Source organism: Lactuca saligna, chromosome 4, assembly GCF_052625555.1.
Source record: "Lactuca saligna cultivar CGN05327 chromosome 4, ASM5262555v1, whole genome shotgun sequence".
Taxonomy (NCBI): Eukaryota; Viridiplantae; Streptophyta; class Magnoliopsida; order Asterales; family Asteraceae; genus Lactuca; species Lactuca saligna.
Window position 1 is genome coordinate 178,505,321 of NC_136420.1, and position 72,089 is coordinate 178,577,409.

Here is a 72,089-nt window from a genome sequence, read left to right on the forward strand (position 1 = left end):
CACTCCGGAATACCAAAAGCATAGTAAGGAATACCAAGATCAATTTCAGAATGATGTTTAGGAATGACAGTTCATAATAAAAATTCAACATCTATATTTTTTTATATTGTTAAATACATCGTTTTCCGAAGACCAATTTGCGTGGATGTTATTAAAAAAATGGGTTTTACGGACGAAAAAATGGTATTCCATTTACAAGACCTTTCAGAATTGTGTTTGGTAAAGGTAAAACCAAATTAAAATTTTTTGCAATAAATATTCTATTTTATTTTTATGGTAATATTAAGATGTTCTTGGAATTTTATTTTGCAAATAAAAAAACAAGATATTGAGTTAGAATATATATATATATATATATATATATATATATATATATATATATATATATATATATATATATATATATATATATATATATATATATATATATATATAGTAAACCACCAAGTCACTTATAAATTTAACAAAATATCAGAAATGCTGTTAAAACTTAAATTCAAAGCATAAAACTCTTAAAAATATGATCGAAAAAACTTTAGACAAACCTATTATTATAGACTAGTTGTGAAATTATAATGTTTGTGATGGATACTTTTCTGGAAGTTGCTTTTAATTTTGGATACGTTTATGCAAGTTTGTTTTGAATACCTATTTTAATATTTTGTTTTAATTTCAGTCTTCAGCATTAGTTACTCGATTGATGAGGATGTGTTGCCAATAGAATATGACATATTATGTCTTTAAGATGAGCAACAATGTCTTGTTGATACGATTATGTTTGAAATGATATGTGATTATCAACGTGTGAAATAATGAATGATAATACTGGAAAATCCTCTTAACGCCTATTGCCGTCGAGGAGCATAGGAAACTAGCATTATATATATATATATATATATATATATATATATATATATATATATATATATATATATATATATATCCAAAATCTCCTCATTATGATGTGTAAAGATATACCCCAGTTTGTAAACACAGTGTACATCATTGAAGAAATGAATAGGACAAGTGCAACAATGGAAGAACAAGTGCAAATGACTGATAATGGGTCAAGACCTACATGAAATTTTTTGAAAATCATGTAAACACAACTAGTTTGCATTGAATGCAAGTTCTTGGTTATCCTTGAAATATATTCTAATTTTAAATATTGTAATGTCATTTCAAACTTAATTATGTAAAGTAAATAGTAGGGTTATCTAAAATGGCAATGCCTTTCATTAACATTAGTTAAACGATCATTAAAAACCTATTACATACTTATACTGGTTTCCACAAATTAGGAAATTGTAAGGGATATATACTTTGTTCGCAATAGATAAAATGTCATCTAATTCTAACAATATATGTTAGAAATCTCCGTTCTTCCTAAAGCTTATCAAATTCCGCATTTGCATCTTGAATCCAGTTTTCTGCTTCTTTGGCTTATTTCATAGTTTCAGCAACCCATTTTTCTTTTTCATTTACTTTTTCTGCTAGATTGGTTGCACGTTGATTGAGTGTATGACTTATTTCAGAGTTCGGTGGCTTCTTTGGCGGCTGTCATAGCTTCAAAAATGTCATCAGGCATTTTATCTAGCAATGGGAAATCTAGGCCTTTTGGAAACGGGTTAATAGTGTAACATCACAAATATTAAGAGAAACGTTTTCATTTATAAAGTCATTCCAATCATATGATAATCATGTCAAAACAGTCGAGAGTATATCATAGTAAAATGTTATTAGAGTAACAAATCCCAAAATCATGTGATGTGGAAAAACATAGGTGGATGCAGTGCGTCAGGTCGGGCCCTTCCCTATTGAGTTGGAAGTACCTGAAACATAAAATGAAAACTTTAAGCACGAAGCTTAGTAAGTTCCCCCAATATATCTCATACCACACATATATAACAATCAAGTACATATTGGGTCTATTTCACCCCTTCGATTTCTTTCAATCGGTACTAGGTCTATTTCACCCACTTCGGTATCTTTGAACCAGTACTAGGTCTATTTCACCATCTTCGGTATCTTTCAACCTGTATTAGTTCTCTTTAATCCCTCCCACTAACACATATAATAATAATAATAAAAATCGAACTTATAGGGACATCAAGCAGATACATGTATAACATGTAATTTTCATGAAGATAGTCATCATACAAAAAACATAATATAGTGGGCCATCATTGATGCCTTCGAACCACAGATACAATGAAGGAAACTCACCTCAGGCAGATGATATTAAATCACACTCAAACTATTGAATCACAAAATCCTCTCACTCCAAATCACAAGTAATCAAACTCTAATTAGAAATTAGGTCAACAATCCAACCTGAGAGTCTAAACCCTAAAAGGGCTGCTAAACCCTTGCGTTATTGGGCTAAACCCACCGAGGCGCAAATACCATTTGCCCTAAGCCCAAAAGATAGTCTACATCTCTAATGGCCCCAAGATCTCCTTGATAGCCTAAAGAATACTAATGACCTGATACCACAATTAAACCTAAGGCCTAATGTCAAACAAGGCAAAAGCCTATCTAATTCTGAGCCCAAAACTCTGAAGGCTCACCGACGGACGTACGAGCAACTTATATGGCTCGTACGCTTGGTGTACATAGCTATCGCTGATCCGAAATCAGGGCACTGGCCCAGTACATGCAGCATACTCATGAGTATGCCTGACGTACTGGTCGGACAACCAACCTTACCGAATTGTCTTATCCCATTAAGTTTTTGACGTCCAAATTTAGTTGAATTCTAGCCTCCAAAATTCTATTTTTATGACATCATGCACCCCTAAGAGCCCAAAAGGAAAACTCAAATGGGCTAGAGTAGTCCATATTCCATGGTACCAAGTTATGGGACCAAAAGATGCTAAGTTCTTCCCCAAAGCTAGATATAAACTTAGAATGAACAACTTTCAAACTTTATACCACCAATAAGCTAGAAATCATGAACAACCTCTGGATCTATAAGCTCCTTCTTGTCCAATGCTTCTCCTCAAGCCTCCTTCTTCAAGATCACAAAAGAACACCCAAAAACTCTTTATAAGCTCCAGAATGCTCTCAAGATGGCTAGTGTTTTGAGATTAGCTCAAAAAGCAATGTGGCGGATAAGGTGAAGGGATTGAGGGACTTAATGAGCTTAAATAGGGTGCAAACCCTAAAAATTAGGGTTTTCCCCTAGCTTACGTACGGTATGCGTACACTGGGGACACCCCCACTCTGCGCATGCATGGGAGTATGACGTTCATACCTCGTGTACGTCTATTGTACTTCGGTCTATTACTTGAATAATAAAAAAAATTATTAAAGTTTTTACCTGGAGATTCGGCGTTACAATTCTCCCCCACATGAATCAGACATCATCCTCAAAGTACGTTGTTACAAATAACCATGGGTAATGTTCCTTCATCACTTCTTTAGGCTCGCATGTCCACTGGGAACGCTTCTAGTGTTGCCATTGCAACATCACCAATGTAGTTCAGGCAGTCATCCGCCTGAATATTCTCTAATGGAACCACATCGAAACCATCAACCAAAATTTTTCGCATATGAGAGACGTGGAAAGTACTGTGAAATTGACTAAGTTCCTCCAAGAGATCCAAATGGTATGTCACCCTGCCCACCCAGACTTTAACCCTGAAAGGATGTTAAAATTTAACTAAAATTTAATTTTGCATTTTTGTTTAAAATTGTTTGTAAAAATTAGATCTGGTTCGTTCCACAAGGCAGTGCCTTGTGGTGTGGAGGTTTCAAATGGTATAGAAGATGATGAACCAAAGAGACCAGCTGATCGATTCTTTCTTGTTGCTTCTTTCTTCAGTCCCATTGTAGTTTGCTTGATTTTTGGATAAAAAACTAAAGGTGTACCTGAATGAAAACTTCTTGGCATAAAAGGATCAGAAAGCATAATGTGTGTGCTATTTCATTGAGAAGCGGGAAAACATATGAAGGACCAAGTGCATCTGAACCAGAAAACAAAGCTGAAGAAGAATTTGAAGAAGATCTGCCAGAAGAAGGATATGTGGAAGAGACAGAAAAAGGAGTTGAAGGTGAAGAGTATGAAGAGGTTTTGGTTGACGAAGAAGCTGAAAAAGACAAAGAAAAAGACACTCCAACACTACCCAAGCCAATTCTGTAAGAATACAAGCCACTTCCTCCCTTGCTATCACGATTGAGGAGCACAAAACACGAGCGTGAGGATTAGGACATCATGGAGATTTTTCGCAAAGTTGAGGTAAATATCCCATTACTTGTTGTTATAAAACACATTCCTCATTATGCTGAGTTTTTAAAAGAGTAGTGCATCTCAAAGAAAAAATTGAAATGTAATGAAACAATTAAAGCTGGTGAAAATATCTGTTCTATTTTACAAAAAGGTTTGCCTCCAAAGTGCAAGGATTTGGGGATTTTCTCAGTTCCTTGTAAATAGGGGAACCTTGATTTTCCCAAAGTCATGCTTGATTTAGGAGCTTCGGTCAATGTCCTTCGTTATTCTGTTTTTGAAAAATTAAAATTAGCATCTTTGCAAATGGCCGGGACCATCATCCAGTTGGTGGATCATTCAAATTTACACCCAAAAGTTGTGCTGGAGGATGTTTGTGACAACCCGAAATTTATTTCGTCACTTTTAACCCCTTCTTCCGTTAATAAGCCTCGCTTTATTAAACTATTTGTTAACCTTTGGATTAGTTAATTAATTTGGGACTTTTATAATGACTTGGTAAAGGTTGAAAACAAATTAGAAACACCCTCGCTAATCCCTTGAAAAGTTATAGTTTCAACCAAGTCGAAATACAACCACTAAATCGGGTGCGACCAAAAGCCCTGTTTAACAGCAGTATCGGGTAGATTTCCACTGAGCCTCAACTGAAGCCCCTATATAAGGGAGAGTAAACTTCATTTCCACCCTTTTTACTCTCTCTCTCTACAACTTAATTTCGAGCCAAAAATCATCCGTTTCGAGCCCCAAACGAGTATGCAATCTACCCAAACTTCTTGTATAGCTTAGCTAGGATGCAAATTCATGTTTCAAGAATCAAATAGGGGTAAATTCATGTGTTTACAACCCAAGAACACTCTTGGACCGTGAACACCCCAAAATGGGGTTTTCAAGCCCCAAAGCCCTCCAAATTTCCCCTAAGGCTTATATATGACTTGTAGGCTTACATATTCGGACTTAGAACACCTTGAAACGAGTTTTTGGAGAGTAAACATGAGTTTACTGACCAAGAACTTGATTGGGCCGTAAACTCCTCTTCATGGGAGTAAACTCAATTTTATGTGTTAGAAATGCCCACAAACACTTCTTATGGCCTTGGAAAAATGTCTAGAAGCAATCCCATTGATGTAAAGGTATTAAACTTCAATAAATCCAAGGACATGGGAGTTTACAGCCGTAAACCCCCCTAGGAAAGGTCCATGGGCCGTAAACTCCTAGAAAATTCCCAAATGGTGCCCTAAACTCCCTATTTGACTTAGAAAAATGCATAGGATTTTATTCTCTATCATTTAATCCATTAAAACACCAAAGTAATATGTACATAGGATCTTACGGCTGTAAACTCCCATGTTTAGGGCCGTAAACTCCTATTCGGTCCATTTAGATGCCTTAAATCCACTCATGTGCCTTATATTTTGACCTAACATAAATCTACAAATAATATGAGACATTTATGCATCCTAGAACACCCTCACCATGAGTTTACGCCGTAAACTCATGGGACATGGTCTTAGGGCCGTGAACTCTATAAAGTGTTAACCCTTGAAGAGTAAACTCCCTATCTAAGCCATACACACACTTAGATGTTACCCGGGACACTCCAATCGTTTAACCAAAGTGTCTTATGCACTTTAGGATGCGTATATGTGTTTAATTAGTATTATATTTTCTAATTGTATGTAAACATATGTTAGCCATATGTTTAATAGGTCACTATGTGTGTTCAACTCTTTACTTGGCACCGAGCACCCAACCAACACTTTTGTCGTATCCAATTACATCAGGTAAGTTCATACCCCTGAATTAACCTTTTTAAATGTTTTTACATGTTTTATGGGGGGAATACAAGTTAAACATGCCAGTTATCATATCAATCACATGTGATTGATAACTCGCATGCACAAGGATTTACTACACTGTTAATTGTTTTACCGAGAATGATATTGTAAATGGTTTTCCAAAACGTCGTACTTGATCAACTTTTACTTATATTGTTTTATCAAAGTTTCATTTAAAACTTGTTTATGAAAGGTTCCCAAAGGATTTCTAAAGGTTTTCAAACTCATTTTACAAAAGAATACCAAACTGTGATTTTCATAAGTATAAAGGTTTTCCAAAGTTTTCATCAAGGTTTTCTTCCATGTTTTTATACTCTTACTTGTTAGATACTACTGCTTCACTTCTACTTAGTTTAACCTCCTACTTGATAACGCTTTCACTTCGTGATACGCTTATACTTGTTATCACTTTTACTTCACTTATACTTTTTAATGCTTATACTTCACTTATACTTGTAACGCTTTTACTTCGTAATACGCTCCTACTTATTTACGCTTATACTTCACAATACGCTTATACTTCACGATACACTCCTACTTCACAATATGCTTATACTTCACGATACACTCCTACTTCACGATACGCTCCTACTTCACAATACGCTTATACTTCACGATTCACTCCTACTTCACGATACGCTCCTACTTGTTACCACTTATACTTTTGTGGAACACTTCTACTTTGTTAAACACTTAAACTTAGTTAAATGTATGCCTATGCTTGTATAGTTATATAAATAATGTTTAAAGGACTTAGGAAGGCTAGTTCGCCCTATTTCCTTTTCTTCATTGAGATGTGGTCTGGTGGGATCGAATACCCGTCCGAAGGTCGTTTAATCATTAGTTATACATTATGTATACAAGCATAGACATATAGGTTTACATTAGTCAGTTCAGTTGTGAGTCTGTATGATTAGTCCAATATTTCACATCAGATCTCACAACATGAGATACATCATCAGTACACGACCTTCTCCATTGTCAGGATAGTAACCAGAGTCTCTTGTAGGGAGAGCGGGAATTATGTGTATATATCTATACGAGATTGACACCCCAGCACCCTGACTGCTAGCTATAGTCCCCGGCCTACCAAGCCCAAAGGGTGACATAGGTCAAATTATTACCGACACTTGCAGGGCGTAAAGTTCTCTAGTGTCTATTAGTATGGTTGCGAGTATCTCGGGGTTACCTTATAATTCATGGCCTTAAGGTAACGGGTTTTAACACTGTATTCACTGTATTCACTATTTTCGCTGTATTTAGACCTTGTTAGACGTATCATTCCTTTGATACTGTATGGGCTCTGTGTTCACTGTTTTTAGACCTTGCTAGACATATCATTCATTTGATACTGTCCGTAGTCTATGTTCACTGTTTTTAGACCTTGCTAGACGTATCATTCATTTGATACTGTCTAGGGTCTGTGTTCATTGTTTTTAGACCTTGCTAGACGTATCTTGCATTTGATACTGTCTGGGGTCTGCGTCTCCCTTTTTGTTAGACTAAGCCAAACATACCGTTCATTCGATACACCCCTGGAGTCTAGGATTTCTTTTGCCTTAGTCAGCAGTCTTCACTGCTGAGGCATATGTTATTTTTCTTGATATTCTCCTACTTTCTTTCAAAATCAATACCATATTTTGTTAATGATAGTGTTAAGGAAAAATTACTCTTTACCACATAACTCTGTCCAGTCTTGGTAGAAGACTACTTTTAATTAGAAAATATAGGATTTTCTGGAAAGGACTCTAATTCACTGTATTCTTTAAAACTACTACTTATATAAAGTTATTTGGATAAAAAGACACTAAATACTTATGAACTCACCAACATTTGTAAAAGTGTTGATACTCGCTTTTCAAATAACTTGTATTCTCAGGTCAGCAATAGACAGGTACATCCCCGGAGCTTTTGATGAAGACAATTTAGTACCAAGCTGCACCTTTATTATTACTTGTATTACTTTGAAGTTTCTATGTAATGTAAACCATATAAAACTATTACTATTAATGCAATGGTTGTTGTACTTTGATTACTATACTGCATATCTTGTGATACTTGACATGACGTCATCCACCCCAGAACGTTTCCGCCGTTCTGGTTTTGGGGTGTGATAGAATTGTATGAGAGCGTTGTTTATAGTGAGCTAAGTATATCAATTCATAAAAGATATACAGCCTATAAATACAAAGGGATAAAACACTCTGACCAAGAATTATACTTTAAAATATACCCATATTTTACAAAAGTATAAGAACATCCAGAATCTAAACACTCGAACACAAGTATCACAAGAAGAACAAGAATAAAAGTCTTCGGATGTTGAGCACTACAGTCAAACCTGGGCAGTTATGTAATCGTAAACTGGAATAAATGTAACCTGATCAACTACATTTATTCGAGATGCGATGAACGTGTGCTTGGGAGAGATAGTGGTGTTGCAATAGGTCTGAAACTTACCAACTAGGAATGCTAGAGCCAAACATAAAGTTTAATATACTATAGGAGTGTTTTGGAATACTAAAAGACTCACATAGATCCCATAATCATATATTCAGAAGATAAGAAACAAACAAGAAATTAAAATACCATAGGGGTATTTGAGGTTCCATAGATAACCTTGTGTGAAGAACTAAAAAGATCCGTATTGATATACCTACAATTACAGAGGGTATACTCCCAAGGTTATATATAATAAGGATCCCATAGGCTAAGAATGTGTGGTTTCGCTCTACTTCCTTTTCCTTGTTTGAATGAGGATATAAAGTAGTATCACATATTCGAAGGCCTATCGGATCTAAGCTATATATGATTTGTGTACCCTATGTAATCGTAGCAGGACTCGATATGGATCACTCAGTGAAATGTTAATTATCTCATAGGATTGTTTAGACATTTCCATTCTCGCATGAACCATATACAAAACCCTATCCACTTCAGTACTCGGTAAAAGAGGCGATGCAGACCCATAAGACGTTCATTGAGAAGACTTCCAGTTAGGAAATAAATGAACCAAGATGAGACTATTGGAATCACCAAGTGCCTATATCTTTTAGGGACATGGTGGGAAATTTGTCTAAACTTCCGAGATTTCTAGTCATCCATCCTAAAGCGATGACACCAAGAGTCGGAATCAGAAGGAAGGCTGAGTAGAGATTCAATATGTCCATACGAGGAGAGGACCCTAGGTAACTACCCGAAGGAAACTAACGTCGATCTCAGTGAAAGATAGGAGGCAGACGAAGGGAGCCAGTACATGGAACCCAAGAAGTGTCTTTTCCTCGTGTTCGTCACGCTAATACACTGATAAAATAATACAATTTAGTGAGTTAGTGGTTACACTACTCACGCTATGTGCTAGGTAAATCGTCTTTTCCCGTTGTAAGTAACACGCTTAGAGCGGATCCCCACACCTCTATTGAGGACATTTAGCCATAAGTCTTCATGAGCTTTTCTTCTCGCAGACTTCATTCCGAACTGTTCTCAAATCTTTCCAGGATGGAAAGTGAAACCTTTCCCAGTATAAAGGTAACTTAGTAGGAATGACTCCCACCTTATGGCTTTTTCCGATACTCACACTCTTACCTTGTACACCAGGACTACGTCATAGGGATGTAGGTTGACACGCAGACAACCAATATCCGAGGCACGGGAAAAATTTATGCCTAATACAGTAAGGATAGATACTTCCAAGGTTAACCTTCATATCTCATCAGCTTATGTTCTTTTTTCTGTGTAGGAAAACCATGCCTCCGAAGAAGCGTAACCCATCCTCCATCAAGAAACCGACCCTCCTATTCGATGAAGCTACGTTCCAAGCTACAGTTTCGGCAGCCGTAGCAGTTGTCATGGCTTAGCTGAATGCTAACAACTCCAATGTTAGCAAGAGACCTATCGGGAATTCCGATCCTAGTAGTGGACAGCAGCAACCAACCTCTGCATACCCAGCCACCCAAGAACCTCACTCAAATCCACTGTAGAGAAAGATCAAGATCGAGGAGGGAAGTACCTCTGCTCAAGGACCTTCAGAAGGGAAACGAGCTGAGGCAGTCAATACCCCTGCCAACCGCTCCATCCCAACACCTACAAGACCATACTTAGGAAGCCTTCCCCACTACAGGATGTGCAGCTATCATCATCATGGTATATGTCGGGAGCTCTATTGTGCTAGGTGCCACATGAAGGGGCATACTGCTCGCGTCTGCAGAACCCCGGTTGAGTTTATTACATCAACAACCAATGTGACGACCGATACAGTTTGCCACCCATGTGGTGAGATTGGACACTTCAAGAAGGACTCTCTAACCGAAGGAGAAAACAAGGACATAGGAGGAGTCTAACTCTAATGCTTAGGGAGAAGCAGCAACGAACCTGGTAGATTTTTGGTACGTCTCTCAATATTAGCTAACTAACCGAAAACATTAAAAAGCTAATTCTAAATGTAAATACTTTCCTGTTAAGGAGAAAGTCGCATCACTGTTATAAGATTTAAAACTTCATCAGGTAAAACTATAATGGCTAAATATATACATTACGACCATGTATAATTGATATGGATAGACCTAGAGTGAGTGAAGGCCGCCTCATTTCTTGTTCCTTGTTTGGTTGTGGATTTAAGACAGAGTCGCTCAGTCAACAGTCCTCCCCACCTTAACTATACATGACTAGTATATGTGAGGCGATTATAGAAATGCCTTGTGAGAATCCATTCATGAAAAGGTACTTTACTCAGAAACACTTAGGACCCTCTATAGTTCCGCGTCGACTCTATCGGCCCAAGTATCCACGACAGTGATACACGGGATGAAACCCAAGATGCCTAGAACTTGTGTGACTGTTCAACTCATAACTCTATTGACCCGCATTCTATATCATGTCGAAGTATGCCAACTTTGACGCCTCTATCAATCATGGTTCGACTTAGTCCAACCGTGCGTAACTCCATAGTGTTGTGTAAAAAGAACTTTCACCGTAGCCATTTCGGCAAATAAAGGTTCTTCCGAACCTAAACAAAGTAAAAATAATAAAGACTAATACGATCCGCCAGTCGTCACTCTTAGTTCAAAACCTTCCGAAGTACCTAGGAGAAGGGTACCGCGCGCTGTTAACCAACCCTTCTTAGACAGATAGAAACCAAAGCAAAAGACATTGTAGGTATTCTAGAAGACGATAACCACCTGAAGCATACCTCGTAGATCCCTCAGAAAGACCCTTCGCACCTCGCAATCCGCTTCGTAAATCAAGAGAATAGGACTACAGTCAAGAGAACCCCTACGGGATTGAGCTACTATAATGACCACAAAACCGAAGGTTGTTGTCATCCTTGTTAAGCTAACATAGTAGCTAACACCCTTAGTTGATAAAAAAATCTGAGTCGTAAGAGTCAAGGACATTGACTACGACCATCCATTCACGCTGAATCCCACAAATTAAGCATCTCAGCAGATATCATGAAAATCCAGAAACTGAGATAAGTTAAACCCTGAGAAGAGTGGATGAGGAGATTAAATTTCCGAATGATGGGAACCTATACTCACTAGATTTGACCTAGACCGAGAGAACTCAGAACCTTCGGAAGAGTAGTTGCAAAATATGTTCGCACTACTCAGGCACTTCATCCACCCCGTTACAGACGAGTAGTGCCTAGGATCCTCCGCCCCCTCGCATGGAGGAAGTCACCGCCGCCTTGTAGGCGATAGACTGTATTCAACGAAGCGAACACTAGAATACCGAGAACCACAGGATAACCTTCGCAGCCAAGAATACTTGATCAAAGTGCGAATGTAGTTGCGTTAAGCCTTATAACCCAGATCCCGAAGAGATTATAGACTTGACACCAGTCTAGGTGTTAGTCGATGGGTTATACAAGAGCAACCGCTTTCCGCACTGAAATAAACAAATGTATTAGAGATTCATTGGACTACTAGGTGTTCCACGAATACTATCTCGCAAAGAAATAGTAGAACCACCTCCCAGGATAATCCAACACTCATCTGGTGAAACCCTATCTTCCCGACCCTGAGGGTTTCCATTGGAAATATCTCAAGAATCAGAAGTGCAGGTTCATTTTACACAAGATTGAGATAGACACTCTGCAACAAACAAATACACGTAGACACGCAATCCATCCGATGATCTAGAAACAACCTGAAGGACTATACTTCCAGTATTAGAGAGAACACTTGGGACTTCGAAATGGCGATCACGCCAGTGATGATCTCGCCATAGAAGTACACTATGTTCTAAGTATTGATAAGCTCTACCCTTCTAAGTGCTTTGGACCATCCGAGATCCTTTATGGAAATTGGTCCAACCCTCATCAGACCACTACTACTTTTGGATATTCCACAAGCTTCATCCTAGATCGATCCACTTCTTAGACTTGATAAGTGCTTGCCCGATGTCACTCTTCGTATCCCACACAAATTGATAGAAACCACTGAGAATCCTAACTTTGTAGACATACCTGTAGGAAATCGCTAACTACACGAGACGGAATCCGCATCCCATAGGTGAAGGTTTGTTGGAATGCCAGACACAGGCTAGAGATCACTTGGGAGTGCAAGGCAAACTGAATAGGAAGTAACCTCCTACCTATACTCGGTCATTCATACCTACTTCCTTGCCTAAACCTGAATTTCAGAACGAAATTCACTCTAACGGGGGGATGATGTGACAACCCAAAATTTATTCCGTCATGTTTAACCCCTTCTCCCATTAATAAGCCTCGCTTTATTAAACTGTCTGTTAACCTTTGGATTGGTTAATTAATTTGGGACCTTTATAATGACTTGGTAAAGGTTAAAAACAAATTAGAAACACCCTCACTAATCCCTGGAAAAGTTCTAGTTTCAACCAAGTCGAAATACGACCACTAAATTGGGTGCGACCAAAAGCCCTGTTTAACAGCAGTATCGGGTAGATTTCCACTGAGCCTCAACTCAAGCCCCTATATAAGGGAGAGTAAACTTCATTTCCACCCTTTTTACTCTCTCTCTCTCTCTCTACATTCTCTCTCTACAACTTAATTTCGCGCCAAAAATGGTCCGTTTCGAGCCCCAAACGAGTAAGCAATCTACCCTAACTTGTTGTATAGCTTAGCTAGCATGCAAATTCGTGTTTAAAACATCAAATAGGGGTAAATTCATCTATTTACGGCCCAAGAACACTCTTGGACCATGAACACCCCTAAATGGGGTTTTTAAGCCCCAAAACCCCTCCAAATTGCCCTAAGGCTTAGATATGACTTGTAGGCTTACATATTCAGACTTAGAACACCTTGAAACAAGTTTTTGGAGAGTAAACATGAGTTTACTGCCCAAGAACTTGCTTGGGCCGTAAACTCATCTTCATGGGGAGTAAACTAAATTTTATGTGTTAGAAATGCCCACAAACACTTCCTATGGCCTTCGAAAAATGTCTAGAAGAAATTCCATTGATGTAAAGGCATTAAACTTCAATAAATCCAAGGACATGGGATTTTACGGCCGTAAACCTCCCTAGGAAAGGTCCATGGTCCGTAAAGTCCTAGAAAATGCCCAGATGGTGCCCTAAACTCCCCATTTGACTTAGAAAAATGCAGAGGATTTTATTCTCTATCATTTAAGCCCTTAAAACACCAAAGGAATATGTGCATAGGAGCTTACGGCTGTAAACTCCCATGTTTAGGGCCGTAAACTACTATTTGGTCCATTTAGATGCCTTAAATCCACTATTGTGCCTTATATTTGGACCTAGCATAAATCTACAAATGATATGAGACATTTATGCATCCTAGAACACCCTCACCATGAGTTTACGGCTGTAAACTCATGGGGACATGGTCTTAGGGCTGTGAACTCTATAAAGAGTTTAATGTTGAAGAGTAAACTCCCTATCTAAGCCATACACACACCATAGATGTTACCCGGGACACTCCAAGCATTTAACCAAAGTGTTTTCTGCACTTTAGGATGCGTATATGTGTTTAATTAGTATTATATTTTCTAATTGTATGTAAACATATGTTATCATATGTTTAATAGGTCACTAAGTGTGTTCAAGTCTTTACTTGACACCGAGCACCCAACAGGAACTTTTGTCGTATCCACTTACATCAGGTGAGTTCATACCCCTGAATTAACCTTTTTAAAAGTTTTTACATGTTTTATGGGGGGAATACAAGTTAAACATGCCAGTTATCATATCAATCACATGTGATTGATTTCCCGCATGCACAAGGATTTACTACACTGTTAACTATTTTACCGAGAATGTTACTGTAAATGGTTTTCCAAAACGTCGTACTTGTTCAACTTTTACTTATATTGAATTATCAAAGTTTCATTTAAAACTTGTTTATGAAAGGTTCCCAAAGGATTTCTAAAGGTTTTCAAAGTCATTTTACAAAAGAATACCAAACTATGATTTTCTTAAATATAAAGGTTTTCCAAAGTTTCCATCAAGGTTTTCTTCCATGTTTTTATACTCTTACTTGTTAGATACTACTACTTCACTTCTACATAGTTTAAACTCCTACTTGATAACACTTTCACTTCGTGATACGCTTATACTTGTTATCACTTTTACTTCACTTATACTTGTTAACACTTATACTCCACTTATACATGTAACACTTTTACTTCGTAATACGCTCCTACTTATTTACGCTTATACTTCACAATACGCTTATACTTCACGATACACTCCTACTTCACAATATGCTTATACTTCATGATACACTCCTACTTCACGATATGCTCCTACTTCACAATACTCTTATACTTCACGATACACTCCGACTTCACGATACGCTCCTACTTGTTAACACTTATACTTTTGTGGAACACTTCTTCTTCGTTAAACACCTAAACTTAGTTAAATGTATGCCTATGCTTGTATAGTTATATAAATAATGTTTAAAGGACTTAGGAAGGCTAGTTCGCCCTATTTCCTTTTCTTCGTTGAGATGTGGTTTTGTGGGATCGAATACCCATTCGAAGGTTGTTTGATCATTAGTTATACATTATCTATACAAGCATAGACATATAGGTTTACATTAGTCAGTTCAGTTGTGAGTCTCTATCATAAGTTCAGTATTTCACATCAGATCTCACTACATGATATACATCTTCAGTACAAGACCTTCTCTGTTGTCATGATAGTAACCAGAGTCTCTTGTAGGGAGAGCGGGCATTATGTGTATTGATCTATACGGGATTGACACGCCCACACCCTGACTGCTAGCTACAGTCCCCGGCCTACCAAGCCCAAAGGGTGACATATGTCACATTATTACCGTCGCTTGCAGGGCGTCAAGTTCTTTAGTGTCTATTAGTATGGTTGCGAGTATCTCAGCGTTACCTTATAATTCATGGCCTTAAGGTAACGGGTTTTATCACTGTATTAACTGTATTTAGACCTTGCTAGACGTAGCACTCATTTGATACTGTTTGGGGTCTGTGTTCACTGTTATTAGACCTTGCTAGACGTATCATTCATTTGATACAGTCTGGGGTCTATGTTCGCTGTTTTTAGACCTTGCTAGACGTATCATTCATTTGATAGTGTCTGGGGTCTGTGTTCACTGTTTTTAGACGTATCTTTCATTATATACTATCTAGGGCCTGCGTCTCCCTTTTTGTTAGACTAAGCCAGACGTACTGTTCATTCGATACTCCCCTGGAGTCTAGGATTTATTTTGGCTTAGTTAGCAGTCTTCACTACTGAGCCATATGTTATTTTCCCTGATATTCTCCTACTTTCTTTCAAAATCAATACCACATTTTGTTAATGATAATGTTAAGGAAAAATTACTCTTTACCACATAACTCTGTCTAGTCCTGGTAGAAGATGGCTTTTAATTAGAAAATATAGGATTTTATGGAAAGGAATCTAATTCACTGTATACTTTAAAACTACTACTTATATAAAGTTATTTGGATAAAAAGACGCTAAATACTTATGAAATCACCAGCATTTTTAGAAATGCTGACACTCGCTTTTCAAATAACTTGTATTCTCAGGTCAGCAATAGATAGGTACATCCCCAAAGCTTTTGATGAAGACAATTTAGTACCAAGTTGCACCTTTATTATTACTTGTATTACTTCGAAGTTTGTATGTAATGTAAACCATGTAAAACTATTACTATTAATTCAATGGTTGTTGTACTTTGATTACTATACTACATCTGTTGTGATACTTGACATGACGTCGTCCACCCCAGAACGTTTCCGCCGTTCCGGTTTTGGGGTGTGACAATGTTCTTGTCCAAGTGGGTGAGATTATTTTTCCCGCTGATTTTTATATATCAGACATGGGAAACTAGACACTTCAGTATCATAACAGTTCATAGAAAGGAAAGTACACACCACCATACATATATAAAGGTTTTAAAAATGTTTACATAATTGTATTCATTACATGTTCAAAAGATAAATACATAAACATCTTTCAAAAGAAGTAATTAACGCCACTGTGTTAATCCCAAAAGTTGATTTCCAAACCTGCTTAGCGGTTCCCTGAGAATACAAGTTATTTCAAAGAGAAAGTGTCAACAATTAAGTTGGTGAATTCGTAAGTGGTTTAGAAAAACTGAATGCCATTCCAAAATGGGTGTATGTTTTCCAAGAAAATCCCTTATTTTCTTATAAAAGTATGAAATGCATGAGAGTATTTGTGTTGAAAAATGTAGATAGTTGAACCAAGAAAACCCCTTATTTTCGAAATAGTTGTTTGGTATGTATACAGGAAATCCATATTTTCCTAAAGTAATAGTTTGTTTAATGTCCAAGACTAAGAATTGGAAGCAAGCCACATGCTTTAGAAGATTTAAAACATAGATTTATATAATAAACTTATAAGGAGATTTCCGTTTGTTAGATAAATAATACTTTTAATAGCTATTCGTTCATCAATCAGAAGTACTATAATAATTGTGTATCCGATGAGTTTTATAACCATACTAAACATAATATGCCTGTAGCGATGTTCTTCAGGCGTCGTAGCGGTATGACAACTGTCACCCCAAAGGACGGACTGTAGCTAACAGTCAGGGCGCGGGATCATGACTTCCCGTATACATCTATACACATTTGACACATTCTCCTAACGGGAGACTCTGGTTATAGACAGGACTTGTAGTATTACTTTCTAACAAGAAAGTAGTATATGAAGATATATACGTCTCATGGATTATCAACTAAGTTTGTATTAAAGTAATAGTTTTGTATGCAAAGTTTATCCTCTTTCACAATGTTTGACAAAGCATAAATCATAAGTTTTTAGAATGTATAAAAAGACTTAGCAACAACAGGTACTTTGAAATCACTAAAGACTTTGTATAAGTCTAATGCACGCAAAGTATGACAAGAGTTTACTTGTATTCCCCCTAGAAGAGTATAAAGAATTTAAAATGTATTTAAAATGTGTTTGAAGGGGGTATGAACTCACTTGATAGTTTGAAGAAGGTGTGATGAATACCGAGCAGAACTTTGGCTTGAAAAATCGGATTTTCTCGGGATTCTCGGGAATCTCGGGAGTATAAACGACCTTCGGAACTTGAGCTAAGCGACCAGGGCTTTGGGTTTGCACGGGCACGGAAAACGAGGCAAAACGCAAGAAGAACGAGAGGAAATGAGCAAGTTTTCTCGGAACCCTCGCATCCCTTTTATAGGGGCTTAGAGGCCTCAGTACGCGGGGCGTACCCGTGTGCATGCATGACCGAGTCCTCGACTGCCCCGGAGTTCGGATGGGATGGGGCGTAGCTCGCATAGGGGGCGACGTGGACGAACTGGGGCCAAGGCCTTGAGTACGCTGGGCGTACTTGCGTGACTCAGACTTCGGATAATACCGAAGTTTTCAATAAAAATATATATTAATTATTTATCAAACTTCAAAAATTCATATCTCCTTCATACGAACCCCGTTTCGACGTTCTTTATATCCACGCGTAGGTGAGACTAAGATCTACAACTTTCGTTTAGATTCCGTCGGCAAACTCCGAAATTATTTTTATTATTTATTTCTTTTAAAGGTCGAGGTAAGAAAATTCATTAAAAATTCATAACTTTTTCATACGATGTCCGTTTTGGGCGTTCTTTTTATGTACATTTGTAGTTTAACGAGATATATGACTTTCATTTAGATACCTAGGGTCAAAAAGTATTTTATTGAAACTTTGAGTTTTTATGTAACTTCGTATTGCCAGTTTTTGTCGGAAAACTTAAAATGGTCATAACTTCTTCGTTATAACTCGGATTTTAGTGTTCTTTATATCCTTGGAAACCTTAAGAGGATATTTACTACATTGCGTACTCCAAATAGAGCTTTTGAATACTTCATTTTTCAATGATATTCTAATCCCTTTTTCAAAGAGGTTACAAGACTCGATCTTCAATGACCTGAAATGACGGGTTGTTACATACCAACAACCCTTTTTCTGAGGGATGCTATGAGTTTTCTAATGTCTCTGTGCAAGAGAAATTTTAGACATGAATTCATCTGATAATATATCAAAGGAGTTGCCTGAAGATAAGCTTGGGGAAAACGAAGGAGGGAACTTCGCTGTTGAAAGGGAATTCATAGAAGCTGATAAACTTGAAAAAAAGTTATCTGACGGGGCTCAGAAGGAGTTAAAAAGCTACAAACTTTTGGAAGAAAAAGAGGGAAAGGTGATTTCTGATATAAATCTGAAAAGAAAGGAATCTAAAAATAATAATAATGGGAAGAAAAAGAAGAAGATCAGAAAACGGAAGAAGTTTCTGAAAATAATTTGAAAAGTATATCTGAAGACAACTTGGAGTTTTTACAGGCTATCGAATATGTTCCAAATCTACCTATCTTTCCATATTTAAAGGGATCTGGAGTCACAATAAAAAGAGTTGAGCTTCAGAGATGTCCTAACCACACAAGCTAGTAATTTGGTTGGGTAAAGTCGATCCAACGACTTTAAAAATTGGTGGCTTTTCGGGAGGCAACCCGATGAGTAGTTTTTTGTTTTTATATTTTCAATAAAGAGATACTCGCAGTTCCAAGCAAGCTTGGGGAAATCAGAGGATCTTCAAAGTCGCTGAAATTCAGATTTTTCGCCACATTGTCGTCAAGGACAATGCATCATTTTATGCTTGGGGAGGGTGTTAGTGTAAAATTTTGCATTTTTGTTTAAAATTTTAATTTTTTAGTTTTTTTAGTTAAATTTTTCAAAATTTTCTTTTTGCATTTTGTTTTCTGCATTGCATTTGCATATAAAAAATTCAAAAACAGTCCAAAAAATATTTTATTTTTCTACATTCATAAACAAGAGAACAAAATAACAAAAAATATTTTTATTTTTTGCATATCAAAATTAAAAAAAAAAAATTAAAATTGAAATAAATTACATGAGATGAGGATATCATTTTAATTCGATAGCTCTGTTAAGATGAAGTGTGATAGTTGCCGAAAATAACAGTCTCGTTACAATCAATAATACAAATTATCTTTTCAAGTGCTTTAAATGTTTTCAATATGAACCAACATAAGAGTCAGATAACTTTTATAATGGAAGTCTGGGATGGAAAAACAAACAATGTTTTGAAAATAATTTCCTTGAATGCCTTAAAAAGAACCTAAGTTGGATAACCATGATCATTCGTTGAAGTATTCAACTGTATACTTTCTGCGCGTTTTGAGGTTGGGAGGGAATTCTTATTATACCCACAATTTATTATCATTTTTGAAGTATTGAATATATGGTGGCCCTCAAAGTAAAATCCACGCTTGATATATATATATATATATATATATATATATATATATATATATATATATATATATATATATATATATATCGCCTGATCTATCTATCTATCTATCTATCTATCTATATGTATATATATATATATATATATATATATATATATATATATATATATATATATGTCAGAAATGGTATATCAAGCAACTTGAAGAAATATGTTAAGGTCGAAGTTAGGTTGTAAGATGTCAAAATTGTAATGTTATTTTACAAAGGCATTGTACATCGAATATTAATGTCTAGTCCTTTGTAATTTTTTGTATCCTTTATTATTCTCCTATAAATAAGAGTGCTACTTAGAGTTAGATATGAACACAAAGTCTATCTTGTCTGTTTTTCTCTTTGTAATATTTAAAGCATAATATGAGCTGAAACCAGATCTTATTTACATTCGGTATTCTTAATTCTCATTACTCTGATTTACATTTCATTCCTCGATTCAATACTTCATCAATTGGTATCAGAGCAGGAATCATATCTCTATGATATGATTTTCATTCCGAATCAAACGGTTTTTGAATCAATTTTTGATTCAAAAGTTCCCGCACCTTTTATTGTGAAAATTGTTCTTGATCTACAGTTGTGATTTGATTTTGCAACTGATTTGTTGAATCAAGTACTATATTTGCAATCTCTGATATTTTCAGCAATTTTGCATTCATAATCTCGTAAGTTTTTCTGAAAAATTCATCTGTACATTCATGGCGAATTTCTACTTGAACTTAATGACATCCTATTCTCATCTGCGAGGATCTTCAACTAAGATTCCTATGATCATCCTTGAATACTATGATCAGTGGGCTGATCGCATTCAAGACTACTTGAATGGGATTGATGAGGAGCTTTGGTGCTTTGCCTCCTGTGGTCTATAACTATGTCAAAGGCTGTAAAACTGCAAAAGACATCTGTAACACTCTCAAAGAAAAGTTTCAAGGAAGTGAGAAGACTAATATCAATTCTGTGAAACACTGTTTGATTGAAATAAAAGAATTCAAGAAAAAGGATGCTGAATCCATTGAAGGCTATTATGATTAACTGAATGAATTAATCTACATCTGTCATCATCATGGAATTACAAAAATAATCGTGGAATTCAATATGACGTTCATCATGGGTTAGTGTAAAGAATGGAGGAATGTGACGTTGTTGGTGAAAACACAACAAAGTTTCGACACATCAACTCTAAATGATCTATACAATCTTCTGGAAACTCATGAAGTAGAGGTGAATGAGATGGCTGAAGAATCAAAACTAACATTGAGAGGTCCATTGCCATTAGTTTCGAAAGGATTTGAGATGGAGCAGATTGAACATGAGAGATGAAGAAGGATTTATCATAAATTCAGACGACGAGGCTGTTGCTTTTTACTCTAATAATAGAGTAAAGAAGTTTTTCAAGAAACCTTTCAATTCTAAGTCGAAAACTAGTTAGGTGAAAGGAATGTTTATAACAAAAGATGGAGGAGAAGACAAAAAGAAGAGTGAACAAAAGGATATGGAAAAAGAAGAGTTAAATGTTGAGAAGAAGCTTAAAGGAGATTCTGGCATTAATTATCACTACTGCCATGGAGCAAATCATATGGCTAGTGATTTTAAACTTAGTAAGAAGGAGGATAAGAAGAACAAGATAAAACATGAAGCATCCTATGTTGAGCATTTGAAAGAAGTTAGGGAAAAAGAGAAAGGAATATCTCTAGTGGCGAAGGGTGAACATGATGATGAAGGAACTTATCAGATTTGGTCATCAAGTTCAGATGATGAGGAAATGCATAATCCTACGCATGGTGCCATGTTTCCAAAGTATGAAGACAAAAATGACAAAGTGGTTACTGGTTACTATTTTATGATCAAATGAGGAGACAAATCTCCAATGACCACTAACGTACGTTATATTCTTCAATCATTTAATATTCCTTTGAATGCTTATGATTCTGAATTGGTTACTTTTGATGATACTATTGCTTACTTTGATATATTGATCATCTCTGCTAGTAACGAAGCTAAGAATTCAACTTCTTAGTTACTAGAAGTGCAAAAGGAGTTAGATACAAAGAAGATAAAAGTTGAATATTTAGAAATAAAGATTACAAATTTGATGTGTGATAGAGACTCATTGAGTAGTGAAGTAAAAATGTTATTAGCCCAACACAACATCTATTGTGATTCAGCTAAACGTTTGTATGCTAAACTAACTACTTTGCATCATTCTTCTGACATAAGCAAGGAGCAACATAGAAAGTTATTACCTTTTCTAGTTTATGAAAGAGAGAGTATTGATTGCATTTCTTATGATTGGGAGAAAACCTTTGTAGAATTTGATAGAATTCATGATGATTATGGAATTCTGAAAATAAACGAATATCTTGATGCAAATGAATTAGTTGAAATTGTAAATGATACCTTGACCAAAACTGAACAAATCAAGATTTTGAAAAGTACTGAGAATTCAACATCCGCCTCTCAATCTAGTTTTGTTGATATCGAAGATAATTCTGATTGTATGAAATACCCTAACTTTCGTATTTATGAAAGACCCAAACTTTCATACTATTTCAGATAAAATTTCTTAAGTTACTTCCTCAAAACATGCTACACGCATATTTATAAAACAATATTTTTATATTGATAAAGTGATTACAAAATATTGGATACAAACCGACTACGCTTTATTATATTTCATGTCTACCCAGGAATCTACTATTCATATACATATGTGAGCATTAAAATACAAAGAAATAGTAATAACTATTCTAAATCTTTCAGCAGTATAAAACTATATTGGATACTCATCACCTGCAATAGTTAAACATTGAGAGGGATAAGCGATAACGCTTAATGAATTCAACTAATAGATACAGTATAATCTTATGCCTTATATATACTAATATGACAGAAGCAAAAGGGAACAAGAACAACAATCGCATATACGTATCATATGTCAGGCTTTCAATATCAACTCAAGATTTGATTCAATGATTTACGATCAATGAGACATAACGATTTCAATACTTGATATGCATCAATAAAGTTTTGGCCCAAATGGCACAGAAGACATATAATATTCTGATTATTAATATGATATATTTCAGGTTTTCACACCCTGTTTAGCATTTCGGTAGATTTCAGGTTTTCACGCCCTATTTAACATTTCAGTAGATTTGAGGTTTTCATGCCCTGTTTAAAATTTCAGTAGATTTCAGGTTTTCACGCTCTGTTTAATCTTCTGCCAATGCCATTTAAATATAAGTCATTAACTTACGGAACATGCTCTACATGGACAAAGGCTTCGTACCATTACCAATGTGAATCTAAGTCTTTTCACTGATCACATGGTCAAAGGTATCACTTTTGTTATCAAAATAGCAGAATAAAAATAACACGGAAAATAACTCGGAATAATAACACTGAGAAGCACATAGCACATATAACACATAACATATAATTGTTCAGATATATTGAACTCAGCTTAAATTAACCGGGGGTTAAAATAGTAATTTGAATAGCACTTCGGCTTTAAATATGACTTTCTATGTTAAAAACCGGGAGCTTTATTGAAAACCGTGCTCTGCGAAGGTACAGCTTCAAAACCGAAAATATAGAATTTTCGGGCTTCTCGGGGGTCTCATGGCGTGTTTCGGGTGCTAAAATTGATACCGGGGCTTCGGGGAAAGTCAAAATGAAGAAAATATGGAAAAAGGGGCCAACATGGCAATTTTCTAAAATTACCCGGAAGATCTCGCAGGCTTCTATTTATAGGGCGAGGGGTTCGGATCCGAGGGCTGAGAAGAGTCCACGGTGCAGCTGCGAGGCTCGGTTAGGAGGGAGAAGCGTGGCTCATGCGAGCTTCGGACACTTGGCAGGAGAAGCGAAGGCGGCGAGGATCGGACATGGCACCGGGTGCGAGACTTGTAGGCGAGACGTGTCTACTTCTTACTGGACCTCGGCCTCGGTGAAAATTAGAAGATGACACGAAGCAGACTCGGCTGTGAGGTGAATGTAGGACGCGTATTGGACCGATGCTCTGGGCAAACCGAAATGCGATGCGTGTCGGACACGAGGCGAGATCTCGCGAGGCTAGCACTATTCATGCGAAATTTCTCGGAAATTAAGCCCCAAACTTCTAAAATCCATAACTTTTGCATACAAGCTCCGTTTTTGACGTTCTTTATATGCACGCGTAGGTAAAATTACGCTCTACAACTTTCATTTAGACTTCGTCGGCTAATTTATAATTTCTTTTTAAAATTATTATTTTTAATAGACCGAGACAAGAAAATCCGTTATAAATTCGTAACTTCGTCATCCGATATCCGTATTCGCCAGACTTTTTACCGTTGTACTACAAATGACGAGACATTCAATTCTCGTTTAGGGTGTACCAGTCAAATATCGCTCACTCTAAAATTCAAGTTTTTAGTTGTCTACTTTTAAGTTGAAACTTCGAAAAATCATAACTTCCTCATACGAAGTCAGATTTTGGCGTTCTTTTTATCGAATTTCTTAGTTTAATGAGTATTACATAATTCATTTAGATTACTAAGGCTAAAAAGTAGTTTTATCAAAAACTCACTTTTTATGTCATAAATTTTTCGTTATAACTCGGATTTCGACGAGGTTTTTGATGAGTTTTGAGCATTCTAACACTTCCTAAGTGTACATGCAACCCTAATAAACCTTGGATCTATGTTTGTCTAAGATACATGCAAATAATTATTTTTCCATGGTTCATATCCTAACTAGCATGGCATGGGGAACATGAATCAAATAAAGCTAGTAGAAATACTTACCTTGTAGTAGTAGTTGATTGCTTGGAGTTTTAGAGCCTAGCACCAATAGTGTGAATGCCTCAAATGGAAATCACAAATCACCACAAACTTCGAACTTTGAGAGAATAGTCACTACTATCTTGAAATCGGCCCTCACCTCTACAAGTGTCAACTAGTAGGATTTCAAGAACCAATGCCTCCTTTATATAGTGAGGTGGATTAGGGTTACATCCATGTAAACCCTAATACCCATGGACTTTTCCATGAGATCCATGGGTTAAAGATCCATGGAGTATCCATGGAATTTTCCATGCAAGCCTAGCCCATTCCAAATAAGCATTAGCCCACACTATATAATTATAGAAGCCCATATTTAATTAGTAATATCTTTGATCTCTAAATTAATCCTAGATTAATTATAGATCAATACTAATTAAATAATATGATCTTATATTAATATATTAGAACTTATAATATATTAATAAATCATAACTTGTACTATTTTCAAATATTATCCATAAATTGTTCGGGTAAAGTGCAACCCAAATGGACCATGCCGGGACGGGTCAAGTACATACCAAATATAGTTATGGACTTAGACACTATATCCAACAGTCTCCCACTTGGATAAGTCTAATAACTATAGTTGCAAGTATGACTTCAGGAACCGTCCAGCAATCGTAGCTCTTTAAACTTTGTTGAACTAGAACGCGCCATTTTAGATAAGTGATCATATAATCCTCTGCTCAAGATATCAGCCGGACAAATACATGGAACATGGTCTTACTTATTGTCCAACATTTGTTTCTCGATTTCCGGTTTGTTTGACATAGAACTTAACTGAACACATCAATTTAGTTCTGACCGGACCCGGTACATAGGTCAAAACACAATCATCGAGGGGCCCATATATCAGCTTCTAATCCTAGAAGGAACAGATAAACTTCGAATCATATGTTTGTTCTACCACTCATTAAATTATACACAAAGGCACGTTTTATAACATCGAGTTACCAATGCGTTTTTGTACAATCAATGCATAATGAACTCGTAAGTAACAAATCATATCTTTAGGTTTGAAGACTTATATGATATTACCTTCTCACGATCACTCGAGATAAAATTCCATGAAGTGATTCCAGTGAGCGTGGGTTGAGTCCAATGCTCAGAACTTATGAGCACTCATGATTGTTGTTGCCATGTCCAACACCTTAGACCTCTGCAACCAATCATGATAGTCTTGATTCATACCTACTTCCGACATATGACCGACTGTGGAGGTTTGAATAATATGATGTACCAAACATAATTATTCTGGAAGTCAAAACATGCAAAAGAAATATAGTAAACGATCGACAAGAGATAGCAACACTTTACTCATAAATAAAAAACCTTTTATTCATCATCTAATGTCAATTACACTTTATACATTTCATAATTTATCTAACTACTAAAACTTATATCATCCTTCAGCCGTATGCTCCGAGCATGCTGGAGATGCTTAACCCTACTCAGTCCCTTCGTGAGGGAATCTGATGGGTTCTCATCCGATGATACCCTCTTTTCCACGAGGATTCCTTCTTCTATTCGATGTCTAATGAAGTGATATTTTCTGTCCATGTGTCTGGATCTCCCATGATCTCTTGGTTCCTTGGCTAAGGCAACCGCACTATTGCTGTCACAGAAAATCTCCATTGGCTCTTTTATAGCTGGTACAACTCCAAGGTCTCCGATGAAGTTCTTTAGCCATATAGCCTCCTTTGCTGCCTTGCTTGCTGCTATATACTCTGATTCACAAGTGGAATCAACCACTGTCTCCTGCTTGGAACTCATCCAAGTGATTGCTCCTCCGTTTAAGTTAAAGACCCAGCCCGACTGAGAGCGGAAGTTATCCCTATCAGTCTAGAAGCTAGCATCACTATACCCTAAAACTCTCAATTCATCACCCCCACCAAAGGTAAGGACCCAGTCCTTAGTTCTTCGCAGGTACTTGAGGATATTCTTTATCGCATTCCAGTGTTCCTTGCCAGGGTTCCCCTGATACCTGCTAACCATGCTCAAAGAAAAGGCCACATCAGGTCGAGTACATGTCATAGCATACATGATCGATCCTACAGCTGAAGCGTAAGGTAGTCGACTCATTTCTGCTATCTCAGCCTCATTACTAGGGCTTTGTGTCTTACTCAATCTGGCGTTACTCTGAATGGGTAACTTACCTTTCTTGGAGTTATGCATGTTGAATATTTTCAACACCTTATCCACATAGGTGCTTTGACTAAGTCCAATTAGTCTTTTACTCCTGTTTCTCAAAATCCTTATCCCTAGGATATAGGCAGCTTCACTAAGGGCCTTCATAGCGAAACACTTCCCAAGCCAGGACTTTACTTCCTGCAGGGTTGGGATGTTGTTTCCTATGAGTAGTATGTCATCCACATACAATACCAAAAAGCTAACTAAACTCCCACTAGCCATGACATAAACACAAGATTCATCTTCACTCCTAGAAAAGCCAAATTCCTTGACCTTTTCATCAAAGCAAAGATTCCATCTGCGAGGTGATTGCTTTAATCCATAAATAGATTTCTCAAGCTTACACACTATATTAGGGTACTCGTTGCTGACAAAACCTTCTGGCTGACTCGTGTAAACATCTTCAGTCAACTTTCCATTAAGGAAAGCGGTTTTGACATCCATTTGCCAAATTTCATAGTCATGAAATGCAGCTATGGCTAACATAACCCTAATAGACTTAATCTTGGCTACTAGAGAAAAGGTCTCATCATAATCCACTCCAGGAATTTGATAGAAGCCCTTTGCAACCAGTCGAGCCTTATACGTGTGTACATTACCATCCATGTCGATCTTCTTCTTGAAGATCCATTTGCACGCTACAGTCTTACGACCTGGTACATTCTCAACCAAGTTCCAAACTTGATTGTCATACATGAATTGTATCTCACTATCCATAGCCTCTTTCCATTTAGCAGACTCGGGGCCTGCCATGGCTTCCTTGTAGTTGTTAGGGTCATCCAGACCTACTAGTGTCCCATCACTAATAAGTGTCTCACCTTCTGCAATAATATAGACACCATAGTAGTGCTCAGGTGCACTCCTTACTCTCGTGGAATGCCTCAGAGGTACAAATTCGTCAATTGGCTCAACAGGAGTTTCCTTCTCAAGTTGAGGGCTAGTGTTTGAAGTTCCATCACCACTTGAATCTTGAATTTCTTCAAGATCAATTTGCCTCCCACTGTCTCCTTGGCTTATAAACTCTCTCTCTCGAAAGACTCATCTTCTTGCTACAAAGACCACATTATCATTAGGTTTGTAGAAGAGGTAACCAAAGGATCTTTGTGGGTAGCCGATGAAAATACACCTTTCGCTTCAGGGTTCTAGCTTGTCATGAGTCTCGCGTCTCACAAAAGCCTCGCAACCCCAAATCTTGATGTGGTCTAGTTAGGTACTTTACCAGTCCACATCTCGTGAGGAGTTTTGGCAACTTTCTTTGTAGGGACTAGATTAAGAATATGGGCAGCAGTCTGTATGGCATACCCCCAAAATAAGATTGGTAGCAAAGCTCCACTCATCATGGAACGAACCATGTCTAACAAAGTTCGTTTACGCCTCTCAGCCACACCATTCAATTGTGGTGTACTGGGAGGTGTCAATTGTGAGACAATCCCACATTCCCTTAGATAGTCAAGGAACTCTGAACTAAGATACTCACCACCTCGATCGGATTGAAGCATCTTAGTGTTCCTGCCCAATTGATTCTCGACTTCCTGTTTAAATTCCTTAAACCTTTCGAAAGTCTCTGACTTATGCTTGATTAAGTAGACATATCCATATCTACTGTAATCATCAGTAATAGTCAAGTAATAACGATAAGCATCCCTTGTGGCATGTTTGAATGGTCCACACACATCCGTGTGTACAAGGTCTAACACATCTTCACCCCTCTCACAAGAACCTGTGAAGGGTGACTTTTTCATTTTTCCAAGTAAGCATGATTCGCAACTATCATCTAACTTTAGGTCAAACGACTCCAAGACTCCATCCTTTTGGAGTTGGCCTATGCATTTCTTGCTTATATGTCCATGAAGACAATGCCATAATGATGCTTTATCCAAGTTATTATTATTAACATAATCAATACACAATACATTATTTCCTAAGTAATCAACCACAGACACTGTTTCATACACGCCATCACAAGGTAATGCTTTAAAATAAAGAACATTATTAAAGAAATCATCAATAGAACCAACTTCATTATTAAATGAAAAGGTAAACCCTTGTTTATACAATGCATGAAAGGAAATAATATTTCTTGCCATTTCTGGCAAATAACAACATTTATTCAAATCTAAATTTAACCCACTACTTAGCGACAAAGTATAAACTCCAATCTTGGTGACATGTGTAACTTTCCTATTCCCGATGATTAAGTTTATCCTTCCTTGCTCCGCATTCTCACTTCTTCTTAGTCCCTGTAAATCAGAACAGATATGAATACCACAACCGGTATCAAGGACCCAAGATTTAGAATGGGGTTAGTTATTAGAAATGATACTATAAATACCTGCATGGTTGGGTTTAACTTTCCCATCCTTCACATCTTGCAGGTACTTTGGGCAGTTCCGCTTCCAATGTGCCTTTTCATGGCAATAGATGCATTCAGCCTCTTTTGTGTCAGAAGAAGGAGTGATGAAACCTTTCTTAGTTCCACTTGAAGAAGATCCATCAAGGGTCCTAACCTTGGTACCCTTCGGAGAACTCTTTCTCTTCTTCCGTCGTCCTTTCCCGATTGCCAAGACAGGGGTGGAGTTGATAGGAGTAGGAGTAGTAATAACCGTCTTACCCTTAAGACCACTTTCTGCAGTCTTTAAGAGCCCTTGAAGTTTGCTGAGTGTGACCTCTTCCTTGTTCATATGGTATGTCATGCGGAATTGATCATAACATGAAGGTAAGGAGTGCAAAACTATATCTATTTGCAAGCTCCTCAGGGAAGTTCACATTTAGCTTCAGCAAACGGTCCACAAATCTTTGCATTTTCTGCATGTGGCCCGTGATGGGTTCACCATCCTTCATGCGATTTTTATCATGGAGGAGATGATTTCATACCTCTCTTAACGAGCACTTTGATGGTATCTTTCCATCAAGTCTTGGTGCATCTCATAGGGGTAGAAATCTTCATAGGATTTTTGGAGATCAGTGGTCATGGTGGCCATCATGATGCATGCCACTTTCGTGGCATCCCTTTCATGTGCCCTAAACTCAGTGATCTCTTGAGGAGTTGCGTCTGTCTCATTAATCTCCTTAAGCTCCTTATTGATTACATATTGCTTGTCCTCATAGCGAGCAATCATTCTGATATTTCTGATCCATTCATTAAAGTTGGATCCATCAAAAGTGACTTTCCCACACAAGTTCATAAGAGAAAAGGAGCCATTAGGATTAGAGCCAGAAGCAGCAGTGTTTGCAGACATCTGAGAAGAAGAAACGTTTAGTTTAGAAATAGGAATAGTCCTTAACAAAAACACCCAAATTTAGTATTAAGGCTAGGACCCAATCACAATATATTATACTTAGAAGAGGTATGTCGTAATCTAAGTAATAACATATTTAAAAGGTAGGTGAATGGGGATTCACCAATTTCCACCAAAGTCGAAATATTAAAATATTTAATTTGGTTCTTAGAAACTCCTAGATTCTTTTGAGATTCAATGAACTTTTTCAAAGGAATGTTTCAATCTCGAGTGTGCCTTCTAAGTTTTGTGACTGGGATGCCGAGGATCACAAAACGAGGTGTGAAGTAACCATGCAAATTACTTGGTACCCTTAATAAACTACCCCTCAATCGATGTGCCGGTTAACCTCACACGCTCCATCGATACTATGATAAATATTAAGTCACCCTTTACCTACCTTGTTAAGTCCAAGTTAGTGTTCCGGTTAACCATACACGCTCCACTAACGACTTAGACAAAGTGTAAAGTGTAATTTCATGGATTAGCACCTTATTCACATTTTTCCTAAAGTAACTAAGATTGGGAATTTAATAAAACATTTAGTTACTTTATAATATTCATCATACTTTTAATGAGAATTTATAAGTCCTTGTCTTACCTGTTCGGCTAACGACCCTCTACTAGTCAAGCAAGCGGTGGGTTAGAGTGAACACCCATTAAGTTGCCATTTTATAGGCAACAACCTTATACCCACCTTATAGACTAGCTTCGTGAATAAGGCGTACTAGCGGTAAGACGACTTTGATCTTATACATATATATATTATTATTAACTTATAATATTATAAGTATAACGGTTGAATTTTAACTTTTAAAATTCGAAAGGTTGGAACTAAAGTTTAATATGACTTTACTTGTTCCAAAACTTGAGGGCAAATTTTGTAACCTTTCAAAACTTTTCATTTCTTGTAACTTATGAGTTAAATAGAGTAATAAAAATGAAGACTCTTCATTTTTCTAACTCTTGTGCTCTTTTAATGGTTTTAATTCAAGTGTGACTCTTGGTTTTTCCATAACATGAGGACAAGTTATGGACTCCATTAAAATACATTATGATCAAGAGTTAAACTACCACATAGGTTACAAATAATTCCTATGATCATGTAACATCATAAGATCAAAAACATAAATATGAAGACTTTCATGAATCAAAAATTACACATAAAACTTTGTAATTTTGATAACAAGTCGTTGTAAATGGATTAGCAAAGACATTACACCTTCTAACTCTTGTGCTCTTTTAATGGTTTTAATTCAAGTGTGACTCTTGGTTTTTCCATAACATGAGGACAAGTTATGGACTCCATTAAAATACATTATGATCAAGAGTTAAACTACCACATAGGTTACAAATAATTCCTATGATCATGTAACATCATAAGATCAAAAACATAAATATGAACACTTTCATGAATCAAAAATTACACATAAAACTTTGTAATTTTGATAACAAGTTGTTGTAAATGGATTAGCAAAGACATTACACCTTCTAAAACAAGTTTTCAAGTACCAAAACAGTTTAGGGTAGTGTTTCTAGTCCATTTCCAGTAACTAAAGTCGAAAATCTGCACCTTGTCGCTCCTACTCGTCGAGTGCATGAACCTACTCGCCAAGTAGGTTGAAGATACACATGAACTTGGCGAGTCCCCCCATGGACTCGAGGAGTTCAACTGGCAGACAGCAAGTTTTTTCGACTTTTTCAACTATATTGCATCAAGTATCAAACAAACAAGCCTAAGCTCTGATACCACTGATGGGTTTTGAGCATTCTAACACTTCTTAAGTGTACATGCAACCCTAATAAACCTTGGATCTATGTTTGTCTAAGATACATGCAAATAATTATTTTTCCAAGGTTCATATCCTAACTAGCATGGCATGGGGAACATGAATCAAATAAAGCTAGTAGAAATACTTACCTTGTAGTAGTAGTTGATTGCCTTGAGTTTTAGAGCCTAGCACAAATAGTGTGAATGCCTCAAATGGAAATCACAAATCACCGCAAACTTGGAACTTTGAGAGAATAGTTACTAATATCTTGAAATCGGCCCTCACCTCTACAAGTGTCAACTAGTATAATTTCAAGAACCAAAGCCTCCTTTATATAGTGTGGTGGATTAGGGTTACATCCATGTAAACCCTAATACCCATGTCTTAATTAAAATAATATGATCTTATATTAATATATTAGAACTTATAATATATTAATAAATCATAACTTGTACTATTCTTAAATATTATCCATAAATTGTTTGGGTGAAGTGCAACCCAAATGGACCATGCCGGATCGGGTCATGTACATACCAAATATAGTTATGGACTTAGACACTATATCCAACAATTTTCGCCTAAAAGTTTCTAACGAGATTCTCTACAACATCAAATAATAAAATTTTACTTATTTCAACTTTTATATTTTCTCTATATTTTCATTATTTGGCTATTAATTGGAATCTCATAAGACTTCCAATATTTTATGCGTGATTCTAAATATAGTTTTACTTCATTTCTAGTAAAAACTAGCTGTTAGAACTCAACACTCAATTTTATTCACTTTTTATAATAACAATACACAATTTTAGAATGTGTATGTTACATTGTATTAACAAAATTAGTGAAATTGAGGAAGAGGAAAGTATTTATTGTTCTCAGTTATCTGTCATTAATGTCACATCTAAGGCTAAAGGTTAATAAATCTGTAATGATTCATTGGTTACAATTGATACTGATAAATCCTCAACTTCGAAAGTTTGTGATATTGACCATGTGAATGTCAGAGATAGTCAAACAGACAGCAGTGATGATGAAAATGAGAATTAAGTTACGAAAAATTCAAAATCCACATCACCAAATTCAAAACAAACATAAAATTTCCGAATTGTTGTTGATCAAGTATATGGAGATACATAAAAATTCGTTAAAATAATGATTAAAAAGGGTGCTTAGTGCCTCGAAACAAATATAGTGGTGTATCCTAACTTCAAGTGCACAGTGATGTTATCTTTCCAAACCAAGTGTTTGTCACTAGTAGGAATGGTGATGCAATCATACCGGAATTCACCAAAATGGTTGAAGAAGATAACAAGAAACCATTTGATAAAGGTTTCTTTTCAAATCAAAGTATTGTTGAAAATAATCTAACAGAGAATTCTTATGTTTTTCAAAGACAAAAACGACAACGAAAATGGGTTGAAAAACAAAAGATATTAAACGTTGTTCAAAAAAAATTCTTGAAAAAGATGAAAATGTTGTTAAAACATCATTAAGAAAATGGGTCGAAAAACAAAAGATTTTAAATGTTGTTCAAAAACAAATTCTTGAAAAATATGAAACCCTTTTAAAACATCACATAGAAAATGGATTGAAAAGAAAAATGTTTTAACAAAATCTCAAAAACAAGTTATTGGGAATGTTGAAAATTTTGTTAGAATTAACTCTCAGGAATTTAAAGATCAAGTTGAAACGTTCTCAAAGATAATGCCATTTTAAAGAGAAAAGTACGAAAGAATTTTTTTTCAAAAAATTTCAATACTTCATTCACGAAATCTCAAAATAGAAATTTCACAAATCAAAGTCAATACTTCCAAAACACAAATCTTTCAAAACATTCTAAGAATTTTCAACAACATTTTTCTCAACACAGATTTTGCAACAAAATTTAACAATAAAAAATATACAAACTTTCGTCCTAAAACAAATGTTCATTTCACTCCACAACAACCAAAATTTCCAAGTCCTTTAGTAAAACAAACCTCAAAAGTTTCATACAATAAGGGTTTCTCGGATGTGAAGAACATAAACCATTGACCTGAAGGAAAGGGAAAAATGTATCAATTACGAAACCTCTCACAACAACAAATCAAAGAAGCTTATGAGAAGTATCTGAATGATTTTTCAAATCGAAGTTCATCTTCGAAAGAATCAAATGTTTATGTGAAAGCTTGGAAACCAGTTTCGAAAGAAAAGACAGTTGAAAGTCAAACTGAGAAGAGGAAGGTGTATGTCAGTAGCAATTCTAAAGCTTCGAAACATTATGTTTATATTCCTTTATCCAATGATGCAGACTTAATTGATAATTTCAAAAAAAAAGTTTGTGAGTGGGTTTTAGGTTCTTCATTTCACTCTGTTTTTAAAACTAATTTCCAAGGAACCAAACTGTCTTAGGTACCTGGATTCTTTCGTTAAATATAGGTTTTGTGTGACGAGCAATATGATGATAAATTGTACATTGATAGTGGTTCCTCTCGTCAAGACTAGAAAGAAGGAGAATTTAAGGGATTATAGAAGTTTACATAATGCAAGAGTGGTCAAGTTTGGAAACAATCACAAGTGTTAGGTGAAAGGATATCGTAAAGTCACGAATGGCAAATTTACTGTTAAGTGAGTGGAATATGCCAAAGGTCTTCAACATAACTTGATAAATGTTTTGCAACTTGTGGGCACGAGTAATCAAGTGGTGTTTAATGAAGAGGGAAGCATCATTTGGAATGTCCATAAACAGGAAGTGTTCCTCAAATACAAAAGAAAAGGTGACATGTTTACTCTGGATGTCAATCCTATTGTTGGCAAGCCATCCATGTGCTTACTTTTGAAAGACTCATATAATATTATCTGGCTTTGGCATCGTAGGCTTTCGCATCTAAATTTTTCGAAATTTGAACAAACTTGTGGTTCAAGATATGGTAAGAGGATTAACTGTTTTAAAGTTTGATAATGATACTTTATGTGTAGCCTGTGAACAAGGTAACCAACAGAAACAACGTCATCCGATAACCGTTGACTCAAAAATTATCGAACCATTGGAATTACATCACATTGATTTATGTGGTCCATCAGCAGTTACAACTCTTAACAAGAAACGATACATTCTCGTTATTGTTGATGATTTTTCTTGATTTACTTGGGTTTATTTTCTCGGGTTGAAATCTGAAGTTGCACAAATCATGATTGATTTTGTTAAAAAGATAGAAACAAGCATAAAGCAGACAGTTCGAAAGATCAAAAGTGATCATGGTTCTGAATTTAAGAACAATGTTATTGATTCATTTTTAGTGCACAAAGGAATTTCTCATAATTTTTCTTCACCTTATACACTGCAGTAAAATGGTGTTGTTGAAAGGAGAAATGGATCTCTTTGTGAAGCAGCATGAACAATGCTCATTTATGCGAATCTTCCTCAATATCTATGGGCTAAACCAGTTTCAACTGCCAGTTTTACACATAACATATCTTCCATTCATCGACGTTTCAACATCACTCCTTATGAAATAATCAATAACTGAAAATCTAATGCCAAATTCTTTTATGTTTTTGGTTGCAGGTGTTTTATAATGAATCTCAAGGATAATCTTTCTAAAATTTAGTCAAAAGCTAAAGAAGGAATTTTCTTGGGTTATTCCCATAACTCGGTTGCATATCGAGTGTTGAATAAACGCACAAGGAATATTGAAGAAACTTTCAATCTCACATTTTATGATTTTTATATAAAAGAAGTTTATAAAAGTTTCAAACAAAAACCAATTATTAATGAATCAATAGATGAAATTGATAGTCTCGATTCATGTGATCTTGATTATGATTTAATTTTTGATATTCCTGACAGGGCTGCAGATGCTAAGATAAATGTTCTGCATAATCAAATTTCTGAATTATTGAAACATTCTGATCTTTCGACTTCTACTCCACTTGTTATTATTGAACAAATGCAATCATCTTCTTCTGAAAATAGTAAAAGCATGCTTAATAATCAAGTGACGAGAGTTCATTTGCCTTAAGATTGTAATGCTTAGGTGGAGTATACTTTCGAAGGGGAGAATTGAAGAATGGATGATAACATCGATGGGGAACAACATAATAATGAATTTGTCAAGGGGGAGCATATCTTGTCGAATATCAATCACGGTGAGATTTTTCATAATCTAAATGATAATGTTTATGTTACAGGTTCTGAAAATGAAGTAATGTTTGAGGATATCTGGCATATCCTCTAATGGACAAATGGTTAAGAGTCATCCAAAAGAGTAGGTAATTGGAAACCCTCAAGATGGAGTGTTGACAAGAGCTCATATTCGCGAAAAGAATGAGGTAGTTAATGCTCATCAAGAGTTTTGCATGTTCAATGTTTTTATTTTGAAAATAGACCCTAAGACACTTAAGATTGCAATGGAACATTCAGAATGGATGGTTTCAATTCAAGTTGAATTAGCTGAATTTGAAAGAATCAAACTTTGGAGGTTAATTCCTAAACATGAAAATGTTTCAAGTGTCGGATTAAAATGGATTTTCAAAAATAAAACTGATAAAGATGGAAATATTGTTCGAAATAAATCAAGACTTATTGTAAAAGGATATTAGCAAGAAGAATGTATCGATTACGAAGAAACCTTTGCCCCTGCCGCAAGACATGAGGCTGTTCGAATATTTTTGGCCTATGCAGCTCATAAATATTTTGATGTATATCAAATGGATGTGAAATGTGCTTTTCTCAATGGTGAACTTGAAGAAACAGTTTAAATTAACGAACCTCCTAGTTTTGTGAATGAAGTATTTATTGATCATGTTTATATCTTAGATAAAGCTTTTTATGGGTTAAAACAAGCACCAAGAGCCTGGTATGCAGCTGTTATCAATTTCCTTAAACAATCGAAATTTAAACAAGGATCAGTTGACCACACATTATTTTGAAAGAAAGTTGGTAATAATTTAAACTTGTTTAAATGTATGTTGATGACATTATTTTTGGCTCTACTCACCCTACTTTGTCTAGTGGGTTTCAACATTTGATGAAAAGAAAATTTGAAATGAGTATGATGGGCAAAAAAAAAAATCAGCTTAAATATTCAACAAAGTAGAGAAGACATTTTCATCAATGAAGAAAAATATACCAAGAATTTGCGCGAAAAAATTGGTATGACAAATAGCACGAAGTTAAGAGTTCCAATGGCAATTGTAAGACGAGTAACTCCTTCGTTAGATAACTTTTATACAGGAGTATGATTGGTTCATTACTTTATCTAACTTTTATCCGACCTGATGTCATGTTTTCTGTTTGTAATTGTGCTAGGTATTAGGAAAATCCAAGAGAACCACATTCGATTGATGAGAACAATATATTTCAGTAACTTAGAGGATCAATTTCATTAGGATTGCGGTATTGTTCGAAATAATGATTTTTTGTTCAATCATTTCAGATGAAGATCTGGGAGGGTGTAATCTTGATCGAAAGAGTACAAGTGGAGGATTTCAATTATTAGAAGGGAAACTTGTAAGGTGCCAGTCGAAAAATCAAACTTGTGTTGCAATATCTATTGCTGATGTAGAGTATGTTGCAGTTGTTGCTTGTACTTAACAAATTCTATGGATCTAGAGTGAATTGCATGATTATGCAATTGATATAAAAAATATTCCATTGTATTGTGATTCACAAAGTGCAATACGCATTTGTCATAATCTAGTACAAGATTCGAGAATCAAGCATATTGCTCTTTGTTATCACTTCATAAAAGATCATGTAGGAGATGGCAATATCGAAGTTCATTTTGTAAAGACAACTGATCAGCTTGCTGATATCTTTACAAAACCATTGGATGGAAAATCATTTGTTAAAATTTTGATAGGATTGGGAATGCTCAAAGGAAGTTCAGTACAAAATACTATTTCGAAAGAATAATATGATGAAGAAGATGAACAACTGTCAAAGTCAAAAGTTACTGTTCATAGTCAACGCTTCGACACACTTCGATTTCGACATTTTGGTGTATTGCTCAAATGGACAACATTCACAAGTTTAATATTTTTTCTTCTCTTTTTGAAAAATCGAAAACCCAAAAAGATTTTATTTTTATTTTTTCTTTATATTTTCGAAAAATCGAAAACTCAAAAAGATTTTAGTTTTGTTTTGTTTTTAAATTTTCGAAAAATTGAAAACCCAAAAAAGATTTTACTTTTGTTAAGTATTCATTTTCAAAAAATCAAAAACATCAAAAATATATTTTTTTTGTTTTGTCTCATATTGTCGTTCAAGTAGTTTTATTTTTAGATTTCCATGATGATTCGTATTGATTTATGCATGATGTTCTAGAATTAGGTATTCTTTCGAAAACTTTGAACTAGTTAGGTTGGGCCTAGGAGCAAGATGTAGCATGTTGACTGAAGCCTCCATTAACTCAATGTGTGTTTACAAAAGCTTTAATGAAATGTTTTATTTCGAATATTTCTTCCCAATTAGGCTTATATTCACATTAGTCCACTGAGCTACCTTACTCTTCTCACACGAGTTAACAGTTTACTGTTTTATCTAATTATAATAGAGGTACAATTCAATTCTCACACCAATCTTTTTCATCACAAATCTCTAACATAATCACACACAATGACATATGTACAATATATCTTTGAGGAAACCATGAAATTGGAACAGAAAATGAGTTGAACATAGGTTTTTGACACAATAGAAATCTTCAATGCAACGATTAGCATCTTGAGTTCTTCAGGGTATTTAGAAACATTGGCCTCCACTTGATAATTCGCACCCTGAATCTTCATAATCGGTAAAGAAGTAACATCATCAGTGGTTTGAGAAAGAGTTGCATCAGGATTAGCAGCAGTCGCCACTGTTAGGGTTTGAAAGATTGATGTTTATCAGGGAGTATTTGGTAATTATTGAGTTTGAAAGTGTAAACTGATAATGAACCCTAATCACCTTTTATATGTAACCCTTGATTTTGAAATAAAAGCGGGATGTGCATCTAATGAAATCTGACGTGTCACCGATAAAACTGCATCATGATGATGATAAAGTAACCATGCATGATAAAGTATCTGTCATGTCGCCTCAAAACCCGAACATAATACAAAATGTCCCCTCAAACAAGGTGGTTTGTTTGACCCAATGGAATATTAACCGTCGGAATCCTTCGTATGGAAGTAAGGTTGTTTTACTTTTGGCTTTCAAAGTAAAGTCATTTTCCAGATTTTTGAAATCATCAGCCTAAGTTGGTATTCCTCAGAACCTCAAGAATTTCATGTGTGTAGTGTTTCAAAGAATGTAGATGAGAAGCAATACTAAAAGATTTTGAAATTCATTGATGTCAAAAATTCAATTTGACATGAAGGCAGTTAAAATCCTGGGCAAAGATTGCTTCGTTAATCATCAAGAGAGATGATCAACATCTTGTGTGTGTTCTCATGAATTACAATCGAATACTTGTAAATAAGTATCGAAGGGTTTCTTTTTAAAAGGCTTTTGAGATGGCTTAATGAATTTCATTACGTATCAACCTAAACATAAGGTGAGAATTGTAACATAAATTACTTGCTTGACCAGTGTAGTCAGTGACAAGTTTGTATAGGAAAACTTTTAAATAACATTGAATTTCGGATAAAACTCAAACTAAATCATATTCAAGAAAAAATTGTGTACTGGATCTTGTTGGGTAACAAAAATCGTGGGTTTTGAATGTTTGATCAAGACTACTCATAAAAAATGAATATGATTTGGAGTTTCGAATGTAGGTACAGAAACAAATGTTTCATTACAACCTGGAAGATTGTTCCCCATCAATTCCTTAAATGTTGTGAGATTTGGGTTTCACTTTCATCACGGTCTCATGATGTCTGATCATAAACACAGATTTGTCATATGTCTAGGTTTTGATTGGTTTGATTAGATACCTCTTGGACATATGTCATCGTGTGTGATTGTGTAAGAATGTTGAAATGAAAAAGATTGGTATGAGACACAAAATGTACTTTTATCATTTTTTGGACCAAATAGTAAACTCTTTACTCATATGAGAAGAGTCAGGTAGCTTAGAAGACTAATTTGAATACAAGCCTGATTGGGAAGAAATCTTCGTTTGAAAATTTTCATTAAGGCTTTCGAATCATACACATTGAGTCAATTAGAGGCTTTGGTCAACATGCTGCAGCATGCTTCTAGGTAGATCTTAACTAGTCCAAAGTGTGTGAAAAATACCTGACCCTAGAACTGCAAGCACTACACCAGGTGATTCAGCATGAAAATCTGCAACAAACAACGAAAAAGAAAAGATAATTTTTTTTTAATTTTTGAAAAACAAAACAAAAAAATATTTTTGGAATTTTTTGATTTTTAAAAATAATAAAATCTTTTTGGAATTGTTGATTTAAAAAAAGAAATAAAATATTTTTGGAATTTTTGATATTTCGAAAATAAAATAAAAAACAAAAATGTAGTTGTTGCAAACATACGAAATTTAGACAACCCTTAAAAAACAAATATACGAATTTGAAGGATTCGAAGAGTTGACTATGAACACTAACCTTTGAATACTAAATGACATTCCTTTTTCTTTGATGACATGTCTCTGAACCATTCCTTTCTAACCATCATTCTCCTTTTTCGCATGGAACTGAATTTCCATCGATCATTTCAAGTCCTTCCAAAATTCTTACAAAAGACTGTTCATCTAAAGGTTTTGTGAAAATATCAGCTAACTGATTTGTTGTTTTCACAAAATGCACTTCAATATTTCCATGTTCCACATACTCCTTAATGAAATGATAACGAAGTACAATATGTTTAGTCTTTGAATGTTGCACAGGATTATGACAAATTCTTATGGCACTTTGAGAATCACAATATAATGGAATCTTTTTCATATTAATTGAATAATCCCGCAATTGACATTTAATCCAAATTATTTGTGACGTATAGGCAGCAACAGCCACATATTCTGCTTCATCAGTTGAAATTGATATACATGTTTGCTTCTTCGACTGCCAACACACCAATTTACCATTAATCAATTGACAACCACCACTTGTGCTTTTTCTATCAAGACTACAATCTCCCAAGTCTACATTTGAATAAGGTTGAACAAAGAACCCAGTTTTCGAAGGATAGCACAATCCTAACGAAATTGTTCCCTTAAGATAACAAGATATATTCTTCACAGTAGTGAGATGTCGTTCTCGTGGATTTGACTGATACCTAGCACAGTTACACAAAAAAAACATGATATCAGGTCGACTAGCAGTAAGATAAAGTAACGAACCTATCATTCTTTCTCTAAAGAGTTAGCTCAACTGCAGGTTTATCTAACAAAGATGTCAACTTTATGCCAGTTTCCATCGGAACTCGTAATTTTGTGCTATTCGTCAATCCAAACTTCTCTAGCAGATTCTTCGTATATTGTTCTTGATTGATAAAAATACCTTCTCTGTTTTGAAGAATATTCAACCCAAGAAAATTATTGATTTTTCCCATCATGCTCATTTTAAACTTGCTTTTCATAAAATTTTCGAATTCACTAAAGAAGGTAGGGTCAGTTGAGCCATAAATTATATCATCAACATAAATTTGAACAAGCATTAGATGATTCTCAACTTTCTTTCAAAATAATGTCGGATCAACTGATCCTTGTTTAAATTTAGATTGTTTTAAAAACGAAGTAAGCGTTGCATACCATGCTCATGGTGCTTGTTTTAAACCATAAACTGCCTTATCTAAGATATAAACATGATCAGGATGTTCTTCGTTAGTAAAACCTGAGGGTTGTTCTAGATAAACAATTTCTTCAAGCTCTCCATTTAGAAATGCACACTTCACATCCATTTGAAAAACATCAATGTCTTTGTGAGATGCATAAGCCATAAATATACGAACAACCTCGAGTCTTGCGATAGGGGCAAAAGTTTCTTCATACTCTATTCCTTCTTGTTGAGAATATCCTTTAACAATAAGCCTGGCTTTGTTTCGAACAATGTTTCCATCTTTGTCGGTTTTATTTTTGAAAATCCATTTTAACCCGTCAATAGAAACATCATTTGGCTTATGAATTAATCTCTAAACCTTGTTTCATTCAAATTCAGATAATTCAGATTGCATTGCAACAACCCAATCTGAGTGTTCCATTGCAATCTTAACTGTCTTCGGTTCAATTTTAGAGATAAAAACATTGACAACGCAAAATTCTTGATGAGTATTTAACACCTCATTCTTTGCACGAATTTGAGCTCTTGTTAAGACTCCCTCTTGTGGATTACCAATTATTTGCTCCTTTGGAAGATCTTTTGTGCATTTTTCCATTGGTGGATAATTCAGATCAAATTCCAAAGGTGAATCTTCGTATAAATCATTATGTTCTGAACCTACAATTGAACATGTATCAATAAAATCATGAAAATCTTCATTTTGTTCAAAATACTCCCCCTCAACATGATGGTCCCCCTCAACATCAACATCCACTCTCTCATTCTCCCCCCTCAAAAGAATGCTCCCCATCATCAAAAGTGTTCGAATCCAAGTGCTCCCCTTCCACTAGATTAATATGCATACTTTCATCCATTGCTTGAGGATGTGATGTTGAACTATCATTGAAGTTCGTTGATTTAGAGATATGAATATCATTAGCATTAATTTCAGCATTAACAACATGATCTGAAAATCCAAAAATCAAATCATAATCAATATCCAATGGTTGTGAGGGTTTAGATTCTTCATGAATTTCTTTTAAAATAGGATGATTTTCAAAATGTTTTTCAGTTTGTTTGATATAATAATCATCAAATGTAAGATTGAATGTTTCTTCCACTTTTCGTGTTCTTTTGTTCAACACACGATAGGCGACTGAATTATGTGAATATCAAAGGAAATTCCCTTCATCTGCTTTTTCTTGAAACTTCGAAAGGTTGTCGTTAAGAATCATAATAAAGCACCTCCATCCAAAAACATGGAAAATTTTGACATTAGGTTTTCGATTGTTTATTATTGCATAGGGGGTGATATTTAAACAACGATGGATGAAAGATCTGTTTTGAGTAGAACATGTAGTGGAGACAGCCTCTGCCCAAAGGTATTGCGGAAGATTCGCATATGCCATCATCGTTCTTGCTGCTTCGCATAGAGGTCTATTTCTTCATTCAACAACACCATTTTTTTGGTGTATATGGAGATGAAAAATTATGCAAAATTCCTTTATCCGCCAAAAACGAATCTAGAACATTCTTCTTAAATTCAGTTCCATGATCACTCTTTATCTTTCGAACCGTCTTTTTCAATGTCGTTTCCATCTTCTTGATAAAGTCAATCGAGATTTTTGTAATTTCGGATTTAAGCCTAAGAAAATAAACACACGTGAATCTTGAATAATCATCAACAATTACTAGAATATACCATTTCTTGTTGAGTGTTGATACAGTTGATGGTGCACACAAATCAATGTGTAAAACCTCTGGTAGTTCGACCATCTTTGAATCAATCGTGATTGGATGACATTGCTAATGTTGTTTTCCAACTTCACAACCTATACATAAAGAATCATTATCAAATTTAAGTATAGGGAAACCTTGTACTAAATCTTACACAACAAGTTTGTTGATATTTCAAAAGATGAGATGTGAAAGTCTCCAATGCCAAATCAGTTAATATCTGATGTAGCTTTCAAAAGAAGACATACAACATGTTTTCCCACAGTTGGATTGATGACCAATGTAAACATGTCACTTTTCGTTTTGGATTAGAGCAAAACTTCTTTTGTGTTGACATTCGAAATAATTCTACCGTCTTCGTTAAAAAGTACTTGATTTCTAGTGCCTATCACAAGTTGTGATACACTTATCAAGTTGTGTTGACGACCTTCTACATAAGCAACCCGATTCACTGTGAATTGACCATTTGTTATTTTCTCATAACCTTTGACTTAACACTTTTGATTGTTTCCAAATTTAACCACTCCAACATTCTTCAAGCTTCGAAAATATCTTAAGTTCTCCTTGTTCCGAGTCATGTGACGAGAGCAACCACTATCAATGTACTATTTATTATCGTATTGCTCGTCACATAGTACCTGCAATTATTGAAAAAATTTAGGTACCCAAGGCTTTTTGGGTCCTTGGTTATTAGCTTGAACAAAGAATGAATTTTAGAACTGAAAGCCCAAGCTTAAACTTGTGTCTTTATTCTATCAATTAAATTAACATCGTTATCTAAAGATATTGAAATATAATATTTTGATAATTTTGGATTTTCACTAGATTGCACATCAGGCTTCTCAATTTTTGTTAATTTGTTGATTGGTTCCATCTATGAATTGGATTATTCGAATCTTGAGAAGATAAACTACCAATTGTGGACTCATTCAAATACTTTTCATAGGCTGTTTTGATCTGACATTGAGAAAACTTGCCAGACTGAAACGTTTTTACTTTTCCCTCAAGCCAATGATTAATGGAATGAACTTCTGATTTTCCTTTTGTACATGAAACCTTTTTTGGTTTTGAGATTGGAGGATTTGGAAAATTTGGCTTTTGTGGTGTAAACTTTACTGATGATTTGAAAGTTTCGTGTGAACTTGGTTGATTATTCGTTAATTTTCGAGCATTGTTAAGTTTTCGATCATTCACACCCTTTGTGATCTCTCATACTTTCGAATGTTATAAAATTTTCGAACATGTGCAACCTTATGATTAATTGGAAAGGTGTCTATTACATTCATCGGTTGATGAAAAGATGTGTTTTGTGGTTTATTTGTGACTAATGGCTTTTGAAATCTCATTGATTTTGAAATATATGTTGATTTGGATTTTGAAACACTGTTTTTCTCATATGAAACTTTGGATTTTGTTAAAGAAAGTTTTTCCTTATACAGAACTTGCCAAAAAAAATTACCTTTCGTGTCTTTCACTTTGAAACTTTATGATCTTTTGAGAACTTATCAACAAGCACTTTCAACGAGGTTCTGATTCGCAAAGAATCCTTCGTCTGTTGTACGCTTATTGTCCTCTTCGACCAATTTGTTGAATTCTGGCTTTATATTCTCTGTATTTCTAGTGGCGACGTAGACATGATTTGGAAACACAACATTATCACTACATGTAAAATTTGGATACACAACTGTGTTAGTTTCCAGAAAATGTGCTCCTTTGTCACTCATCACATTGTCAAAACTTTTCAGTGTCATGATACACTTGTTCAACAACAACTCTTGGAATTAAAGTTTCACTTAAAACTTTCTTTTCTTCCTTACAGACATTCAAAACTATATCTTCTTCCTCCTCATCATCACTACTATCGGTCTGACTGTCTCGGACTTCCACATCATCAAAGTCAAATTTTTTTGAAGTAGAGGGTTTCCAATGTCATCCTTAATCATCGAATCATTGACAATTTCTTTACCTTTGACCTTAGATGTGATATGAATGGTAGATAACCGAGAACAATCAATACTTTCTTCTTCTTCAATTTCACTGATTTCGCTAAGAATATCTGAATTCTTATCGACATCAGCAAAATTGAGTTGTGAATGAAGTTTCGAATGTTTAGTTCATTTCAAAATTTTCACTTGTTCATCTTTTGTCAAACTTTCATTAACAATATTAACCAGTTCATCAACACTTAAAAACTCATCTATCTTAACAATGCCATATGCAAACCTATCATCTGATATTTTGTTAAAATCAATTATTGTGTTTTCACAATCATATGACATGACATCAACTTTTTCTCTTTTGAACGCAAGAAATGGTAACAATTTACGATGTTATTCTTTGCTAATGTCTGAAGAATGATGTAAAGAAGTTAATTTGGCATACCAACGTTTGGCAGCATTGCAATATATGTTACATTGTGCCAACAACATCCTTACATCTTTGTCTAGATTCTCTCTATCGTTATTGACATTTTGTATCTGGAACTCTAGATACTCTACCCTACTACGTTTCGTGTCTAGAAACTTTCGTGTCGCAAGCAATTGATTATTAAGTTTATTTGCCTCGTTACTAGCAGACACAACAGTAGCATCAAAGTAAGCAACAATATCATCAAAAGCAATTATTTCAGAATCATATGCATGCAAAGGAATATTAAAACATTCGAGTATAGAGCGTACCATGGTTGTAATAGGAGATTTGTCACTTGAGTTTGTAACAAAGCAACGTCCAGATACCTCCTCCTCTTCTTCCTCCTCAAAGCTTGCAATCATGGCACCATGAGTCGGATGCCTCATCTCTTCATCAACAGACCCGGATGACCAGATCTGATAAGTGCCACTTTCTTCATCTTCACTCTCTCTTCTTGCCACTAGAAACAAACCTTTCGCCTTCTCACAAACTTCCTCCAAATTTTCAACATAATATGCTTCGTCCGTGTTTCTATTACTCTATTCTTCTTTCTTGCGAAGCATAGAATCAACTACAAAGTGATTCGCACCATTATAATAATGATAGTCTATGCCTGAATCCCCTTTTAATTTCTTTTCACCTTTAAACTCTTTAATCTTTTCATCATTCTTCTCAGACTTTTCAAACTTCTTTTTTCTCTTCTTCACCAGACTTCGTAAAATTTCCTTTCACCTCACTCTTCTTCCCTTTAGGATTAAAAAGGTTTTTGAAAATCTTTTTAACCCGATTACTCGAGTAAAAAGTTACAGCTTCATCATCAGAACTCAAAAGAAAACATTCTTTATCCGAATTCTCCTTTTCAGCAGACTCCGCCTCAAACACTTTCGAAACTAAAGCTAGTGTTCCTCCTAAACTCAACTTCGATTCTTCAACTATTTCAGAAACTTCACTTTCGTGTGTCTTTAGCTGATTATAAACATCATTCAAAGACGAACTGTCGAAGCTCTACTGATCTTTGATCATCATACTTACACTTCTCCACTCCTTCCTTAGTCCCATAACAAAAGTAAGATTATACTCCATTAAAGACTTTGTAATTCCATAGCAATTGCACCTGTAGATCAACTCATTCAGACGATCGTAATAAACTTCAATTGTTTAAGTTTCCTTCTGTTTGAACTCCTTCAGTTCAACCAAACACTACATAACAGAATTGATCTTTGTCTTTTCACTTCCTTGAACTTTTCATTTAGAGTATTCCAAATCTCCTTAGCAGTTTTACAACCACGAATGTAGTTGTAAACAACAGGTGGCAATGTACCTCTCAACTCTCTCATGCATCGCTTTTCATTATTCTTAAGTCTTGTTTGTTGATCTCCAACAATAGAATTAGTTCCAGATGATCCTAAATTTTTAACATTCATTGGAGGCTGAACAGATCCACTGATGCAACTCCATAATTCTTCATCAAGCCCGTTAAGATAATCCTGCATACGATTAGTCCACTGATCATAGTATTCAGGAATTAACATCGGAATTTTGATTGATGATCCAAGTAGATGAGAAAACGAAGTCATTGAACTAATACTTAAATTTTCCATTGATGAACACATGAAGTTTTTCGTAATATTTGAATTAAAAACTAGCATTTGAAAACGATTATCTGAAACGATTCAGAAAATCCAGTACAACACTCCATTAAACAATCCAAATGCAGAATCGAATCATAATCTTAGATCTAAGAGAATTTTTCAATTTCAAAAAATGCGGAAACTTTTGAACCAAAAAGTTGATTCAAAAACTTTTTGAACAATTGAAAATCAGATCACAAAGATGATTCTTGCTCTGATACCAATTAATGAATCAATGAATCGAGTATGATATTAATCATAGTTGATATCGTACAAAGAATGAGTAATTGAACACAATATGTAAATAAGATTTCGCTTAAGCTCTATTACGCTTTGTGTGTTTACAGAGGAAAATGTACAAGACTGACTGAGTTGTGTAACTCTAGTAAATGATCCTGTATATAGGATACATAAAGAGTACAAAAATATACTAAGGTATTATCACTTAAGCTTTGTTTAAAAGTGCCCTAGTAAAATAGATTACAATTCATATGAAGAGTACAAAACATGCTTTGACTAATTGCAAAAAATAACCCTTACAGTAAGCTTGGATTTTCTGTCCATAATGGAATTTATAGCGTTTACTGCACGACTTCGGAAAAAAGGAGGGGTTAGTCAAGCGAAGTTTTTATAAATGAATTTACGTGAAATTATTTTTAAAAATACATTGTTTTCACAAATTTAATTTGGCGTAAAATTTATTTGCTCGAGTTTGGTTTAGCTTATTAAATATAATTACGAATCATTAGTATAAAGTATTGAGACTGTTGTCTAGGTAGTGATTTCATTGGAGCTTCCTCATTGTGAAATATGATCATCTGACAAAAAAAGAGTGAAGTAATTTAGTTGAAGTTTAAGTTTTACTTTATTTTAAATTCCTTTTAGGTCATCTACATCTTTCCATTTGTTTATAATGTTTTATCTTTTTCTTACTTGAGGGCAAGTAAGGTTTAAGATTTTGGAGATTTGTTATATGCCATTTTATGCATCTTAGAGGGTAGTTATTATTTTCATTTAGAATCATATTTTGTATATTTCCATGTCATTTATTTAAATAATGTTCAACTCATGTTTTTTGTTAGAATTCCCATATTGGTCATGTTTTTATGTCGATTTTAGATAGTTCGAGTGGAACAGTGCTTTGGGAGTAGTTGGATGCGCGTTTGGAGCTTAAAATGGAGTTTGGAACTTATGAAGTATGTTGAGGAATGCTTGCAAGATGCTTTGGTCAAGAAACATTCGATCGAATTGATCACACGAAGATAGAATATGCAATCTAAAGTTAAAAGATGTTGCTAGTAGCTTTGACCCGTGTTAGTATTTTGACCATATCTCGAGAACTATAATTGCGATCGACGCGATTCAAAATGATCTGAAAAGTAGACAAAATTTCGGACATCTTAGGCACAAAATGAAATCGCATGTTTTCTCCATGCGATCACATGGAGCCTTTATGCGATTGCATGTTGGATCGCAACTTGTCTTCGAGGTTCTTTTGTGTTAAAAATTCATGCAGGAGTAGAAAATCAAAACATGCGATCGCAGGTTGTGCCCATGCGATCACAGGTCGGCCAAAAAGTGACAAAATAGCGTCCTACTTCATTAAAAATGCACAATATGTGTTTTCTTCAAAACCTGCGATCGTAGGTTGTCGCGTTTTTTTTGTTGCAGGACGTATAAGTAGACCCTAATAGCATTCCAGTAACCTAAGTTGGCGATTCCAGAGGTATCAGATGACGAAAATACGATTTTGGAGGCGTTTCTTCTCCGATTTCAACGATTTATGAAGATCTGAAGACTATGGATCATCTCCTTCAAGTAGATTAGTAAGATAAGTTGTTTGATGTTGTCACACCCCCGAACCAGACGGCGAAAATGTCCGAGGGCTGTTGTGACTCCATTGAATACCATCACAGTGAATATACATGAAACATAACATTATTTATAACCATGTATTGAAAATAGTACAACTAGAAGTGTTTACATTTAGTACATTGTTTCATAACATTACATTCCCAAAAGTAGATTGTTCGATACTAGTTAAACAAACAACATGACATCACTGAATACATTTTTCCCTTCGATTTACCTGTTACCTGAGAATACAAGCATTTTGAAAAACGTCAACATATGAAATGTTGGTGAGTTCATAAGTAATGTTTGAAATAAAACGGTTTGTATTGTTTAGAAAAAACCACCAGAAAATCCGATATTTTCTGAAAATAGTATCGTATAAAAAGTGTGAAGATCCGTAAGTATGCTTGTTTGTTCCTATAAATGTAAGGAAAATTGTTAGACTTGGTATGCATCTCGCAGGTGTATGTATTGAAAACCCTAGGAAAACCCGATGTTTTCCTAATACTTCAAATTACGAGTTATATAATTTGTTAAACCGTTACGACGTGTGTATTCGATAATTCCAGGTGTCATTGGATTAATTATGGTTTGTGAATCATTATAAACACGCATTAATGAAAACGACTAGTTTACAACTATACAACCAATCCGTTAGGCGTCGTCCGTATCATTCACTTAATCCAACCACCCCGACTTCTCAAAGCCCCACAACCAAGGGGAAGAGAGGGTGCGAAGCCCCCGATATTTCCATAGGTTGTTCAAGGCTATCGTGAATGCGAAGGTCCCTTAGCCCGACTCGCATTGGTAAATTCTCGACTTTGCTGGCAGTACCAAAGGACCCTTGTGGTCCAACAGCACAAAAGCCATTGAAAGTCCTTTTACACGAAATTAGGTCATATAAGACCCAACTACATGTAAGCGAGTTACCTTTGGGCCTAAAGATCATGTCATTGGACTAGCTAGGCCCAACAAACACGATTTGAAACTTTCGGGCCCCAAGATGGTGTATCGACGTCTGGTGAATTCTCACGTGTGTATTGACTTTGGTGAATTTTCGCGTGTGTATTGAAGTTTCATCGTGTATTAATTTTTGATTCGTTGTTGATTCAAGACCGAATCAATTCGTTTGATAACGATTTTTGGTCTTGAATGTGTATTATGTTTCGTCGGTAGTCGTGGTACTAGTATTTTATCATAACGAATTTATTGGTTACAACATTAGGATTTTCTTTTTGCAGCCCCTTTCTTTTGGATAAATTTATCATTTTGACCCTTTGAATAAAAGAGTTTCTATTTTAGTCCTTAAACCATTTTTCTTGACATTTCAGTATCAAAACTTGTTGAAAAGGTATTTTTCAGCTCAAATTTGTTTGGAAAAGAGTTTTAGTCCCTCAAAAAGAAGTTTTCTCGGCTGAACCCTCTATTTTCGCAAGTTTTACACTTTTGGCCCAAAATAGAAATTTTTTGCATCTTTGGTCCCTTTTAAATATGAAAAGTATTTTTAACCCTTGAAATGGACTTGAAGCACTAGTAGTCCCCTATTTTACAGAAACGCATAGTTTCAGTCCCTCTAATTTGAAAATCTCGCAAATTGGGCCTTATTGGGCCGAAATGTTCATTTTTGGCCCATTATGCCTAAAATTTCACATTTTAATCCTTCAAGAGAGAATATTTTCAAAAAATACTTTGTTGAAACTGTTTTGACTCATTTCAACCATCAAAATTTGTATCTTGTCATTTTGGGCCCTTTAGTTTTACATTTTTCACATTTTGAGTCCAAAAATGGGTTTTTAGCCCAAAGATGTTCATATTAACCGACTTGGTTATTTTTCTAGAAATGATTTGTGTGTAATAATGCATATTATATTAGTTTCATAAAACCTAATGTAAATCTTGGTTTTAAGGACATTTTGACTAGATCCAACACAACAATCACATAAGAGGATAAATATAAACATAGAAATCACACAAAGCATACATACACTCATAGATCTACACATTTGCTTGTATTCCCCCACCCCCCCCCCCCCATAAAACTTATAAAACCGAAAAATTGGGAGTATGAAACTCACCTTGAGTTGTAGTTTCGGTTTTGAAGAAGAAAAGAGAAGACTTTGTTGTTATTTTCGGTCCTAACAGGTCTCTTGAATGGATTTCGAACTTAGAGGGTTCTAAGATACAAGATCATGAATTCATATTAGTTAAGAGGAGATTTTTGATAGAACAAAGAGTCTAGAGTGTGGATCCAAGCATCAACTTACCTAAGATGATGATTTTTGTGAAGAATCCTCCTTGCAAAGCTCTTGAATCTCAAAATTTTTGAAGGGAAAGTGAAGGGATTTGTGGTGTGTTCTTGAGAGTGTTTAAATGAGTGATTGTGTGTGTGTGGGTGTGTGATACTCTCGGCCGAGAGTATAAGAAGAAGAAGAGAGAGAGAAGTGAGAGGATATGCATGGAAATATGTGAGATATGCATGGATATCCTATAGGTATTAAGGAGGTGGCTAATCCTCCTTAATTCTCAATTTTTTTTTTAACTTGGTCTGAGAGATAGAGGGGAGAGATGGAGACTTGGGCCTTTGATTCTTAAATCCAATTCATGGGTCCATATTGATTGTTTTTCGGCCCGTTGGACTCCTAGTGTGCCTCATGACTTAATTTGGTTCATTTAAATAATTTATTTCATTCTAGGCCTAATATGGCCCAAAATATTGAAATAATTGTAAGTGGGCCCAATTAGAGCCCATTTAAGGGTTCTAAGCCCGAGATAGTCAAATTGGAAGTTTATTGGTCCATTAGGCCCAATAAGGAAGTCCTAGTCCAAAATGGACCTAAACAAGAACTTCTAGGGTTTCCAATTGCTTGATGACTATTTGTAATGCTTGTATGAAGTGTTTGATGGAAAACTTGTTGTTATAGAGTATGTATCATGCATGCTTTCATGTCCTAGATTCATAATTCTTACTTAAGTGTTGAAGTTACAAGGCACAAAATTTCTAGTTGTGACATCATCCCCCCGTTAGAGGGAATTTCGTCCCGAAATTCTGTTTGAAAGCTAGATTTGAGAATGCTAGAATAGGTGAGGGTACTTTTGCTTCATTTGATCTTCGCGTTCCCACGTGAATTCTGGCCCACGCTTCGCGTTCCACCGTACTTCCACGATCGGGATGCGAGTTTGCTTAGTACGCTTCACCTCCCTGTCCATGATTTCAACCGGTTCTTCAATGAACAGGAGATTCTCATTGACTTCAATCTCGTTAAGGGGAATGACGAGTGTTTCATCTGATAGGCACATCTTTAGATTAGAGACATGGAACACGGGGTGTACACTGCTTAGCTCTGCGGGTAGTTGCAGTTTATATGCCACTGGACCTATTCGGGCGACGATTTCAAAAGGTCCAATGTATCGTGGGTTCAGTTTTCCCCGTTTGCCAAAACGAATGAATCCTTTCCAAGGTGAGACTTTTAACAGTACTCGATCTCCGACCTGAAATTCTAAGGGCTTTCGCCGTTTATCGGCGTAGCTCTTTTGTCGGTCTCACGATGCTTGCCATCGAGCTCTGATTTGAACGATCTTTTCCATGGTTTCACAAATGATCTCCAGTCCCGTTAGTGCCTTATCTGATGTAAGTGTTTTTGCGAGCTGGGTGTCGCCCACCTCCTCCGAACATAACGGTGACCTACACTTATGACCGTATAGTGCTTCGAAAGGAGCGACCTTGATGCTCGAGTGATAATTGTTGTTGTACGAGAATTCGACTAAAGGTAAGTGGGTATCCCAAGACTTCCCAAAGTCTATCACACATGCGCGAAGCATGTCTTCGAGCGTTTGAATGGTTCGTTCGATTTGACAATCCGTTTGCGGACGGTAAGCGGTGCTCATGTCGAGATGAGTCCCCAGTTCTTTCTGGAGTGATTGCCAAAAACGTGAAGTGAACCTACTGTCTCTATATGAGATAATAGACACTGGTACTCCGTGGAGTCTCACGATTTCTCAAATGTATAAGCGTGTCAATCTCTCCATCTTGTAGGATTCTTTTATTAGCAGGAAATGGGCAGATTTTGTCAGTCGGTCGACTATTACCCATATGGTCTCTAGTCCATCCGACGTCTTGGGTAGCTTGGTCACAAAATCCATAGAAATCCCTTCCCATTTCCACTCAGGGATTATCGGTTGCTGTAATAACCCTGAGGGCTTCTGGTACTCCACTTTTACCTTGGCACAAGTAAGGCACTTACTAACATAGGTGGCAATTTTTGGCTTCATGTTAAGCCACCAATAGTGTTGTTTAATATCCAAATACATCTTGTCTGAGCCGGGATGGATGGAGTATCACGTCTTGTGGCTTCATTCATGACTACCTCCCTAAATCCTCCGAGTTTAGGGACCCAAACACGGTTCATGAAATAGTATACTCCATTCTCCCTTGCCTCCAGGTTCTCCATTCCGCGTAATGCTTCGCTTGCTCAATTTTCCGTCTTCATGACCTCTGACTGGGCTACCCCAATTTGAGTGGTTAGGTGAGATTGAATGGTTATTGAGAGAGTTTTCGTATGATGATTAGAGTACTCCTTCCGGCTCAATGCGTCCGCTACCACGTTGGCCTTGCCCGAGTGGTACTTGATTTCACACTCGTAATCGTTTAATAATTCAACCAATCTTCATTGCCTCATGTTCAACTATTTCTAGTTCAAGATGTGCTGGAGACTCTTGTGGTTCGTGAAGATGGTGCACTTTTTACCATAAAGGTAATGCCTCCAAATCTTCAGGGCAAAGACCACAGCTCCCAATTCTAGGTCATGGGTCGTATAGTTCACTTCGTGCGTCTTTAGTTGGCGGGATGCGTAAGCTATCACCCTTCCACGCTGCATGAGAATGCAACCTAAACCCTGACTTGACGCATCACAGTAGACCACGAAATCTTCCGCTCCCTCTGGTAGAGATAGTACCGGGGCACTACAGAGAGCTTGCTTCAGGGTTCGGAATGCGACTTCTTGTTTGGCCGTCCATTTGAATGGTACGCCCTTTTTTGTAAGCGAGGTAAGTGGCTTGGCGATCTTAGAGAAGTTTTGAATGAATCTCCTATAGTAGCCTGCTAGACCCAAGAATTGATGGATTTCTGTGGGTGTTGTCGGGACTGCCCATCCTTCAACAGCTTTGACCTTAGAGGGATCCACATGAATTCCATCTTGGCTAACAACATGGCCTAGGAAGTTCACACTACGGAGCTAGAACTCACACTTGGAGAGTTTTGCATATATCTTTTCCGATCGCAGAGTTTCTAGGATTTGTCGGAGATGTTGGCCATGCTCTTCTTCGCTTCGGGAATAGACGAGATTGTCGTTGATGAAGACAATGAAAAAGTTGTCGAGGAATGGTCGACAGATTCGGTTCATCAGATCCATAAATGCGGCAGGGGAATTTGTTAGACCGAAGGGCATTACGACGAATTCATAATGTCCGTAACGAGTTCGGAAAGCGGTTTTAGGAATATCCTCTTCCCGAACTTTGAGTTGATGGTATCCAGACCGTAGGTCTATCTTGGAAAAGTAACTAGCTTCTTGGAGCTGGTTAAATAGGTCGTCGATTTGTGGGAGTGGAGAGCGATTTTTGACAGTGAGTTTATTTAACTTTCTGTAATCGATGCACATTCTAAAAGATTCGTCCGTCTTTTTGACAAAGAGGACTGGAGCTCCCCATGGTGAGTAACTAGGTCAGATGAATCCCTTATCCAAGAGTTCACTGAGTTGGCTGAACAATTCCTGCATTTCAGCAGGAGCTAGCCGGTAGGGTGATTTAGCGAGAGGAGTTGCTTCTGGAATGAGGTCAATTCAAAACTCCACTTGTCTCTCTGGGGGTACTCCAGGAATATCTTCAGGAAACACGTCTGGGAACTCACGTGCTACAGGAATGTCTTGAATGTTAACCTCTTCCTTGGTTTTATCCACTATGTGTGCCACGAACGCCAAATTGTTCTTCCGTAGATGTTTTTGTGCCTAGATGCACGAGATGAGGCGAAGGTTCATGCTAGGTTTGTCTCCGTAAATTACTAGGATTTCGTGATTGGGAATGTGAAGGCGAACGGCCTTCTCGTGACACATAATTTCAACATGGTGGGGGCTTAACGAGTCCATGCCGATAATGACATCGAAACTCCTAATAGAAACCGGCATTAAGTCTATTCGAAAGATGTGTTGATTTAAGGTTAGGGTACATCCGGTGTAGATTTCCCCAGTGGATTCGGTTTTCCCATTGGCCATTTCCACCGTAAAGGTTTCATTGAGCTTCTGGGGTTGTTGTTTTAATAAATGCTTAAACTTATTGCTTACGAAACCTCGCTCTTCCTCAGGCTCCTCGTCTAACCATCTGTTATTCCCCTGATTAGGGAAATAAGGATCTCCGGGGTGATGAAAACTAGCCATGTTGTATGCGAGAGTGTGTAAGTATGCTAACATTATTCCTAGGATGCTACAACTATTGTATAGACTATGCAAGCGTTCTTCTCTTTTGGTGATATAGGGGTTTGCTTTTTGGTTCCCTAGCTATCGCGATCTCATCGGAACATGTGTTAATTATACCTTGGAGGGAATGTAGTTGATCAGGCTACATTCACTTCTTGATATCGCTAAAACAATACTGAATTAACCGGGACACTAGCATTATCTTGTTTGGTTCGGTGTTGTATTCTTATTCCTAATGCAAGCAAGGGTGGTTTATTGTTGTTTTCTACTTGTTTTGCGCATAGTTGTGTTTGTCCCTCTTTTGGTTTATTGTTGCATATCAATGTGTGGTTAGATATGCTAGTTCACTATAAACAAAGCTCTGAAACCAACATGTCACACCCCCGAACCAGACGGCGGAAATATCCGAGGGCTGTTGTGACTCTATTGAATACCATCACAGTGAATATACATGAAACATAACATCATTCATCACCATGCATTGAAATAGTACAACTAGTAGTGTTTACATTTAGTACATTGTTTCATAACATTACATTCCCAAAAGTAGATTGTTCGATACTAGTTAAACAAACAACATGACATCACTGAATACATTTTTCCCTTCGATTTACCTGTTACCTGAGAATACAAGCATTTCGAAAAACGTCAACATATGAAATGTTGGTGGTTCATAAGTAATGTTTGAAATAAAACGGTTTGTATTGTTTTGAAAAAACCACCAGAAAATCCGATATTTTCTGAAAATAGTATCGTATAAAAAGTGTGAAGATCCGTAAGTATGCTTGTTTGTTTCTATAAATGTATGAAAAATTGTTAGACTTGGTATGCATCTCGCAGGTGTATGTATTGATAACCCTAGGAAAACCTGATGTTTTCCTAATACTTCGAATTATGCGTTATATAATTTGTTATACTGTTACGACGTGTGTATTCGATATTTCCAGGTGTTATTGGATTAATTATGGTTTGTGAATCGTTATAAACACACATTAATGAAAACGACTAGTTTACAACTATATAAACGATCCCTTAGGCATCGTGCGTATCATTCACTTAATCTAACCACCCCAACTTCTCATAGCCCCACAACCAAGGAGAAGAGAGGGTGCGAAGCCCCCAATATTTCCATAGGTTGTTCAATGCTATCGTGAATGCGCAGGGCCCTTGGCCGGACTCGCATTGGTGAATTCTCGACTTTGCTGGCAGTACCAAAGGACCCTTGGGGCCCAACAGTACAAAAGCCATTGAAAGTCCTTTTACACAAAATTAGGTCATATAAGACCCAAATACATGTAAGCGAGTTACCTTTAGGCCTAAAGATCATGTCATTGGACAAGCCAAGCCCAACAAGCACGATTTGAAACTTTCGGGCCCCAAGATGGTGTATCGATGTCTGGTGAATTCTCACGTGTGTATTGACTTCTGGTGAATTTCCGCGTGTGTATTGAAGTTTCATCGTGTATTAATTTTTGATTCGTTGTTGATTCGAGATCGAATCAATTCGTTTGATAACGATTTTTAGTGTTGAAGGTGTATTATGTTTCGTCGGTAGTCGTGGTACTAGTATTTTATCATAACGGATTTATTGGTTACAACATTAGGGTTTTCTTTTTGCAGCCCCTTTCTTTTGGATAAATTTACCATTTTAACCCTTTGAATAAAAGAGTTTCTATTTTAGTCCTTAAACCATTTTTCTTGACATTTTAGTATCAAAACATGTTGAAAAGGTATTTTTCAGCTCAAATTTATTTGGAAAAGAGTTTTAGTCCCTCAAAATGAAGTTTTCTCGGCTGAACCCTTTATTATCGCAAGTTTTAAACTTTTGGCCCAAAACAGAAAGTTTTTGCATCTTTGGTCCCTTTTAAATATGAAAAGTATTTTTAACCCTTGAAATGGACTTGGAGCACTAGTAGTCCCCTGTTTTACAGAAAAGTACAGTTTCAGTCCCTCTAATTTGAAAATCTCGCAAGTTGGGCCTTATTGGGCCGAAATGTTCATTTTTGGCCCATTATGCCTAAAATTTCACATTTTAATCCTTCAAGAGGGTATATTTTCAGAAAATACTTTGTTGAAACTGTTTTGACTCATTTCAACCATCAAAATTCGTATCTTGTCATTTTGGGCCCTTTAGTTTTATATTTTTCACATTTTGAGTCAAAAAATGGGTTTTTAGCGCAAAGATGTTCATATTAACCGACTTGGTTATTTTTCTAGAAATGATTTGTGTGTAATAATGCAACTTATATTAGTTTCATAAAACCTAATGTAAATCTCAGTGTTAAGGACTTTTTGACTAGATCCAACACCACAGTCACATAAGAGCATAAATATAAACATAGAAATCACACTAAGCATACATACACTCATAGATTTGCACATTTGCTTGTATTCCCCCCTCCCCATAAAACTTATAAAAACCAAAACATAGGGAGTATGAAACTCACCTTGAGTTGTAGTTTCGGTTTTGAAGAAGAAAAGAGAAGAGTTTGTTGCTATTTTCGGTCCTAGCAAGTCTCTTGAATGGATTTCGAACTTAGAGGGTTCTAAGATACAAGATCATGAATTCATATGAGTTAAGAGGAGATTTTTGATAGAACAAAGAGTCTAGAGTGTGGATCCAAGCATCAACTTACCTAAGATGATGATTTTTGTGAGGAATCCTCCTTGCAAAGCTCTTGAATCTCGAAATTTTTGAAGGGAAAGTGAAGGGATTTTTGGTGTGTTCTTGAGAGTGTTTAAATGAGTGATTGTGTGTGTGTGGGTGTGTGATACTCTCGGCCGAGAGTATAAGAAGAAGAAGAGAGAGAGAAGTGAGAGGATATGCATGGAAATATGTGAGATATGCATGGATATCCTATAGGTATTAAGGAGGTGGCTAATCCTCCTTAATTCTCAATTATTCTTTAACTTGGGCCGAGAGATAGAAGGAAGAGATGGAGACTTGGGCCTTTGATTCTTAAATCCAATTCATGGGTCCATATTGATTGTTTTTCGGCCCATTGGACTCCTAGGGTGCCTCAAGACCCAATTTGGTTCATTTAAATAATTTATTTCATTCTAGGCCTAATATGGCCCAAAACATTGAAATAATTGGAAGTGGGTCCAATTGGAGCCCATTTAAGGGTTCTAAGCCCAAGATAGTCAAATTGGAAGTTTATTGGTCCATTAGGCCCAATAAGGAAGTCCTAGTCCAAAATGGACCTAAACAAGAACTTCTAGGGTTTCCAATTGCTTCATGACTATTTGTAATGCTTGTATGAAGTGTTTGATGGAACACTTGTTGTTATAGAGTAAGTATCATGCATGCTTTCATGTCCTAGATTCATAATTCTTACTTAAGTGTTGAAGTTACAAGGCATAAAATTTCTAGTTGTGACAGATGCGTCTTTTCATTTCTTATTATCATATTTTAGCCATGTTTTGCTAAAACCTAGGTTTTCAGTTCTGCAAAGACAAGTAGTTTTCATGTGATTAATCATTAGATTTGGTTTTTGATTTGTGTTTCTCTCTAGATTCTTCATTTTTGTTTTTAATGAATGTTTGATTTTGTTTCTTGTTAGTCTAATCACCTATGAAGGGTTTTATAATTAAAGTTAATCAGTTATAGAATATGTAATTTTTCTTGTCAACTGGTAATAAGTAACTAGTAATAAATCGGTTCCGTGTTTGGGATTTGACTTTATTATAAACTGTAAAAATCATATCTTTAAGCTTCCAAGCCTTTGAGAAGTATTGGATATTGCTGGAAAATTTACATAGATTATAATGCAACTTTTCTGATCATAATTAAGAGCATGTTTAATTGAATGATAAAAAGTTAGGGTTAATTGAAGAGCTTGTTTTGATTAACTAGTTTAGGTAAAAGAGAAATTACTAGACTTTGTTAGTTTTTCTCAGTACCAGCTTAGACAGAACGCATGTCAAATAATCAGATCTGAGTTAGTTGCATGATTAGGAAAGTTGTAGCAGAGTTGAATCATTTTTATTATTGTTTTTTGTTTAATTTATTATTACTGCATTGTGCCCGATGCGAAAATGCATTGACTTTTAGGTTGTGTCCCTGAGGATTCAACCCGACTTCCCTGTACTATATTTTTAGTGGAACCAGCAGTGATAATTTATTTGCTTAATATGCGTGCGACACCATGTTAACAAATTGGCGTCGTTGACATGGAAAAATTGCATTTTTGTAAATTTAATTTTTTTTTTCCAGTTTTTCGTTTAAAATTTTAAAAATTTGCATTTTTTTCCATTTTGCGTTTTCTTTTCTGCATTGCATTTGCATATAAAAGAAATCAAAAATCCAAAAATATTTCCTTTTTATTTATAGTTATTTTTATTTTCATTATCTGCATATAAAAAATAAAATTAAAATATTACATGAGTTGATGATATTTTTTTGCATTTGATAGCTCTATTAAAATGAAGTGTGATAGCTACCAAAAATAACGGTCTCATTACAATCAATTTTAAGAATTATCTTCTCAAGTGCTTTAAATGTTTTCAATATGAACCAACATAAGAGACTTTTTTCAATAGAAGTGTGGGATTGAAAAGAACAGTGTTTTAGAAATAATTTCCTTAGATGCCTTAAAAAGAAACTAGATTGGCTAACCTTTATCATTCCTTGAAGTACTGAACCTTATAGTTTCTGCGGCTTTTGAGGTTAGGAGGGAACTCTGGCTATAGCCACAATTTATTATCGTGTTTTGAAGTATTGAAGATATGGTGGGCCTCAAAGTAAAATTCGCGTCGAATCGATATATATATATGTTGTAATTGGTACATCAAGAAACTTGAAGAAATCTGCATTTGAAAGTTAAATCCATGTGAAATTCAAGTCCAAATCAAGAAGCAAACAAGTTAAATCTGAAGAATTGATCAAGACGAAGAAGATGTGTGGTATAATGAGATTAATCCATCGATAGTGGAATCATAGGGGTAAGCTTGGATTTTCTATCCATAATGGAGCTTACCACGTTTACCGGACGAGTTCAAAAAAAAAGGAGGGGTTGGTCAAGCTAAGTTTTTATAAATGAATTTTCGTGAAATTATTTAAAAAAAACATTTTTTTCACAAATTTAATTCAGTGTAAAAATTATTTTCTCAAGCTTGGTTTGACCTTATTGAATATAATTATGAATCACTGATACAAAGTATTGAGACTATTGTCTAGGTAGTGATTTCATTGGACCTTCCTCGTTGTGAAATCTGGTCATGCGACAAAAAAGAGTGAAGTACTTTAGTTTATGTTTTTGTTTTATTTTATTTTAAATTCTTTTTAGGTCATCTTTCAATTTTTTTATAATGTCTTATCTTTTTTTTTTACTTGCGGGCAAGTAAGGTTTAAGCATGGTGATATTTGTTAGATGCCATTTTATGCATATTATATGGTAGTTTTCATTAGCATTTAGGATAATATTTTGTACATTTTCATGTCATTTATTTAAATAATGTTCAACTTATGTCTTTTGTTAGAATTGTTGTACTGCTCATGTTTTTTATGTCGATTTCAGATAGTTCTAGTGGAACAGTGCTTTGGGAGCAGTTAGATGCGCATTTGGATCTTAAAATGGAGCTTGGAGCTTATGGAGTATGTTGAGGAATGATTGAAATATGCTTTGGTCAAGGAACATTCGATCAAATTGATCACAAGGAGATACAATATGCAATCTAAATGTAAAGGATGTTGCTGGCAGCTAATTGATGCGGTTCAAAATGATATGAAAAGTAGACAAAATTCCAAATGTCTTAGGCGCAATACAATCGCATATTGTCTCTATGCGATCACATGAAGCCATTATGCGATCGTAGGTTAGGTTGCAACATGAATTTGAGGTTTTTTTAGTGTTAAAAGTTCATCGGGAAGTGAAAAAGGAAAACTTGTGATCGCAGCTTGTGTACATGAGATCGCAGGTTGGCTAAAATACCATCAAACTTTATTAAAAATGCACGAGACGCGTTTTCTTCAAAACGTGTGATCGTAGGTTGTGACCATGCGATCCCATGTGAGTCGTTTTGTCTACTGGATGTGATAGCATTCTAGTAACCAAAAAGTTGGTGAGACCATAGGTATCAGACGACGAAAATACGATTTGGAGGTGTTTGTTCTCCTATTTCAACGACTTATGAAGATCAGAAGACTGTGGATCATCTCCTTCAAGTAGATTAGTAATATTAGTTGTTTGATGTCTCTTTCCCTTTGTTTTTATCAGATTTTAGAAATGTCCGACTAAAACCCTATTTTGCAGTTCTACAAAGATGAGTACTTTTCATGTGATTGATCATTAGATCTGATTTTTTATTTGTGTTTCTATCTAGATTTTCTAGTTTTTTTCTTAATGAATGTTTGATTTTGATTCTTGTTAGTTTGATCACCTAGGTAGAGTTTTATCAATCCAGTTAATCAGTTACAGAATACGTAATTGTTCTTGTCAACTGGTAATAAGTTACACGTAATAAATCGGTTCTGTTTTTGGGATTTGACTTTATTATAATTTATGAAATCATGTATTTATGATTTTGCGCATGTGAGAAGTATTGGGTATTGCTAGGAATTTTACACTGATCATAAAACTGCTTTTCTGATTTAATTAAGGGCTTGTTTAATTGAACTGTAAAAAGTTAGGGTTAACTGAAGAGCTTGTTTTGATTAACTAGTTTAGGTAAAAGAGAAATTGCTAGAACTTGTTACTTTTTCTTAGTACCTGCTTAGATAGAATGTAACTTAAATAATTAGATCCGGGTTAGTTGCATGATTAGGAAAGTCACATCAGAGCTGAAACTATTTTTATTTAATTTAATATCACTGCATTCTTAGTTTTTAGTTTAATTAACCCCCCCTTTTTTTTATATTATGTTTGTTAACTAGATGTGCCTGATGCAAATAGGCATTGGCTTTCACGCTGTGTCCCTGAGGTTTGACACTGCTTTCCCGTTGTATCTTTTTAGTGAAACTAACAGTGATAATTTACTTGTTTAATATGCTCGTGACAGCGTATTAACAAGTTGAATCTCCCTAAGCTTAAACCTTACTTGGCCCTCAAGTAAGAAGAATATAAAACATTATAAAAAAAAGGAAAGATGTAGATGACCTAAAAAGAATTTAAAATAAAAGAAAACAAAAATTTAACTAAAGTACTTCACTCTTTTTTGTCACATGATCAAATTTAAAAAAGAGGAAGCTTTCAATGAAATCACTACCTAGACAACAGTCTCAATACTTTATATTAATGATTCACGAAAATTCGTTTTTACAAATTAGCTTGACCAACCCCTCTATTTTTCCGAACTCATCCAGTAAACGCAGTAAGCTCGATTATGGATAGAAAATCTAAGCTTACCCTACGATTCCACCATTGATGGATCAATATCATTATACCACACATCTTCTCTATCTTGATCAATTCTTCAAATTTAACTTGTTTGCTTCTTGATTTAGACTTGAACTTGACATGGATTTAACTTTGAATTGAAGATTTATTCAAGTTTCTTGATGTACCATTTCTAACATATATAACAACTGGGCGCAAATTTTACTTTGAGGCCCACCATATCTTCAATACATCAAAAAATGGTAATAAATTGTGGGTATAACGAGAGTTCCCTCCTAACCTCAAAAGGCGCAGAAACTATAGGGTTCAGTACTTCAAAGAATGATAAGGGTTATCCAATCTAGGTTCTTTTTAAGACATCTAAGGAAATTATTTTTCAAACACTGTTCTTTCCCATCCCACACTTCCATTGAAAAAATTATCCGACTTTTATATTGGTTCATATTGAATACATTTAAAGCACATGAAATGATAATTCTTAAAATTGATTGTAATGAGACCGTTAATTTTGGTAACTATCACATTTCATTTTAACAGTGCTATCGAATGCAAAAAAATCATCATCTCATGTAATATTTTAATTTGATTTTTTATATGCAGAATATTAAAATAAAAATAACTATACATAAAATCTTATTGGATTTTTCTTTGTTTTTATGAATGCAGGAAAATAAAAAGGAAAATATTTTTGGATTTTTGATTTCTTTTATATGCAAATGCAATGAATAAAAGAAAACGCAAAAAAGAAAAAAAAATGTAAAATTTTAAAATTTTAAACAAAAAAAATGAAAAAAAATTAAATATTAATAAAAATTGAAATTTGTTACACTATCTCCTTCCCAAGCTTAAAATGATGCATTGTCCTTAATTTTTAGAGTGAAATGAACAGCTCAATTAAGCATATAAAAACAAAAGTGTTGCAGCTAGGAAAGATTGTACCTGATAAGGTTGTAGCAATCTGATTTTGACGAAGATGTGCTGAAAAATCTGAATTTTAGCAATTCTGTCGATCCTCTGATTTCCCCAAGCATTCTTGGAATTGTGACCAACTCTTTTTTGAAGCATAAAAACTAAAAGTTGCTCATCGGGTTGCCTCCCGGAAAGTTGCCTAGTTTTAAAGTCGTTGGCTCGACTTTGCCCAACCAGATTATTAACTGGTATAGTTGAGACTTCTCTGAATCTCAACTCTTTTTCTTGTGACTCCAGATCCCTTCAAATAAGGCAATATGGGTGCATCTTTAACTTGTTCAGCAAAGTGGAAAGACTCAAAATAGTTATCAGATAAGTCATTTAGTTGATTAGACTTATTTCTCTTTCTGATCTTCTTATTCTTCTCAGAAATCTTCTCTTCAGAATCTTTTTCATTTCATATTTCTTCTTTTCAAATTCGTATCTGAAATCACCACTTCTGCCTTTTCTTTTTCCAAAAGTTTTTTTCTTTTCATATTTCTATTCGATTCTTCTTCTATAGCAGATTTCCTCTCAACTACTTCCACCTCCCCAAGCATATCTTCTACTAGCTCCTTGGATATATTATCAAATGAATTCTTGTTTTAAATTTTTTCTTGCATAGAGACATTAGAAAGCTCACATCAGTCTTGAGACAAAGGACTACTGGTACCCATATAATTAATAGAATCATTTTAAGAAGGATAATCATCATTATTAATTTGAAATTTAACCACTTCCTCATCAAACTCCATTGAAATCATGCCATTAAAAACATCAATTTTCATTTTTGCAGTTTTCATAAAATGCCTTTCCAAAATAATAAAGTTTGTATCTGAAGTGTCCAAATAAAAATCAGCGGGAAAAATAAGCTCACCCACTTGGATAAGAACATCCTCAAGGACACCTTTTGGGTGTACTGTTGAATGATCCACCAACTGGATGATGGTCCCGGTCTTTTGCAAAGATCCCAATTTTAATTTTTCAATAATAGAAAATAGGAGGACATTAACTAAGGCACCAAGGTCAAGCATGGCTTTTGGAAAATTAAGGTTCCATAATTTACAAGGAACAGAAAAAATCCCCCGATCCTTGAACTTTGGAGGCAAACCATTTTGCAAAATTAAAAAAACATTTTCCCTAGCTTTAATTGTTTCATTAGATTTTGTTGTTTCTTTGTAACACGTAATTCTTTTAAAAACTTAGCAGAACGAGGAATGTGTTTTATAACATCAAGTAACAAGATATTTACCTCTACTTTGCGAAAAATCTCCATGATGTCCTCATCCTCGCGCTCGCGTTTCGTGCTCCTGAGTCGCGATGGGTAGGGAGGTAGTGGATTGTACTCCTTCAGAATTGTCTTGGTAGTGTTGGAGTTTCCTTTTTAGCTTCTTCTTCAACCAAAACATCTTCATACTCTTCAGCTCCAGCTCCTTTTTCTGTCTCTTCCACATCTCCTTTGTTGGGTATTATATGTTGCGTCATGGGCCATTCTTTTGTATATATCCGGTTTGGGCCTATCCAACCATGATTATAGATTAGGGTTATGTATTATATATATTGCATGCATGTATGCCTTAAAAGATACGATAGTCATTTATTATCTTTGCTGCATTATAAACTTAAACATCTCTATAGTCGAAGTTCTTCATCGATCTCTTCTGGGGTATCCAAGTTAATCATTCGACACAAGTTAAACCATTCTTGTGTTCATCAATTCTTTATCTTTATTTTACTGGTTTAATCTAACGAACTTTAAGTAGTTAATAGTCCAACAATTGGTATCAGAGCAGGAGACTGTGTTACTCATAAGCATTCCTTATGTGTGAAGAATTCAGTAGGGTTTCCGCTTTTATCAAATATATAAAGGTCGTCTTTTACCTGTCGACGGTAGCTCTAGTGTTTGATAAAACCCTAATCTCATGTTTAGAAGTATGATTCTAGCAGATCCAGAGTACAAGTTCATCATGTCACACGAAGACTCTCAAAGCAATCCCATCAACATCTCAAATAACATTGGATCATCCAGAAGAGTTCCCATTCTTTACACTCATGACTATGAAGTATGGGTGCATCACTTTAAAGACTACCTGGTTGGATCTGAAGATAATGGTTACCATATCTGGGAGGTTATCACAATCGATCCACTCGTTCAAGTTGGAACAAGTAGGAAAATGAAGACTCAAAAGGAGTACAATCAGCTTTTGGTGGACGTAGAAAAGATTCCACAAGATGAAAATGAAAAGGAATTGTGCTATCTCAAAGCCTTGAGGATGATCATATTTTCCCTACAAGCGAATACCTTCCGTCTGGTTAGTTCATGCACTACTGCAAAATAAATATTGGACAGGCTGAAAGAATGGTATTCGACCAATGAAGATCTAGAGCACTCAATACAAACCTTCTTACTCTCTAAGTTTGGTGCTTTTGCTGAAAAACCTGAGACTCTTTTTTACACGTTTGATCGCTATAATCATCTGCTCAGCAAGATGATGAAGCACGGTCTTGAAAGAAAGGATATTGAGCAGAAAGTCACATTTATGAATGAACTGAGAGCTGAGTCGATGGTAGTGGTCTCAACTATAAAGGCTCATGAACAATTCAAATCTTACTCGCTGGCAAAACGGATGGGAATCTTAAAATCCCATGAAAGCACAGTAACAAAAAAAGCGAAGGTTGTGTTTGGCATGGGCTCTTTAGCTCTTATCTAAAAAGGGAAGAATGTGACAGAAGAAGAAGATGACTCATATTTTTCTAAGTGTCACCTAATAGGTGAAGATTATGAAATTATGGTCTCCAACCCTAAGAAGTTTGCAAGAAGGACATTCCCTACCAATAAGAACCGAAATTGGCAAGGGAGTTACAACTTCGAGAAGGTAAAAGAAGAATTGACGAACGTCTCTTAAAAGGATGATGATAAGAAAGAAAACAAGATAGTAGGAGATTATGGATACGATTGCAATTATTGTCACGACAAGAACCACTTTGCTAAAGATTGCATGTTACGAAAGATGGCTAAGAAAAAGGATAATGAAGATGTTGAGGCTTATCATACACGAAAACTAGAAGAGATAAAGAAAAAGAAGGCAACTAACAACTCTATGAATTTGTTGATTGTGCAGAAGAATGTGCTCAATGATGAATTTGGAGGTGTTGAAGTTTGGTCAACAGACTCTGAGGTTGAAGAAGTGAGGAACCTTCACATGGTAGAGAATATATGGCGAGAGAGGAAGTTAACAGTTTGGCTGGGAAGTGCTTGATGTTGACAGCAGGAGTACCAATAGAAGATGAGTGTAAGGAGCTGAACTTCAAGGAAGACAAGTGTTTTGCAGCAAAGCCCATGAGTGAAAGGATTAAAGACTACAATCGGTTGATCAAAAAGGTACAATCCATCCTCGAATATCTTAAAGTTACCATCACCAATTATGAAAAAAGAATAAAACTCTAGCCTAACTGACTAACTCAGTAGGGAGTCATCGAATAGTGAGGAGAGACGCATGTGGATTGAGCTGAAAGAGACGGAGTTAACCAGGGCCAGGGATGAGATTATCTATTACAGAGAGACAATTTGATGTTTTTCAAACAAAGAAACATTTTTTGCTTAGTTGCTAAATGTTTATATACTAATATTACTCAATGGCATTTAGATTGTGAAATAGGGAAAAAGATTCATAAGATGACTTTACTGTTCCTTGAGCTTAAGGAAGATGAGGCCATTGTTGAATGTGAATCCATAATGTCCTCTGAAGAGACTTCTGTTACTTATAAAATCGCTATGGAAAAAATTGAATCTTTCATTCACTCAAAGGAACACAAATGCATGCTTAAAAGGCTCTTGGATGAAAATGATAAGTTGAAAATTAAGACAGAGACCTTACAATCATTTGACTCCTCAAACACCAAATTAATGACCAAACATAAAATGAATGTAGAAAATACATCTAAATTTGATGGGGAGAGTGAGATGAGTGAAATTTCAGTATAAGATGTAGTTGATTGCTCTAAGTTTTTGAAAAGCAAAACCGAGAGACCCCTTATATCCGAAAATTCGGTTGAATATGCACGTTTGTCAAATGATAAGTCAAAGAAACTCAAAGAGAAGGCAGTGGTTTACCAGAAAGTTCAAAGCGTGCCAAATCAGGTTTGTGCTGTCACAAGGGTCAACGGAAAGCAAACAACAGAACTAAAAATAATGGTTGACAAAAACACTGCTGAAGGGTGTGATAATTATTTCTGGTCCGCTCTTATCGATAATACGGACGAGACTGTTGGTCTATTAGAGTGAACCTCATGGATTGTAAGAGGTAGATATGTTTCCGAACCAATTAACATGCCTCAAGCTTTGACAAACCAAGTGTAAGTGGGACAAAAGAGATACTAGAAGAACCGAAGAACACACCCAATGTATCTTCCAACACAACTGAAGCTAAAAAGGAGATGCCAACATAAAATTTCAACATTAATAAATCTCAAAAGCAGTTGGTTGAACAGAAACGCCAAAGAAACCAAAGATACATGAAGAATCTGAATGAGAGAAAAAGGTTTTGGCAATCTGAAAACCCTAACCATGTTCTCTCGATGGGAGAAGAGAGTACTAAAGAAAATGACAAACCAGAGATCAAAAGAAAGAAAAACATCAGTCCCAGCTCTTACTATTCTAGAGCTCAAAACCAAACATCATGGTTCTGTACGGCCTCGAAAGGACAGAACCAAATATTTAGTTTCGGTTTCAACAACAGAGTTAAGAATTAAACAACATGGTTTAGTCCCAACACCAAGACTGAGAACCGAAGGCCAAGTTTTTTCCCAATAGAAACCTTACTCAACAAAGGATGTTAAAGGGAAGGGAAATCTTGATTCTAATGTAGACTTCAATAATAATGAAAAGGAAGCTAACCCTAGGGATCAAACGAAGATTCCAACTCACAAAACACCATCTAGTGCATTGCAATTTATACAAGATAAAAATAAAATAAAAGTGTACACCATAAAAAGAAAAGATGAAACCACACTAATAAAAAAACTTATCGTGTCGATATATCTATTGTTGTTCCTTTTTCTGTGAAAAACTCACCAGGGCCCAAGAGATTTTGGGTTCCTAAATTTGCTTAAATTTGCAGGTTATAAGTTATTAGTAGTTCGATGATGAATGGTACATAGACAGTGATTGCTCACGTCACATGATAGGTAGAAAGGAAGAGCTAAGGATGTTTCGGTCCTCAAGGATGGTGGATGTGTGAAGTATGGCAACAACTCTTATGGAACCATAAAGGGATATGGGATGATAACTAATGGAGAGTTCATAATTCGAAAAGTGGCGTACGTGGAAGGATTGTGGCACAACCTCATATGTGTATCTCAATTGGTTGTGGGTACTGGGCTGAAAGTCTTATTTGATGATGAAGGTTCAGAAATTATCGAAAAGCAATCCAAAAGAGTCTTGTTAATATCTGATCGAAAGGGATAGATGTACCCCGTAAACCTCAGTCCAACTAAAGGAAAACCACCTATATTCCTGCTGTCCAAGGCAGGTTCTGATGAAAGATGGCGATGGTATCGACGCCTATGGAACAATCAAGGATGGTGGATGTGTGATGTATAAAAACAACTCTTATGGAACAATCAAGGGATATGGGATGATAACCAATGGAGAGTTCACAATTCGAAAAGTGGCCTACATCGGAGGATTCCAGCACAACCTCATAAGTGTATCTCAATTGGTTGTGGGTACCGGACTAAAAGTCTCCTTTGATGATGAAGGTTCATAAATTATCGAAAAACAATCCAAAAGAGTCTTGCTTAAATATGAACGAAAGGGAGAAATGTACCCCCTAATCCTCAGTCTAATTAAAGGATAACTAGCTATTTTCCTGTTGTCGAAGGCAAGTTTTGATGAAATCTGGCTATGGCACCGATGCCTATCGCACCTAAACTTTAAATATATTAATAAGTTGGTGCTTGATGATCATGTTCGAGGTATTCCAGCTCTCACGTTTGATAAGGAACACATGTGTGCAACATGCAAGATGGGTAAACTGTCACACCCCGAAACCGAAGGCGGAAACATCTCGGGGTGGAGGTGACTTCAGGGGGATATCATAACCAATGTACATAGTAAGCAAAGTAAAACACAAAACATTAAATTACATAGATTTCATTACATCAGTTGAAAAGTAATAGTACATGTTTCATAGATACATAGTTTAAACAAAAGAAAGACGAATCTTCTACGCACTTCGTCTTCACCAATAGAGATCGCCGGGTACCTCACTAATACGAACCTGAGAATACAAGCGGTTTGAAAATCAGCACAAAGCTGGTGAGTTCATAAGCGGTTTGTTTTATGAAAAGAACGAGTTCCTTTAGTTTCCTGAAACAGTGGTTAACTAAGAAAATCCCATATTTTCTTAAGTCTTAGTTACCAAATCCAAATTGTAATGTAAGAGATGTATACTAAAAACATGATTGTTCTGGTGAATTGTAAAGTTTAGTTATCTAACCTGTTATACTTTTCTGGTTACGTACTACTGTTACTCAGGAAAATCCTATATTTTCCTACATGTGTGTGTGCGAACTGTTATCGGTTCTGATTATATTCAATGTTATCCCCAAGAAAACCCCATGTTTTCCTGAATTTGAGTGTGTGTGAACTGTTACCGATTTTGATTATATTCAATGTTATCCCCAGGAAAACCCCATGTTTTCCTGAATGTGTGTGTGTGTAAAGTCTACTGAAAGTCCGATTATCCTTAAATGTACATTAGTTTTATTACGTACATAAAACTAATAAATAAGTGTAAAGTGTTAATAATCTTGATTGCGAGTCCTTAACCATACTTCAAACTAGATATGACTCGGGTCGTGGCTAGTATCCTTTCTATGACTTTCGTCACCCTTGAACATTTCGGTTCGACTGTAGCTAGCAGCCAGGTGCGGGATTGTCAGTCCCGTATAGATCTATACACTCAAGTCACGCTCTCCTACACTTGGAGATTCTGGTTATAGGGGTAGTCCTCCACTCTCGTGCCACGGGACGTGTTACAAAGGACGTGTCTCCAATCTTTAAGATTTCTCATTACTTCTCTTGTCTAGGGAAGTAGTATCTATGACTAACTATATTCTAATGGTGCCTGTCCTTACACTCGGGCCCAGGTGTTTTATGAAGGTCAATACGATTGTTTTATGTTTCCTAATGGTGTCTATCCTTTACACTCGAACCTAGGTGTTTTATTAAAGACATTACATATGTTCTATCTACTATCCTCCACTCGCGTATCTCCGTGGAGTGTTACCAAGCACAAAACAACTTATTAAGTTTCCTGTTCAAAGTTTAAAGGTTATGTTTTTAAATATTGAAATGAGGAAAATCATTTGTGTAAATACAGAATACGACAATTTATAATGTTTTACACAAATACTATGATAATGAAATCTGCAAGTTCAAACGGTTATTAGTGTTATGATTAACAATGTTAAAAACATAAGTAGTATGAAACACAACACATATAAAATTGTTTTGAGTACAAGTATTACTTGTACTTTGCTTGTATTCCCCCTGAAAACAGTGAAAAACATTGAAAAAGGGTAGGGGTATGAACTCACCAGTCGAGAAGCGTGTCGGATTGGATGCTATGTATCGGTTCGGGGCTTGATAACGCTTGAGGTTCCTATGTAATATGAAATGATATGCAAATGTAGCTAATTAGACTTTAAATCACTAATTAGATATGATTATACACTCCAAGACGCGAAAACACTTCAAATCAAGTGTTTGGAGTGACCCGGGTGACATCTAGAGACGTATAAGGCTCGGATATGGAGTTTACTCCTCAAGAGTAAACTCATAAGAGGGTTTACGGTTCTATGACCATATTGCCATGAGTTTACGGCCGTAAACTCATGGATGGTGTGTTCTTGGATGCTAAATGATCTTACAATGCACAAAGGAAAGTTCTAGGGTTGATTCTATGGCTTAGGAAGTGATTTGGACTTGAAAGGGTCTTGGAAAAGGAGTTTACGGTTTATGAAGATGCTCTTGTGGAGTTTACTACGTTAAACACATGAGTTTACTACGTTAAACTCATGTTTGTCCATTAATCATGCGTTTTTGTGATTGAAG